The following is a 72089-nucleotide window of genomic DNA, read 5'->3' as shown; positions in this document are numbered from 1 at the left end:
TCAATTGGAGAAGGCAATGGCACCCCACTCCAGTACTCTTGCCTGGAAAATCCCATGGACGGAGGAGCCTGGTGGGCTGCAGTTCATGGGGTCGCTAAGAGTCAGATACAACTGAGCGACTTCCCTTTCACTTTTCACTTTCATGCATTGGAGAAGGAAATGGCAACCCACTCCAGTGTTCTTGCCTGGAGCATCCCAGGGACGGGGGAGCCTGGTGGGCTGCTGTCTATGGGGTTGCACAGAGTTGGACACGACTGAAGCAACTTAGCAGTAGCAGCAGCAGTAAGTGGCTCAATGGTAAAGAATCCACCTCCTGCGAATGCAGGAGACACAGCAGACTCAAGTTTGATCCCTGGGTTGAGAAGATCCCCTGGAGAAGGAAATGGCAACCCATTCCAGTACTCTTGCCTGAAATATCCCAGGGATAGAGGAGACTGGCAGACTACAGTCTACGGGGTCACAAAGTCCAGCACAACTGAACATACGCATGCACAGAGATGGGCAAACTCAGCTCTCCCTCCACCAAATCTGAGCTGTTCTCTGAAGACAATCCTAGGCAAGCCACCATGATGGGTGTCACAGGGGAGGATCCAAGCTGGACGGAGGATTAGAAAACTAACGAGCTTCCTATTCTTGCTGCTGACCATCTGGCCAGATATTTCTCCCGATGGACTTCATAACAACACAAGCTGCAACAGCATAAACTAGAAGGAAAAGAAGGATGACCAGAATACTATGTACAAAGAGCATAGCCCACATTCCATGATTTAAGCCCCGGCTGCATTGAGAGACTCACTTAGTTTTCCAGAGACTAAATATCTGGTAAGAGGACTTTCCTGGCAGTCCAGCGATTAAGACTCCCAGCTTCCACTGCAAGGGGCATAGGTTCGACCCCTGGTCAGGAAACTAACAGCCTGCAAGCCACATGCTATACCCAAACATAAATAAATAAATAAATAAATACTCAATTAGACCCCAAACTCCAGTTTCTCCTCATCCAGTTCTCTGTCTCAGTACCCACATCCCCAGGCTGTACTCCATCCCTCCTCCCACACTGATTTTAGTGTCATAGATACGTGTAGTGAGCTATTTGGTAAATAAGAAGCTTTTGAAAGAAAGAAAATCTAAAATTAATAATGCCTTTTAACCAGAGAGTGAGTGTGGGCTGATTATACGCCTCGTGAAATCAACCCGCTTCGGGGAGCCTGGACACGAGGCAGGTCCAGTGAGGGAGGAGAGGCTAAACAGCAAGGCGACCTGTATGTTTTTTGTTTGAGCAGCTGGATGACTTCCCCTTATAAAAAGTTGTTATTCAGATTACTCAGAGAGGCCTGATAAGTGTCAAACACAGAGCAATCACAAGGCGTGACTTTAATGTGTCCTGAAAATGCAGTCATGCCTTCATCTTTCAACTTCCCGGGGTTGCAGGACCATGCTGCCTCTTGCTGCAGCTGGCCTGTCCCCGGATGCCCTGGACTCCTCTTTCTCAGCTGCAAGTTCCTCCCTGATGTGCAGCCATAAAGGATGCTGTTCAAGAAGGAGCTGGAGAAGCCAGCTTCTCATACCAGCTCCTCCAGTATTGCTAAGGGCCACCTGGGGAAGAGGCGGTGCTGGTCTGGGTTCAGAGGCCCCCTGGCTGAGGCTGGGGCAGCTGCCGAGGACATGAGGGAGAAGGCCTTCCAGGCTTGGACACTGGTGACTCACCCCAAGACTCAGTACTTCTCCAGACTGCATTTGCAGAGCTGACCAAGATCTCCAAGTTTTCACCTGTCAAGCTGAAGGAGACGAGATGACATACTGCATTGCCGGGGAATGGGAAACGGACAAATTTTCCATCATTGCTGCTGGGAGTGTGAATCAGTACAATCTGTGATATGGGCACTTTGGCAATAAAGTCTCTAGCTAGGTAAGAAAGTTCATCTGACTTTTGGCAGAGTCATCCCTCTTCTACATTCTATCCCATGGGTATCTTGTTGTTTAGTTGCTAAGTTATTCCTAACTCTTTTTTTGACCCCATGGACTGTAACCCACCAGACTCTTCTGTCCTTGGAATTTTCCAGGCAAGAATACTAGAGTGAGTAGCCATTTCCTCCTCTAGGGGTTCTTCCCAACCCAGAGATTGAACCCTTGTCTCCTGCATTGGCAGGCAGATTCTTTACCACTGGGCCACCAGGGAAGCCCATGGGCATCTTACACATGCCCAAAAGGCAGTATTAGTAGGTTATTCACAGTAGTATTGTTTGAACTGGAAGGAGATTGGAAACAACCCAAATGTCAATCACTAAACGACAGGTTGTAAAAATGATGACACCTCCATACAAAAGAAATCAATGCTGCCATTAAAAACAAGAATCAATCCTGTACTTTCAGAAACAGAACGAGCTCCGTGATAATATGAAGTGAAAAAGAAAGTGCTCAATACTGTGGATAATACACTACTGTTTGCACAGAGCGTGCGCCTCTGTACATACTGCTCGTGCACGTAGAGTCCCCTGGAAGTATCCACAAGGAAGCAGTTAACTGCAGCTCCTTTTAGAGAGGGGAAGAAACCAGTAGACGGGAGATAGGAGAGTGAGTCTCTTTGCATTATATGCCCTTTTCTATCTTTCAAGTGTGGACTGTATTCAAGTATTAATTTTTTAACTGAAAAAAAAAAAATAGCTCTATGACAATTATGAGTACTGCCAGGAACTCTTCTACTCTCCTTGAGGTCAAAAGTCCCAAATCAGTCTCACTGGGCTAAAGTCAAGGTGTCAGCAGGACCAGTGCTCTCTGGGATTTCTAGGGAGGACCCCATTCCTTGCTTTTTCCAGCTTTAAGAAGCCACCAGCATTTGTTGGTATGAGGCTGTGTCACTCTGACCTCTGCATCCATGGTCATCCTCCCTGACCCTGACCCTCCTGTCTCCCTCTGATAAGGGGCTTTGTATTTGCACTGGGCCCATCTGGATATTCTGGCCTGGAGAATTCCATGGACTGTATAGTCCATGGGGTCACAAAGAATTGGACATGACTGAGCAACTTTGACTTTCATATCGATGAGCTGGGACAATTAACAGATCCTGGGGATTAGGACATGGATGCATTGGGGGGATGGGTATTCAGCCTACCAGAGGGAGCTGAGAAGGAAACACTTCTGTCTGTTTGGTTCCTTTTCTCTTGTCCTCCAGGAAGAGGTCATCAGTGGGAGGATCACTGCATGAAAGGCCGGCCTCACTCACTCTCTGGGCCACCCGTGCTCTTGACCCTTCACTCCTCCACTTTTCCTCTCCCACGAGCATAGCAGTTGGGTCCACCTTAAAGGCCTGGAAGCCTCCATCCTGGAATGGGACATTCCCCTGCCTGTTCACTGAGAGCTCCACATCTTGGCAGCTGGTGAGGCTTTACCTAGGTCATGCCTTGCATTCAATCCGTTGACATTTCTGACAATGCCATCAGCTAGAACCTTAGGGGGTAAGAGAGCTGGATTTAGACAAGGTTACAAGGGTCCTTGTTAAGAAGATATCATGCCACATCTCCCCAATATTTTTTTTTTAAACAAAAGATTGACCAGTGACTCTTGTTTCCTTCTATAAGCTCTCAGATTTTAAAGGTTTTAGGTTTTCCAAAACAATTTATACTTACTAAGCAGTAGCCCATGTATCCTAATCACAGACTAAGGCATAATTTTTAATAAACTTAAAAAAAAATCCTACAAAGATCCTACCATGTAGCACAGGGAACTCTGCTCAATGTTATGTGGTAGCCTGGATGGAAGGGGAATTTTGGGGGAGAATGGACACATGTGTATGTGTGGCTGAGTCCCTTTGCTGTCCACCTGAAACTATCAAAACACTGTTAATCAGCTATACACCAGTATAAAACAAAAAGCTAAAAAAACAGAGAAATAAATAAAATGTTTCTGGGGAAAAAAATCCTGAAAAGAAACACATAAACCCCAATCACAATATCTAGGAATAAAAGTCTTAACAGTCTGAGAATTCTAGATAAGGAAAGAAAGAAAGAAATGAAAGTTGCTCAATCATGTCTGATTCTTTGTGACCCCATGGACTGTAGCCTACCAGGCTCCTCCATCCATGGAATTTTACAGGCAAGAGTACTGGAGTGGGTTCCCATTTCCTTCTCCAGGGCATCTTCCCGACCCAGGGATCAAACCCAGGTCTCCTGCATTGCAGGCAGACGCTTTACCATCTGAGCCACCAGGGAAGCCCCAGATAAGGAAACTTGGATTCAAAAATACTTGTAGAGACATCAGCAATATTAGTAACAGTCCAAGGAGCCGAGGGTTGAGCGTCAGGATCCTGGAGTCCAGTCCACTCCCTAGATGTGCAAAATCGGGAAGTCACTCACCTGCTCGAGGCCTCAGTCTCCTCAAGGGAAAATCACAGGCCCTTCCCAGAGCCTCTGATTCAACTGGCCTAGAGTAGGATCCAGGTACTGATCCTTTTTAAAGTTTCCCAGGTGATTCTGACGGTAGGGCAAGGGTTGAGACCACTGGCTGGACAAAATCCAGTCCTGCCAGAGCACAGTGGGCTGGCTTGTGTCTGGTAGCTGAGTCCAAGGTGTCAAAGCAGGAATACCTGGGACCATGTAGGAGGAAAGGCAGCTGGGGAAGGCAGGTAGGGTCATTGGGGGGCAGTAAAGGGGGCCAAGCAGTGCCTGGAGCCTGCAAATGTTGACTCCCAAGGGGCTCGGGCCACCTGGTGAGGCCAAGCAGAAGAGCTCTTGGCCATTCTGACATGGCTCATCATGTCAGCAACAGCCAGAGCCTAATGTGATTTGAAAGCCTCTGAAAGGGACACTGCAAATCAGGGTCACAGGCAGGGCCAGTCAGCAGTCTGGTCTCCAGGCTTGCTCACTGACCCTCCTGCTCTGCCCCATGGGGCATCATCCCTCTGCACTCACCGTGCCTGGGCTGAATCATTTTTCCACCAAAACTGACAGAGAGGCATGGGGCAACATTTGGGAAGTCTCACTGACCTTGGCCTGACTGTTAAAAGCTTTTCCACTAGCTGCCCCTACACAGGAAAGATGGTGGCTTCGCTGCAAGGCTGATTTCCCAGAAAATGGGACCCTGATAGGCCAAGAGGCAAGGGGTAGGGTGTGAGCTGGCTGCAGGGTTGGGCCACGTACTAATAATGTCTACTAGAGAATAGTTCAAGATTTAAAGGAGGCCAGGGTAAGGCAGGATATGTCACCCTAGCTCTAGAGGGAAGGCAGAGCTGGCTGACTTCAGGTGTCTTCTTTTTGTTGGGATGTAAACTGCTGTCTGAGGAGGCCCTACAAATAGCTATGAAAAGAAGAGAAGCAAAAAGCAAAGGAGAAAGGGAAAGATATAAGCATCTGAATGCAGAGTTCCAAAGAATAGCAAGAAGAGGATAAGAAAGCCTTCCTCAGCGACCATTGCAAAGAAATAGAGGAAAACAACAGAATGGGGGAAGACTAGAGATCGCTTCAAGAAAATTAGAGATACCGAGGGAATATTTCATGCAAAGATGGGCTCGATAAAGGACAGAAATGGTATGGACCTAACAGAAGCAGAAGATATTAAGAAGAGGTGGCAAGAATATGCAGAAGAACTGTACTAAAAAGATCTTCACGACCAAGATAATCACGATGGTATGATCACTCACCTAGAGCCAGACATCCTGGAATGTCAAGTGGGCCTTAGAAAGCATCACTACGAACAAAGCTAGTGGAGGTGATGGAATTCCAGTTGAGCTATTCCAAATCCTGAACGATGATGCTGTGAAAGTGCTGCACTCAATACGCCAGCAAATTTGGAAAACTCAACAGTGGCCACAGGACTGGAAAAGGTCAGTTTTCATTCCAATCCCAAAGAAAGGCAATGCCAAAGAATGCTCAAACTACCACACAATTGCACTCATCTCACACACTAGTCAAGTAATGCCCAAAATTCTCCAAGCCAGGCTTCAGCAATACGTGAACCATGAACTTCCAGATGTTCAAGCTGGTTTTAAAAAGGCAGAGGAACCAGAGCTCAAATTGCCAACATCCGCTGGATCATCGAAAAAGCAAGAGAGTTCCAAAAAAAAACATCTATTTCTGCTTTATTGACTATGCCAAAGCCTTTGACTGTGTGGATCACAATAAACTGTGGAAAATTCTGAAAGAGATGGGAATACCGGACCACCTGACCTGCCTCTTGAGAAACTTATATGCAGGTCAAGAAGCAACAGTTAGAACTGGACATAGAACAACAGACTGGTTCCAAATAGGAAAAGGAGTACGTCAAGGCTGTATATTGTCATCCTGCCTATTTAACTTCTATGCAGAGTACATCATGAGAAATGCTGGGCTGGAAGAAGAACAAGCTGGAATCAAGATTGCCAGGAGAAATATCAATAACCTCAGATACGCAGATGACACCACCCTTATGGCAGAAAGTGAAGAGGAACTAATAAGCCTCTTGATGAAAGTGAAAGAGGAGAGTGAAAAAGTTGGCTTAAAGCTCAACATTCAGAAAACTAAGATCATGGCATCTGGTCCCATCACTTCATGGCAAATAGATGGGGAAACAGTGGAAACAGTGTCAGACTATTTTGGGGGGCTCCAAAATCACTGCAGATGGTGATTGCAGCCATGAAATTAAAAGACGCTTACTCCTGGGAAGGAAAGTTATGATCAATCTAGATAGCATATTGAAAAGCAGAGACATTACTTTGCCAAAAGTCCGTCTAGTCAAGGCTATGGTTTTTCCTGTGGTCATGTATGGAAGTGAGAGTTGGACTGTGAAGAAAGCTGAATGCTGAAGAATTGATGTTTTGAACTGTGGTGTTGGAGAAGACTCTTGAGAGTCCCTTGGACTGCAAGGAGATACAACCAGTCCATTCTAAAGGAGATCAGTCCTGGGTGTTCTTTGGAAGGAATGATACTAAAGCTGAAACTCCAATACTCTGGCCACCTCATGCGAAGAGTTGACTCATTGGAAAAGACTCTGACGCTGGGAGGGATTGGGGGCAGGAGGAAAAGGGGACAACAGAGGATGAGATGGCTGGATGGCATCACTGACTCGATGGACCTGAGTTTGAGTGAACTCCAGGAGTTGGTGATGGACAGGGAGGCCTGGCGTGCTGTGATTCATGGGACCACAAAGAGTTGGCCACGACTGAGCGACTGAACTGAACTGAAACTGCTGACTTTCTCCTTTGCCCTTTGTCCTGGAGAGGATTAAAAAGAGCCTCCTGGACTATAACTATATTCCCTGATAGCTCAGTTGGTAAAGAATCCGCCTGCGATGCAGGAGACCCAGGTTTGATTCCTGCATCACGAAGATCCCAGAAATAGGATAGGCCTAGAAGGACAGGCCCTTCTCCACTCCAGTATTACCCACTCCAGTATTCTTGGGCTTCCCTGGTGGCTTAGCTGGTAAAGAATCTGCCCACAATGTGGGAGATCTGTGTTCAATCCCTAAGTTGGGAAGATGCCCTGGAGAAGGGATAGGCTACCCACTCCAGTATTCTGACCTGGAGAATTCCATGAACTGTATAGTCCATGAGGTCACAAAAAGTTGGACATGACTGAGCGACTTTCACATTCCTGGATTATTCTGATTAGCCATTAGTCACCTATTTCCCTGGCATGTGATGATTTTTTTTCATGATTAGAGTGATTTAGATATCTGAACCAAAAATGGAAAGACACAGTTTATGTTGTGTGATGGTAGGTTTTCCCATTTATTTGAAATTCTGTGCTCACTCAGTTGTGTCTGACTCTTTGCAACCTCATGGACTGTAGGCCCCAGGTTTCTCTGTCTGTGGAATTTTCCAGGCAAGAATACTGGAACAGGTTGCCATTTCCTATTCCATGAGATCTTCTAGACCTAGGGATCAAACCCGTGTCTCCTGTGTATCCTGCATAGGCAGGCAGATATTTTTTTACCGCTAGCACCACCTGGGAAGATCGTTTGAAACTCTAGGTGAATAAAAAGTTAGCAAGATAGGATTTCAAAGTTTAGACTATAATAAGAAGTCTAAAATTCTAAGGGATTTCCAAAACTTTACAGTGCCATCACCATAAAAATCATTGTATGGCTCCCAGAGTAATGGAAATAAAAGCAAAAATAAATAAATGGGACCTAATTAAACTTAAAAGCTTTTGCACAGCAAGGAAACTATAAGCAAGGTGAAAAGACAGCCTTCAGAATGGGAGAAAATAATAGCAAATGAAGCAACTGACAAAGAATTAATCTCCAAAATATATAAGCAGCTCATACATCTCAATACCAGAAAAATAAACAAACCAATTAAAAAGTGGGCCAAAGAACTAAACAGACATTTCTCCAAAGAAGACATACAGATGGCTAACAAACACATGAAAAGATGCTCAACATCACTCATTATCAGAGAAATGCAAATCAAGACCACTATGAGGTACCATCTGACACCAGTCAGAATGGCTGCGATCCAAAAGTCTATAAGCAATAAATGCTGGAGAGGGTGTGGAGTAAAGGGAACCCTCTTACACTGTTGGTGGGAATGAAAACGAGTTCAGCCACTATGGAGAACAGTGTGGAGATTCCTTAAAAAACTGGAAATAGAACTGCCATATGACCCAGCAATCCCACTGCTGGGCATACACACTGAGGAAACCAGAAGGGAAAGAGACATGTGTACCCCAATGTTCATCGCAGCACTGTTTATAATAGCCAGGACATGGAAGCAACCCAGATGCCCATCAGCAGACGAATGGATAAGAAAGCTGTGATACATATACACAATGGAATATTACACAGCTATTAAAAAAGAATGCATTTGAGTCAATTCTAATGAGGTGGATGAAACTGGAGCCTATTATACAGGGTGAGTAAGCCAGAAAGAGAAACACCAGTACAGTATATTAATGCATATATATATATATATATATATATATATATATATATGGAATTTAGAAAGATGATAACTATGACCCAATATGCAAGACAGCAAAAGAGACACAGATGTAAAGAACAGACTTTTGGACTCTGGAAAAGGGCAGTGTGGGATGATATGAGAGAATAGCATTGACACATGTATATTACCATATGTAAAACAGATGACTAGCGCAAGTTCGATGCATGAAGCAGGCACTCAAAGCTGGTGCTCTAGGACAACCCAGAGGGATGGGGTAGAGAGGAAGATGGAGGGGGTTCAGGATGGTGGGACACATGTATACCCATGGCTGATTCATGTTGATGTATGGCAAAACCCATCACAATATTGTAAAGTAATTAGCCTATAATTAAAATAAATAAACTAATTTTAAAAAATCACTGTGTGGGATGTCAGCAAAAATGATGAATCAGTGGGAATTCCTTGGTGGTTCGGTGGTTAGGACTTGGTGCTTTCAGTGCCAGGGCCTGGGTTTGATCCATGGTTGGGGAAGTAAGAGTCCACAAGTCTCATGGTACAGCAAAAAAAAAGAAAAAGTGGCCCCCCCCCCAAAAAAAAAAGTGGCCCAAGAATCTCTGAAATACCATCTCTCCATAAAAACACTGGCAAAAATTGTCAGAATCAAATGTTTCAAAAACATAAAAATTAGTCAAAGGCTAGCAGCAATCCAGGTGCATTTATAAAGAAAAAAACGGCTGAGCCTTGGTAAGAACAGAGAGCTTTGTAGCACTTTAACTTGCTCTAGTCCCATCCACTCATGAAAACCAATAGCTCAGAGTCACAGTGAAAATCAGCAGATTGGCAGACACCGAAAAGGGCAGAACAGGGTTGGAATGCCTTCAAAGCCCCATTTCTAGAGAACTATCATTATTTGACCAGTCTGGTGGCTCCGGAAGAACTTGATAGGGACACACGAAAGAGATAAAGTAAGTAAATAGTTAATCCCACTAGGGGATGATAAGTAAAGAAAAACGTATGGGAGACCTTTGTATGATCACTCAAAAAAGCAGGTTTATTTAACCATAAAGCCAAGCAGGCTTGCTTAGCAACAAAACCATGCAACAGAAGCATGAGATATGCCCCCAAACAATAAAAACAATGACATGAGACACATATCCTGCCCAAAGAGCTCAGTAAGTTAACGATTCCAAGCATGCTCCTCTGCATGCACTAAAAACAAAAATATAAGGACAAGGTGACATCATACTAAAACCTGAGATGGCTTACCCTTTACAGCGTAGGTCACTGCCTTTTTGCTCATTTCCATGGGCCATGACAATCCCGGCTTGACCATGCAGGGAGAGGAAAACTCCCCCACCTGATGTGGAGGAAGAGCCGATGATGGAAGCCTGACATCTACTCAAGAATGAGGAAGAAGGTGGCCTTTTCCCCCTCCCCACTTTTCCTGATTATAAAACTATAACCCACTAAGTTCCTGGGGTACAGCCCTCTCTCCACCACCCACGTGTAAGCGTCACAACTCTAATAAATCACTTCTTGTCTATCACTTTGCCTCTTGCTGAATTCTCTCTGCTCTGAGACATAAAGCACTGGAGCTCCTCAGAGCCCCTGAAATGTCACCTAGTGTTTTCAGACTTACTAACAAGACCATCTTTATTTGACATAACTCAGAGCTCTCCAAACGCAAACAGGTTTTGCTTTTTCCTCAAGACATTTATCAAAAATAATCAAAGACAGTTGTTTAACAGCATGGTTGCCAGAGACAGTAGGGGCAGACAATAAGCCAATCACAAAGCTTAAGAGGCAAGGCAGGGGGATGAGTTATTCAGATGGCACTTTGCAAAAACCTGACACATTCCTGGCTCTGGAGAGCCACACACATGCCTAGGACTGTGAGCGTGCCCAGAGCTGTGTCACAGTCAGGTGAGACCTGAAAAGGTCTCAAACTCTCAACTCGGACTGACCTTGAGGCTCTCTGCAAGCAGGAAATAAATGCTAAGGCAAAGTTGTAAACTACTTGCCTGAGTGTTGAAGATACACCCTCCAATACACACACACAGAGCCCCTCACAAACTTAGAGACTTATTGGTTCTCGGCATTTAAGGAATCTCTGTTCAATCATTAGGATACTGCTAAGGTAATGAGCGTCGAAGAATTGATGCTTTTGAACTGTGGTGTTGGAGGAGACTCCTGAGAGTCCCTTGGACTGCAAGGAGATCCAACCAGTCCATTCTGAAGGAGATCAGCCCTGGGTGTTCTTTGGAAGGACTGATGCTAAAGCTGAAACTCCAGTACTTAGGCCACCTCATGCGAAGAGTTGACTCATTGGAAAAGACCCTGATGCTGTGAGGGATTGGGGACAGAAGGAGAAGGGGACGACAGAGGATGAGATGGCTGGATGACATCACCGACTCGATAGATGTGAGTTTGAGTGAACTCTGGGAGTTGGTGATGGACAGGGAGGCCTGACGTGCTGTGATTCATGCGGTCACAAAGAGTCAGACATGACTGAGTGACTGAACTGAACTGAACTGAACTGAAGGTAAGTGAGCAGATTTCATGGCCACCCATGACAAAGAATATAGACTTTACAGAATTAATTCAGAAAATTCACTAAACAACAAAAACAAACCTTAGAGAGGGGAAAGAATCTGCTTCCCAGAGTTGGTACATTATATTATTCAAAAGATTCAGTTTAACCTATGACCTACCTCCATCTGTGCGATTCTCCAGGCAAGAATGCTGGAGTGGGTTGCCATTTCCTTTTTTGGAGGGGGGTGGTCTTCCCAACCCAGGGATCAAACCCAGGTCTCCCGCATTGTAGGCAGATGCTTTACCATCTGAGCCACCAGGGAAGACATTTAACCCTTAGGTATATATCTAAGGGGGAAAAAAATAAGTTCACTCAGAAACATGTACAAAAAGTAATCCTAGGAGCCTACTCACAATAGCCAAAAAAAAGGGAAATAACTCAAATGTTCATCAAGAGATAAATGGATACATAAAACGTGGTATATGTTGTTATTCAGTCATTAAGTCATCATGTCCAGCTTTTTGTGACCCCATGAACTGCAGCATACCAGGCTCCTCTGTCCTTCACTATCTCCCGGAGTTTGCTCAAATTCATTGAGCCAATGATGCTATCCAACCATCTCATCCTCTGTCATCCCCTTCTTCTTTTGCCTTCAGTCTTTCCCAGTATCAGAGTCTTTTCTGATCAGAGTCAGCTGATCAGAAAGAGTCAGCTCTTCGCATCAGGTGGCCAAAGTATTGGAGCTTTAGCATCAATCATTCCAATGAATATTCAGGGTTGATTTCCTTTAGGATTGACTGGTTTGATCTTGCAGTCCAAGGGACACTCAAGAGTCTTCTCAGTCAGCCTTCTTTATGGTTCAGGTCTCACACGTGTACATGACTATTGGAAATATCATAGCTTTGACTATATGGATCTTTGCTGGCAAAACCTCTGCTTTTAAATTTGCTATCTAGGTTTGTCACAGCTTTTCTTCCAAGGAGCAAGCATCTTTTAATTTCATGGCTGCAGTCACCATCCGCAGTGATTTTTTTTTTTTTTTTTTAGTTTCCCTGGTGGCTCAGAAAGTAAAGAATCTGCTTGCAATGCAAGAGAACTGGGTTTAAGATCTTCTGGAGAAAGGAAGGGCTACCCACTCCAGTATTCTTACCTGGAGAATTCCATGGACAGAGGAGCTTAGCAGGCTACATAGGGTTGCAGAGAGTCAGACTTGCCTGAGAGACTAACAAGGCACATGGAGTGGCCAAAAACTTAAAAATTTTAAAAATAATAAAATTGGTTGTGGTGATGATTTCACAACTCTGTGAATGGAGTCAAAACCATTGAATCATATACTTTAAATGGGTAAATTCTACGGTACATGAATTATATCTCAATAAAGCTGTTACCAGAACAAACAAAAAAATGGTGGCCTTAGAATGTGTCTTTCCTTTCTCCTCTCTACAGGGTATTTACTAGAGTTTAGAGGAATGAATCATCAGAAACCTAGAGACCATCATTTTATCTTGTCTACCTTTGACTTACGCAGCAATTTGAAAACAGAATATAGCCACAAAGGGGCAATTGTCTAAATCCCCCCAACATTTATGTCCTGTGCAAACAGAGAATAGCTCAGTTTACAAAAGAGCAACAGGTTGTTTTAAATAGGCCAGAATTTAATTGTTTTCCTGGATGAATTCTTTGTTTTCTAAATAAAGGCCTGCCTGAATCAAGGACTCCAAAGAGTTCAGCTCAGTTCAGCAAGCACTTCGGTTCTTTTCTTTGCAAGTGACCTATTTAGAGATGAATCGAATTTCTGAATTTTCCTCTACAGTTGTTTTTAACCAAGGTCTGTGCATGTCAATTATTCTGTAATCTTCAGGGCTAGGGTGGGAGAGGGAAACAAGAGAAATAACAAATTAATTGTATCTTGTAAGAAACTATTGTTTGAGGGTTTGCTATTTTGTTGATGGGGAAAAACAAAGTGTTTTCTGCAATGATTTAGGGAATCATTGACCAAAACTGCCCGCCATAGTCAGGCACAATGGTAACCGCTTGCCTGAGTTGGCTCACAACAGGTGTGTTATTGTTCAGACAGTAAGTCATGTCCGACTCTTTGTGACCCCATGAACTGCAGCACGCCAGGCTTCCCTGTCCTTCACTATCTCCCTGAGTTTGCTCAAACTCATGTCCACTGAGTCAGTGATGCTATCCAACCATCTCATCCTCTGCTGTCCCCTTCTCCTCTTGCCCTCAATCTTTCCCTTCATTAGGCTCTTTTCCAATCTGATGCGAAGAGCTGACTCACAACAGGAGGTCCTGATAAAGAACCAGGTACTGCCAGGGAAAACTAACCAGGAGAATTTGAGAAGGGCCAAAAGGAGGAGGGAGGAGATGACCAACCTCCCAGAATCCTTCACACTGGAATCCATCTTGGCTGAGAGATGTATCACCACCAGGAAGGACCCTGGGTTCCCTCACCCCACCGCTCTCTGCCCAAGCACCCCTTCCCAATAAAATCTCTTGCTTTGTCAACACATGTGTTTCCTAGGACAATTCATTTGTCCCAGTGTTAGACAAGAACCCACTCTTGGGGCCTGAAAGTGGTCCCCCTTCCTGCAACAGTATAATCAAAATGATTATACTGTAGCAATAGACCAGGAATTTCACACTCACTGGCTTGTTTTTTCTGTTTGTTTTGTTTTTAAATTTTGTTTTGTTTGGTGGTGCTGGGTCTTAGTTGTGGCATGTGGGATCTAGTTCCCTGACCAGGGATCAACCTGAGCCCCCTGCATTGGGCCACCAGGGAAGCCCCTTACTGTTTCAAGCTTAGGGACAGAGAATAAAGTATGTAGCAGTCACACGTTTGGTTCTGGCCAGAATCACTGAGGTTTCTTCTTTGTAATTGCTTGACTGTGGCCATCAGTTCTGTGCTACTTGTTTTACTATTTGGGGGCACATATAATCATTTTGCTGGGAGTTGTGACCCAGGTCATCTAATCTTGCAGGGAAGGATCCGTGCTTTGATCCCAGGTTGTAAGCATAAACTCCAAACTGGAGTGGCTGGGATTCACAATGATCCCCCATGGCCTTGTTCTGCTTCCATTTTGCCCCTGGCAACAGTCATTTGCTCCTAGGAGGAAGATTTTGGACTCAAACTGGGCCAAAATTTAAAAGAAACACAAAGTTAAAGGTTAGGGTTAACCCTGAGCAGCACTCTTCAAAACTGTCAAAGTAATCAAAAACAAGGGAAGTTTGGAAACGCATAGTCTAGAGGAGCCTATGGAGTCATGACTACTAAAAGTATCTGGTGCCTGGTGGGATGCTGGGACGGAAAATGGCATTGGGTAAAAACCTAGGAAATCTGAATAAACTATAGAGGTTCGTTAGCAGGAAGGGGTCAATATCAGTTCACTAGCTGTGATTATGCATTATAACAGTGTTAACAATAAGAAACTGGGTGTAGGGAATCTTGCTAACATTTTTTCAACTTTTCAGTAAATCTGAAACCATTCTAAAATTAAAAGCTGATTTAAAAGAGTAAGAGAAACAGAAGTATAGAGACTGAAAGTGGTTGAGGTTAAGTGTTACAGCACCACCCTAGGAAGTGGTTCGTGTGATTCTGCTGTGGGGTTCCTGAGGTAGCCCTAATTCCTGCTCAGCCTTATGGTCTTTCTTAGATTCTGCAAGGTCTCCCAGTTTCCTTTCTATAGTCCCAAATGTGCTGAAGTTACCCAGGGATGAATTATGTTGCTTGCAGCCAAAGGACTTCACCATCAGGTTCTGCATCTGGGTCCTCAGGAAATAGGTCATGTCAGCTTTCAGTGGTGAAGGACAGGGAAGCCTGGCATGCTGCAGTCCATGGGGTCATAAAGAGTCGGACATGACTGAGCAACTGAACAACAGCTTTCAATTTATAAGGCAATGTGTTGTTTTAGCCACAAAATTGTGCCTGACTCTTTATGATCCCAAGGACTGTAGCCTACCATGCTCCTCTGTCCATGGGATTTCTCAGGCCAGAATACTGGAGTGGGTTGCCATTTCCTTCTTCAGTTATAAGGCAATGGTTGGGCCATAACACAAATCTTATTCTATAATTTCCATGCCCTTCCTAACCAAACTTCTTAGTAGGGATGTTGACAGAGCAGACCTTATTTCAGCCCTTTCTCTTCTCATAGCATGAACTGCTACAGAGATTAGAGTGCATACCCATGGAAGATATGGATAATTGATCACAAAACTTGTCCCCTGAGTGTGACTGCAGACTAACAAATGCTGTTCGTGTCCCATCCAAATTTTTATCAGAGACTACACATATCCATCTCCCAGCTACTATGAATGTCGGCTACTGCGAGTTCACAGCTGCTCTCATCTCTAGAGAATCACCCTCAGTGAAGTGGGAGGTAGCTCCCCCAAGGCAGCCTACATCCAATAACTGACTAATCAGGGGCCACAAAAGAAGGGGGCTCTTGGCTCAAGGTGGGACCAACTCTGAGATGTGATTCCTGTTCCAGGACTCCTGTGGGATCAGGCTGCACTGAGACCACACTCTTCTGCAGCTCCTTCCCCTGCCCTGATGGCTTCCCTCACTCCCTTTCTCCAGACACTACCCTCAATAAACCCAGAGCATCAGAATCCCTGCTTCAGGGAACCCAGTCTAAGATGTGTACATAATCCTTCTCAACACAGACACCATTGCAGCCACTATCAATATATGAGTTGATACATGAGGTGAAATCTAGTCAATATCTCTCCTGGACATAATACTAACAAATAGGAGAGATTACATCAGCACAAAAGGAAAGATCAATACAGAAGCTAGAAGCCTAGATGATCTGCCAAGGGCTTCCCCAGTGACTCAGCGGTAAAGAATCTCCTGCCAATGCAAGAGATGCCCATTCAATCCCTGGGCCAGGAAGATCCCCTGGAGTAGGAAATGGCAACCCACTGCAGTATTCTAGCCAGGAAAATTCCATTGACAGAGGAACCTGGCAGACTACAGTCCATGCGGTCACAAAGAGTCAGGCAGACTGAGTCCCTCACCTCTCACTCACTCTCTGCAAAGACGAAGGAGAGTAAGCAGCCTTGTGACTTCACTGTCGAGACACAGGGTTTAGGTATGGTTTGGAGACCTGTATGTCTATATTTCTTCTTCCCCAGTCCACCGTTTAGGACAAGTGTTTCTGTAGTAAGGACGCCTGCAGGATAAAGTGAAAAAAGGTGAAGTTTCAAAAGTATATCTTTACTCCAAGAAGCTGTCATGTCTAATAGCTGAATGCTTTTCTCACACTCCTTGGCTGGGTGAGCTAGTTAAGCAGTTGGTGCACTGTCTTAAGAGCATCAGGGAACTGGCTGCAGTTGGGCGTCTTTTTTACTAAATATAACATTGCTTTTCCCCATCCTATTGTTTAATGCCAGCTGAGTTTTACCAAGGTGGGAAAAAAAAAAAGGAAGAGTTTTGGGTAGGAAATGGGAAAGACTGCTGAACTAAAACTAAAAATAATGACAAAAATGAAATTATTTATCTCACAGGTAAAAGTCCAGGCTGGTAGCGTGACTCTATGGTGTAGATCTCTAGGGGTTGACTCCTAGTACCTTGTTGATCTATTATCCCTAGGGTGTCACTTTTGTCCACTGATGGTCTAGCACACTGCTACAGTTCAGCTACCTGGAGGTGGGAAAGGATCGCGGAGGCAGGATCTGCCTTTTCTTTTTAAAAGAATGATCTGGATCACATATCACCTTGGTGCACTTTCCACTGATGGACAGCTAGATTCATAGCCACACCTAACTACCCAGGAGACTGAGAAAGAGAGGGTGTAATGTGAAAGCTGGGGACTTCCCAGATGGCACAGTGCTTAAAAAATCTGCCTGTCAATGCAAGAGATGCAGGTTCAATCCCTGGGTGGGGAAGATCCCCTGGAGAAAGAAATGGCAATCCACTCCAGTATTCTTGCCTCGAAAATTCCATGGACAGAGGAGCCTGGCAGGATACAGGCCATGGGGTTGCAAAAAATCAAACACGACTGAGCACACACGCATGCACTTTGAAAACGTGAAAGCCATGAGTCCAGCTAAAAATTTGGCATTCTATTTCTGAGAGAAAAAAGAGAGTGGATATTAGGGGACGGTTGTTAGAGAGAGAAACCAGGAATGTGGGTAACGGCCTGAGAAAGGCACTGTCCTTTTTAGGGACACTGAGCAGATGTAAAGGTCTCAAACACCCCCATTTAGTGCCTCTGGTAGATTATATTACTGTTCACCAAAGTCTGCCTTCCTCTTGGGGTGTCCCACTCCCAACCATCAACTTGCTTTAATTATGAGATGGGGGTAGAAGTGATGTGTCTCACTTTTAGGCAGAAGTTTAAAGGAGCATATGGTTCATGGCCTCTCTCCTCGCTCTGCAGAGAGACCAAAGATGTTCTAGACAGAGGCGGCTCCATCAGCTCCGAACTGCAGAGGATGTGAGCAGAGCCTTGGCTGACCTGAGATGAGCTTGCAGCATGAGAAATAAACTTTGATGTTGCTGCAAGCCACAGAGGTTGCCAGGTTGTTGCTATATATATAACACCTAGCCTGACAGATTCCGAGTTCCTGTCCTCCTGCCAGTGGAATCTTTCTTCAAAAAGTACAGCACCATTGCCATAAGCTTAATGGTACTAATGGCTGCCTTTTACTGAACACTTGAGCTAAGCCCCAAGTATTTCACTGTCATTAAGCCTCACTTAGGTTTGAGAATCAAACCCCTTTACAGATGGCTCCTAATGCTTTCACCTTATAATTCATCACTAAAGTGCACACAGTTTACCGCTCATTGAAACAACTCTATCTGATGAATCCTTTTATAAAACAATAATATTTGGAAAATAAGCCCTGCCCTTTTCTAGTTTAGCATTTTGACAAATAACAAAACTATAAAATTAGATTCCTAATAGTTAGAAAAATGATAATGTTAATGGTTTTATTGTTAGTGTACTACCTAACATTAAACAGACAAAATACTTTGCAAGTAGGGGAAGAACTCTAAAAGTTGTTAAAATGGTAAAGACATTCTAAACCGACTCAATCAAAAGCAGACAAGCAGAGAGGCCCAGGGGGTTCATTGGCTTTACGATGTTGCGAAGGACCCAGATGCTTTCCATTCTCTGCGCTCCCATTCTTAGAATGCCAGTGACGTCTCCCCTCACGGTCACAAGGAGGCTGCCACTGCCCCAAGCACCATATCCACATATAACAGTGTTTGTCAAAAAAACAGAAAGGTACAAACATCCACTTACAAAACAAATAAGCCATAGGGATGTAATATACAACATGGTGACTATAATAATACCATATTGTATATTTGAAAAGTTGCTAAGAAAGTAGATCTTAAAAGTTCTCCTCATAAAGGGAAAAAAAAAAATGCATGGCTGTATGTGGTGATGGATATAAATAGGCTTAATGCAGTGATCAATTTGCAATATGTTCTTATATCAAATCATTATGTTAGACAGCTAAAACTAAGGTTATGTCAATTAGATTTTAATTAAAAAAAATTTTTTTAAGAAGGGAGAAAAGCAGTTTCTCCTCACTCATCTCTTTTCCTGAGGCTAGAAAGCCATTTTCTGAAGCCCCCATGGTAGGTCCCCTCCTGTGCCAGTGGGCATTTTGCCCATACCTACCCACATGAAAAACGAAAACAGCAAGGTCCTGTCATTTTAAGTCTCCATCATGGGACTGTGTGCAGCCAAATTAGCCAGGCAATGGTAGGCTCTGCTGTAGTAACAAACACCCCTAAATCTCAGTGGCTAAACACACTCTTCTGCCAAAAGTCCATGGAGTCTGTCAGAGATCTGGGGTGCACCATCTGTAACACAAGTCCGCCTCAGGCCCTGCCACAGGGGAAGAGGCGGCCGGAGGCCCGCATACCAGCTCCTCTTTGCTTCAACCCAGACGTGATTTACATTACTTCCATCAACTTTATTGTTTTAATTAATTACTTGTTTCTGTTCGGCTGTGCCGTGTCTTCACTGCTTTGCTCATGCCTTCTCTAGTTGCAGCAAGTCAGGGTTACTCTTTGCAGTTCATGGGCTCTCTTATCGGGGTGCACAGGCTCCAGGGCATGTGAACTTCAGCAGTTCCAGCCTGTGGGCTCAGTAGTTGCAGTTCCCGGACTCTAGAGCACAAACTTAGTTGCTCTGCGGCAGGTGGGATCTTCCCAGATCAGAGACTGAACCCGTGTCTCCTGTATTGGCAGATGGATTCTTATCCACTGTGCCACCAGGGGCATCCCTGCTTCCACCTACTTTAATCATGACCCGTTCCATGACCCTGCCTTGCTGTGAGCAAGCTGGAAGGGACGTGGGGACAAAAGAAGCCCTGTTCTCTGCCATGCTGACTTTTCCCCTCTAACAAACAAAATTCGACTGAGTAAATTTGAAGATCCAATTGGTTTTACTCAAAGATTCATGAGTTGAGCAGAATCTCATGCGGTAACTAGAAGAATTCTCCTAGAGGCTGTACAAAAATGCAAGGCTTTTACAGGTAGAAGGAGGGTGGGGCAAGGAAGCTATCAAGAAAGATGGAAAATAACAAGGACTGTTTCGGGTGACCTTCCTTTGGGGGAAGGGCAAGAGTCTATGATGCAGGGAGCAGGGGTGCGTGGAGAGGGCCCAGGAGACAGATTACCTCATTGGTTCTTACCAGAAAATTCCAGACTAGCCCATTAGGAATACATTCCTGAGGAAGGTCAAAATTGCAATTAGGGCAGAGATTAAATCTAGGTTGGATCTCAGGGGCTTTAGCACAAGTGTTGCCATTTTGGATTTGTGGTTTCCTCTGTAACACTCGTAATCACCCCTTCCTCTCAATTCTGCCTTTGCCCCTTCTTCAGTCAACCCCAATACCGTCCTCACTGCACCCTAGTTTTTCTAGCCCATGCCACCCCTCCCTTCCTCAGAGACCCAGGGGTTCCAAGTCTCTCTGTAACCAGAAAAGGCAGGGGTTCCCTGGAGAGAGAGAACCAGGCATGGCTTTCTGACAGAAATGAAGCCATTGACAGTCTAAGCCATTTTGTGATCTAAGACCGACCACAAGTCTCCTTGAACAGATCTCAGTAACAATGATCTTAAGGGAACAATAGAACGCAGGAACAAACGATATTGTCAGGCAAGAGAAGTAACAACAGCAGAGGCTCCCAGCTGTAAAGACTCCAGTCCTGTTTCAGTGGTAAAGATTAGCCTGAAGGCTCAACCCCCAGATCACCTGGAACCTAAGGGTGAGAATGTTGACCTTCTCTGACCCTCCCGACTCCCACCAATTAAAGCTTGGATTCTGTCCACCGCTCATGCTCCTTCATGAATATGCATGTACCCTTAGCTTAAAACTGCCCCAATTTTGCTGCTCAGGGAGATACCATTTTGAGAAAGATCCCCAGTGTTCTCTTTACTTGCTGCAAGTAATAATAAATCCTTCCGTCCCCTGATCCGTGACTTGGTTGGGTCTTCTGGCTCTTCACCCACCAAGAGGTGAACCCAGATTTTGGGTAACAGCTTCTGCATCTTAATGACTGTACCACCTCCAAGGACTTCTCTGAAGTCAAAAGCATGCTTGCCTTTGACTGTTGTTGCTGTCAAGAAGAGGGAGGGGAGAGTCTGGGTGCCATGGGGAGAAAAAGATGACATTAGGAGTCCTCCAGATCAAGGCAGTTGGCTTTTTCCCAAAATGTCTAAATAATCATTCCAACTTCACACTGTGAGGATTAGTTCCTGGGAGAAAAAAAACAACAATAACAAAAAAAACCTTTCTTAGATCTGCATAAGCTCAACTATATCCAGGATCAAACTCATGACCATTCAGTCAGTGATGCAATCTAGCCATCTCCTTCTCTGCCTATCTCTTCTCCTCCTGCCCTCCATCTTTCCCACCATCAAGGTCTCTTCCAATGAGATTGGCTCTTCACATCAGGTGGCCCAAGTACTGGAGCTTCACCTTCAGCATCAGTCCTTCCAATGAATATTCAGGGTTGATTTCCTTTAGGATGGACTGGTTTGATCTCCTCGCAGTTCAAGGGAGTCTCAAGGGTCTTCTCAAGCACATTCTCATTAGTTGTCTAGTTTATACATAGTAGTGTATCTATGACATACATTGACTTTTTAATTTCAATTGTTTAAAAAAAATCATATATGTGCACTGGAAAGAAATCTTAGCAAGATATTATTAGTGTTTATACCTGTGCAGTGGGACTATATGTAATTTTTACTTTCTTCTTAACATAGAAACGCAACCCTTTTAATAGGGATGAAGGAGGGACTTTGTAAAAGAAAAAGCATTTATACAATTCCAAGGTATCTCTTTTCTACTCTTGCTTTCAGGATGACCAGGAGAAGTTGATTCCCAGCACAAAGATCAAGTATTATAGTCATCACAAATTTGTTTTCTTGTGGGGAGACAGGAGCCTGGGACAGGGGGAAGGTTATATTACCTGAACTTGAAGTTGAAGCCATCTATGCAGTTTCTCTTCCTGCTCACCTAAAAAAAAATCTTCAGAGCCTAGCTGATAGTGGTGTTTCAACAGCGACTAAAATTCCAATCATTTTCACCCAGAAATGTTGAGAAGAAAGCTGAAGAGGGGAAAGAATCGCCATCATTGCCCTTTCTTGGGTGGGCCCTCTCTGTTACTCATGACTCTGACCACAGAAAGGTCCCAGTGAAAGGACCAGTCTGTGTGTGAGGTTCTCAACGGACCGTGTCCGCAGGAAACTTTGATAGTATTCTGGCCACAGGAGCCAAGAGGAAGAAAACGGAACGGGGGAAGGGTTCCGCTGCATCCCGCCCTCCGGTTTGGCGCTTGCCGTTTCTTACATGAACAAACCTCCATCACTATCTAAAGTACTGGAGCTGCAGCTTCACCATCAGTCTTTCCTCCATGGACGAAAAGTGCTACAGGATGGGCACGTTAAGGACATGTCGAGAGCATTTCCTAAGGAGATGGGCTTGCTGCTGCTGCTGCTAAGTCGCTTCAGTCGTGTCCGTGGTTTAAAAGAAAAAAGCCAGTGTGACTTGACTGCAAGGGGCTCCTGGGTTATTCCCAATCACATTTCCTGAACCACAGACTTCTGCTGCTTCTTGGTACAGTAAGCCCCCTACATGTGAGCCCACAATTGGTGAACTTCCATCTGGTGCCAGATGCATCTGGTGCCAGCAAGGAGCCAGAACCAGTGCCATCCCCATTAGGGTTTAGTCTCTCAGTCATGTTTGACTCTTGTGATCCCATGGACTGTAGCCCGCCAGGTTCCTCTGTCTATGGGATTCTTGAGGCAAGAATACTGGAGTGGGTTGCCATTCCTTTCTCCAGGGGATCTTCCCAACTCAGGGATCAAACCCAGGTCTCCTGCACTGAAGTCGGATTCTTTACCATCTGAGCCATCATGGAAGCCCATTAGCGTCAGGCAGAAGTGACATTGCAGCTTGCCCTCTGTCTCCCGTTGCTGACGATCCTTCAGCTCTACCATCTCCCACCTCCACTCCCTCCTCCAGTCAGTAACCCTTCTTGCCTGTTCACTCGATGCCAGCTCCTGTATGCCATCTGTTGTACTGTATTACCATGCTTTTCTTGGTACTGTACTATGAGATTTAAAATGTTTATTTTTTGTGTTTTTTAATGTATTATTTGTGTGAAATATTATAAACCTATTACAGTATAGGTTATATAGCCCATTGTGTTAGTTTGGTATCTAAGGTAAACTTGTTGGACGTAACAAACAACTCATTGTGCTAGGAGGGTCCGGAGATGAAAAGAACCAACAACAACCAGTTATGTGACGCTGGGCAAAAGTTGAGAGAGATAGACAGCCTCAGTTTCTCCATCTGTGAGATGGGAATAATAGCAGCCCACAACATTGTTGTCAGGCTTAAATAAGACTCAGGTACACAATAAAAATTGACTCCCTGATCAAATCTACGTACTTATATTTGTACACATGCTCTATACACATAAACTGCCACAAGTATCCATGTCTGAGAGGTTTATTTAAGTCACAGTTTCATTGCTATTTTGAGCATTGGATGGCTTAGTTGTTTTCTTTTTTAATTACTCAAGAAAATGTGTCTAGAGCCTATTTTTCAGTGAACCAGGATGGCAGAGCCCATTTGCACAAATGAATTCCTGGATTCATTTATCTGTGGGTTATTTTCCTAGCAGCCACTACAATCCCCATAACACAGGAAATCTTGTTCATGGCTCACTTCTGGGTGACTTGACAGATGCTGGTTAAATATTTAGATATTTCTCTTTAAAGAAAAAAATGAGGCCACTTAAGTTGCTGAAATGTGGTCCTACCCTTCAAAGTCACATTTAAATGTCAAGGTTGTATTTGGCTTTCAGTGTTTTCAGAAAGGCCATAGTGATTTTATACTCACATTCTTTTCAAAGTCAGTGGAGAGGGTACTTACCCGTTCAAAACTTTCCTATGCGGTTTCATAGCTTTGACTGTTCACTGTCAGATTCAAGTAATATCATTTTGTGTAAAGTAGAACTTCAAATTCTTCACCAACCAGGGAATGTAAATTGTTGAAACCACTACAAAAAACAGTATGGACAGTCCTCAAAAAACTAAAAATAGAGTTGCCATACTGCATGCGTGCTAAGTCACTTCAGTCATGCCTGACTCTTTCAAGCCTACAGACTATAGCTGGTCAGGCTCCCCTGTCCATGAGATTTCCCAGGCAAGAACACTGGAGTGGGTTGTCATGCCCTCCTTCAAGGGATCTTCCAGACCCAGGGATCAAAACCCGCTTTTCTTATGCCTCCTGCATTGGCAGGCAGGTTCTTCACCACTAGCACCACCTGGGAACCCCATATGATCCAGTGATTCCACTCCTGGGCATTATATCCAGACAAAACTATAATTCAAAAAGACACAGGCACCCTGTGTTCATAGCAACACTATTTATAATAGTCAAGACATGGACGCAACATAAATGCTCATCAACGGATGAATGGATAAAGAAGATGTGGTGTATAGGCACAATGGAATACTACTCAGCCATAAAAAAGAATGAAATAATGCCATTTGTAGCATCACAGATAGACCTAGAGCATAACAACTGGAGTAAGTCAGAAACAGAAGACAAATACCACACGAGAGCGCTTACATGTGACATCTAAAGTATGACAAACAAACTTATCAATGAAAAAGAAGCAGACTCACAGACAGAGAACAGACTTGTGGTTGCTGAGGAGGAGGGAGTGGGAAAGGGATGGATTGGGAGTTGGCATCAGCACGGAGAATGGATACACAAGGTTCTACCGCAGAGCACAGAGAACTATACTCAATATTCTGTGATAAACCATAACCGAAACTCCGCCACTTTGCTACACAGCAGAGATTAACACAACATTGGAAGTCAACTCTACTTGAATAAAATAAGTTGAAGCAAACAAATTCTTCACCCACCAAAGGAAACACAATTAAAATCCAAGCAACCTTCCAATGAAGAACTGCTTTATTTGAAGAGGCAAAGTGTCTAGTCTATGATCAGAAATGCACAAGAAGGTGAGAGGGCCAATGTCCACAGATGTGACACCAAAGTGGCAGCGTGAAAATGGTCACTCACTCACCCTTCTCCATCAATGAAGATGCACTGCTTCGATGAGGTGTTACATCCTGCGTATTTCCCCTTTTGAGAAGGAAGAGACACAAAATCTTTGAAAGCTTAGAGAGACTCAGAGTCAACTTCCCCAGGCTTGTCACTTGTCTGCTGGACCCAACTCTTGGAAGTAGGGAAAATAGCATCAGAGAAGGGACCAGGGATTCTCAGGCTGAGTTTCTGACACCCCTTCCTCCCTTGATGCGCAGAAGAGAACGTACGTCAACCCTCCATAGCTCGGAGGCATCACAGGCAACATTTCATTACCAAGAGCACCATTTTGAAAGACTGCCTTATCAGGCTACTTCATGTCTCACTGAAGGCTCAAGGCAACTCTGCTCTGCTGATTTCTTGACAAGTTCTTATTTTAAAAACAAAAAACACCTTTACGCCACCCAGAAACAGCCTGAGACTGACTGGCTTCCCAGTAAAAGCTGTGATCCACTTCAGGAGTAAGGATGATAAAATTTCCACCACTGTCACTTCTCAAATCTACCCGAATATGGACATTTTAGAAGGGTAAAACAGGGGCCGGTTTCCTCATTCACATCCCTTTATTGAATAAAATAGGCTCAGACAATAAAGAATCTGCCTGCAATGCAGGAGACCTGGGTTAGATCCCTAGATCGGGAGGAACCCCTGGAGGAGGAAATGTCCACCTACTCCAGTATCCTTGCCTGGAGAATCCCATAAACAGAGGAGCCTGGCGGGCTACAGTCCATGGAGTCAGAAAGAGTCAGACGTGGACTAAGCACATACAGGCATCAGATACAAGAACAACGTCATTTCCCACCCCCACAGGATTTAATCTAACCATTTCACTTTGGGAATAAAAGTCACAGGACATAAACATATTTCTTCACCTGAATTAGATTATACTTTAAAAAAAAAGTTTCTCACCACTGCTGCACTGCAAAATGTCTGCTCCTCATTCGTGACAGCTATTCTATGAGCAAAAAGCCTGCCACAGAATGTGACTTCTTGAATATAGACGGTGTTCAGCTGGTCCGTGGTTACTCATTTTATTCAATAAATATTATTGAGCACCCTCTCTGTGACAGGCCCTGGGCTGGGCTTACAAAAGGAATGTCACCATCCTTGCCCTCAAAAGACTCATAGGGCTGTGGGGCTGTGATAGAAAGAAGAGGCAGCAAAGATACACAGTGGGGAGGCCAGTTCTGCCCTGTCTTAAGGGCTTCCCAGATCCGCCTATCAATGCAGGAGACACAAGAGACAAGGATTGGATGTCTGGGTCGGGAAGATCCCCTGGAGGAGGAAACAGCAACCCACTCCAGTATTCTTGCCTGGGAAATCCCATGGACAGACGAGCCTGGCGGGCTACAGTCCCTGGGGTTACAAAGGCCGGACATGCCTGAGCACACACACATCTCCTCCACTTCATCAGTGTCTTAGGGGAGTATGTGCTCAGTCACTCACTCATCCCTGACTCCTTGTGACATCATGGACTGTAGTCTGCCAGGGTCCTCTGTTGATGGGATTTTCTTAAGAGAACTCTGCCACTATAGGTGTGAGAGGATTCCTAACAAGTGAGTGAACTCTCTGTTCATTTGTTCATCCATCTCCCTGGGACAGTGTGGTATTGGAGGAAAGTGAAAAGTGAAAGTGAAATTTCTTAGTCATGTCCGACTCTTCACGACCCAACGGACTGTAGCCTATGAGTTTCCCCCACCCATGGGATTTTCCCAGCAAGAATACTGGAGTGGGTTGCCATTTCCTACTCCAGGCGATCTTCCTGACCCAGGGATCAAACCTGGGTCTCCCACATTGCAAGCAGACGCTTTTACTGTCTGAGCCACCAGGGAAGGTGGTATTGGAGAAAAAGAAGAGCAAACCCAGAAGCAGACCTACACAAAAGGACAAACTGAGCTTCACAAAGGTACAGAAATGACTCAAGGGAAGACAAATGACCTTTTCAACAAATGGTGCTGCCAACTGGATATCCATAGACAAAAAAAAAAAAAAACCACACACACACACACACACACACACACACACACAGAACCTTAGCATCAACCTCACATATTCTACTACAAAAAAAAAAACAATTCAAACAGATCATAAACGAAAATGAAAAACATGAAAGCCCAAACTTTTTAGAATAAAAAAGGAGAAAATCTTTCCGATCTGTGGTTAGGCAAAGCACAGACAGGACATCAAAGAAGATAAGGTTGATAAACTGGACTTCATCACAGTTAACAACTTTTACTCTCTGAAAACACTGGTAAGAGAATAAAGAGATAAGCTACATATTTGAAAATCACATATCTGACAAAGAGGACTTGTATCCAGAATATATCAGTTTAGTTCAGTTGCTCAATTGTGTCCAAATCCTTGGGACCCCACAGGCTGAAGCACACTGTCCATCACCAACTCCTGGAGCTTACTCAAACTCATGTCCATTGAGTCGGTGATACCATCCAACCATCTCATCTTCTGTCATTCCCTTCTCCTCCTGCCTTCAATCTCTTCCAGCATCAGGGTCTTTACAAATGAGTCCCTTCTTCCCATCAGGTGGCCAAAGTATTGGAGCTTCAGCTTTAGCATCAGTCCTTCCAAAGAAATCCCAGGGCTGATCTCCTTCAGAATGGACTGGTTGGATCTCCTTGCAGTCCAAGGGACTCTCAAGAGTCTTCTCCAACACCACAGTTCAAAAGCATCAATTCTTCAGCACTCAACCTTCTTTATAGTCCAACTCTCACATCCATACATGACTACTGGAAAAACCACAGCTTTGACTAGACGGACCTTTGTCAGCAAAGTAATGCCTCTGCTTTTTAATATGCTGTCTAGGTTGGTCATAGCTTTTCTTTCAAGGAGCAAGTGTCTTTTAATTTTATGGCTGCAGTCACCATCTGCAGTGATTTTGGAGCCCAAGAAAATAAAGTCTCTCACTATTTCCATTGTTTCCCCATCTATTTGCCATGAAGTGATGGGACCAGATGCCATGATCTTCATTTTTTGAATGATGAGTTTTAAGCCAACTTTTTCACTCTCCTCTTTCACTTTCATCAAGAGGCTCTGTAGTTCCTCCTTACGTTCTGCCATAATGGTGCTGTCATCTGCATTTCTGAGGTTATTGATATTTCTCCTGGCAATCTTGAGTCCAGCTTATGCTTCATCCAGCCCGGCATTTCACATGATGTACTCTGCATATAAGTTAAATAACCAGGGTGACAATATACAGCCTTCACATACTCCTTTCCCTATTTGGAACCAGTCTGTTGTTCCATGTCCAGTTCTAACTGTTGCTTCCTGACCTGCATACAGACTTCTCAGGAGGCAGGTAAGGTGGTCTGGTGTTCCCATCTCTTGAAGAATTTTCCACCATTTTCTGTGATCTACACAGTCAAAAGCTTTGGCATAATCAATAAAGCAGAAGTAGATGTTTTTCTGGAATTCTCTTGCTTTTTGATGATCCAACGGATGTTGACAATTTGATCTCTGGTTCCTCTGCCTTTTCTAAATCCAGCTTGAACATCTGGAAGTTCATGGTTCACATACTGTTGAAACCTAGCTTGTAGAATTTTGAGCATTACTTTGCTAGCATGTGAGATGAATACAATTGTGCAGTAGTACTTTGAACATTCTTTGTCATCGTTTTTCTTTGGTATTAGAATGAAAACTGACCTTTCCAGCCCTGTGGCCACTGCTGAGTTTTCCAGATTTGCTGGCATATTGAGTTCAGTACTTTCACAGCATCATCTTTTAGGATTTGAAATAGCTCAACTGAAATTCCATCACCTCCACTAGCTTTGTTCATAGTGATACTTCCTAAGGCCCACTTGACTTTGCATTCCAGGATGTGTGGCTCTAGGTGAGTGATCACACCATCGTGGTTATCTGGGTCATGAAGATCTTTCTTGTATAGTTCTTCTGGGGTATTCTTGCCACCTCTTCTTAACATCTTCTGCTTCTTTTAGGTCCATACGATTTCTGTCCATTATTGTGGTCATCTTTGCATGAAATATTCCCTTGGTATCTCTAATTTTCTTGAAGGGATCTCTAGTCTTTCCCATTCTATTATTTTCCTCTATTTTTTTGCACTGATTACTGAGGAAGGCTTTCTTATCTCTCCTTGCTAGTCTTTGGAACTCTGCATTCAGATGGGTGTATCTTTCCTTTTCTCCTTTGCCTTTAGCTTTGCCTTTAGATTATATTAAGAAACTCCAAAACTTGGCAGGAAGAAAACAAACCCAATTTTTTAAAAAGTGAAAAGCTTGAACAGAAACACTTTACCAAAAAGTAATATGGGTTAAAAACAAGCACATGAACAGGTGTTCATCAGTAGTCCTTATGCAAATGCAAACTAAAATGCCCATGAGGTACCACAGCACACCCGCTGCACGCCAGGTCATTTTAGTCGTGTCTAACTCTTTGCGACCCCATGGACTATAGCCTGCCAGGCTCCTCCATCCATGAGATTCTCCAGGCAAGAGTACTGGAGTGGGTTGCCATTTCCTATCCAGAGGATCTTCCGGACCCAGGGATTGAACCTATGTCTCTTTACGTCTCCTGGCTTGCAGGTGAATTCTTTTGTCTTTTAGCACCACTTGGGAAGCACACCTTTGTTTTTGTTCAGTCGCTCAGTCATGTCTGACTCTTTGTGACCCCATGGACTGCAGCACGCCAGGCTTCCCTGTCCTTCACCATCTCCTGGAGCTTGCTCAAACTCATGTCCATTGAGTTGGTTATGCCATCCAACCATCTCACAAAAGCACACCTATTAGAACAGCTAAAATTAAAAATCTGACAATATCAAGTACTGGTGAGGATGCCAAGAAAGCAAAACACCTAACTTTTTCTTATAAAAGTAAACATAAACTTAGCATATGACCATGAACCAACAATCCCACTCTTAGGTGTTACCCAAAAGAAATGTTAATATTTGTCCACTCAAAGATCTGTATGCAAATGTTCATCCAAAGTTTTATTAATATCACTCAAAAACTGGAAACAATCCACATGCCCATCCTCAGGTGACTGGGTAAACCATTTGCAGTGTATCCATACAATGGACCACCACCAGCAACGAAAAGGAGCAAACCACTGTTTCCTGCAATAACATGGAGGATCTCAAAACCATCATGTTAAATGAAAAAAGTCAGACACTGAAGACTACACACTGTCTCACTTCCTTCACATAAAACTCTACAACAAGGAGTCATAATGACAGAAAAAAGAAATGCAGTTGCCAGGGGCCAGAGGTAAAAAGGAGACTGTCTGCAAAAGGGCAGGTGACAGAGACGTTCTATACCATCATTGTAACTGTGCTCATGTGACTGTATCCATTTGTCAAAACCCATCAAATCATACACTAACTTTATTTTCCACTAATGTTATTATATGTAAATTCAGTTCAGTTCAGTTCAGTTCAGTCACTCAGTCATGTCTGACTCTTTGCGACCCCACGAACCGCAGCACGCCAGGCCTCCCTGTCCATCACCAACTCCCAGAGTCTACCCAAACCCATGTCCATCAAGTCCATGATGCCATCCAACCATCTCATCCTCTGTCGTCCCCCTCTCTTCCTGCCCTCAATCTTTTCCACCATCAGGGTCTTTTCCAATGAGTCAACTCTTCTCATCAGGTGGCCAGAGTACTGGAGTTTCAATTTCAACATCAGTCCTTCCAAAGAACACCCAGGACTGATTTCCTTTAGGATGGACTGGCTGGATCTCCTTGCAGTCCAAGGGACTCTCAAGAGTCTTCTCCAGCACCACAGTTCAAAAGCATCAATTCTTTGGCACTCAGCTTTCTTCACAGTCCAACTCTCACATCCATACATGACCACAGGAAAAACCATAGCCTTGACTAGATGGACCTTTGTTGGCAAAGTAATGTCTCTGCTTTTTAATGTGCTATCTAGGTTGGTCATAACTTTCCTTCCAAGGAGTAAGCATCTTTTAATTTCATGGCTGCAATCACCATCTGCAGTGATTTTGAAGCCCAGAAAAATAAAGTCAGCCACTGTTTCCCCATCTATTTGCCATGAAGTGATGGGACCAGATGCCATAATCTTAGTTTTCTGAATGTTGAGCTTTAAGCCAACTTCTTCACTCTCCTCTTTCACTTTCATCAAGAGGCTTTTTAGTTCCTTCACTTTCTGCCATAAGGGTAGTGTCATCTGCATATCTGAGGTTATTGATATTTCTCCCGGCAATCTTGATTCCAGCTTGTGCTTCCTCCAGCCCAGTGTTTCTCATGACGTACTCTGCATATAAGTTAAATAAGCAGGGTGACAATATACAGCCTTGACATACTCCTTTTCCTATTTGGAACCAGTCTGTTGTTCCATGTCCAATTCTAACTGTTGCTTCCTGACCTGCATACAGGTTTCTCAAGAGGCAGGTAAGGTGGTCTGGTATTCCCATCTCTTTTAGAATTTTCCACAGTTTATTGTGATCCACACAGTCCAAGGCTTTGGCATAGTCAATAAAGCAGAAATAGATGTTTTTCTGGAACTGTCAGGCTTTTTTGATGATCCACTGGAAAGTGGATGTTGGTAATTTGATCTCTAGTTCCTCTGCCTTTTCTAAATCCAGCTTGAACATCTGGAAGTTAATGGTTCACGTATTGCTGAAGCCTGGCTTGGAGAATTTTAAGCATCACTTTACTAGTGTGTAAGATGAGTGCAATTGTGTGACAGTTTGAGTATTCTTTGGCATTGCCTTTCTTTAGGATTGGAATGAAAACTGACCTTTTCTAGTCCTGTAGCCACTGCTGAGTTTTCCAGATTTGCTGGCATATTGAGTGCAGCACTTTCACAGCGTCATCTTTCAGGATTTGAAATAGCTGAACTGGAATTCCATCACCTCCACTAGCTTTGTTTGTAGTGATGCTTTCTAAGGCCCACTTGACTTCACATTCCAGGATGTCTAGCTGTAGGTGAGTGATCACATCATCGTGATTATCTGGGTCATGAAGATCTTTTTTGTACGTAAATTACACCTCAATAAAGCTTATTTTTAAAAAAGAAATCAACAACAGGTAAAAATCCCTACTTGAAATCAAGAAAATTTGGAAAAGGCACAAAAGTGGGAGAATTTGCTCTAGGAAATGTCAGCATATACTATAGTGAAAGTGAAGTCGCTCAGTCGTGTCCAACTCTTTGTGACCCTATGGACTAGACAGTCCATGGAATTCTCCAGGCCAGAATACCGGAGTGGGTAGCCTTTCCCTTCTCCAGGGGATCTCCCAACCCAGGGATAGAACCCAGGTCTCCTGCATTGCAGCCAGATTCTTTGCCAGCTGAGCCAGAAGGGAAGCCCCTATCATACCAAAAGGTTATCACAATTTTCAAAGTGTGCCGTGGGCACAGGAACAGACAACAGATCAAGTGACATAAAAGTGTCCCAAACCAGATCAACATACATATTTGGTAAATAATTTAGGCAGCAATTTAAATTAGTGAGGAAAGGATGGACTATTGCATAAGCGAAATGAAATCTGGATTTAATTTGAAAAAAGAATCACCTTAGCTCTATAATTCATGACTTTCTCAAAAGTAAAATCTTAATCGGTTAACTGATCACTGACTTCATTACCCTGTTAAATGTTTAGGGAATCACTTAGTGCTCTATGGCAGGGTCTTCCTGTAAATGAATTCTCCCAAACACTGATTGTAGTCACTTCTGCCGTCTAATGGAAGGTGGCGTCTTTCATCACAGTGGGAAAGGAAATATGTAAATTGTTCCCTACCACCTACACAGACAAAGGAGAGAGAAAGAGCAAAGTGCCCACTGGCTCTTCTGAGATGCTGATGGGTGAAAGCCAAAGTAGATTTTAGCAGAGACACAGTGTTCCTTAGAGGTACAGAGGAGGGGGTGAACTTAAAATGAACAAAGGGAGGACTTTCCCGGTGGTCCGGTGATTAAGAATCACTGCCTTCCACTGCAGGGGACACAGGTTTGATCCCTGGTCGGGGGACTAAGACCCCACATGCCACAGGGCAACTAAGCCCATGCACCACAACACAAGGAGCCACTGCAATGAGAAGCCCGTGCTGCACAACTAGAGAGTAGCCCCCTGCTCACTGCAACCAGAGAAAGCCTTTGGGCAGCAACAAAGACCCAGCACAGGCATAAATAAATACACTTAAAAAAATTTTTTTAATGAACAAATGAAAATTTTGAGTCCCTTCAAGGGCTTCCCAGGTGGCGCTAGTAGTAAAGAACCTACCTGCCAAAGCAGGAAATGTAAAAGATGAGGGTTCGATCCCCAGGTCGGGAAGATCCCCTGGAGGAGGGCACAGCAATCCACTCCAGTGTTCCTGCCTGGAGAATTCCATGGACAGAGGAGCCTGGTGGGCTACAGCCCATAGGGTTGCAAAGAATCAGACACGACAGAAAGAACTTAACACACACACACACACACACTTCAAGTTGCACAGTGTTCTGCAACACAAGAGGAGGCTGTGTCTTGGGAAGGAAGAGACCAGAGAGGGATCCCTGGCAGAGGTCTCGCCATAGGACTTCCAAAGGCATGGAGCACCAGCTGCTGACATTCAGTTGTTAAGTTCAGCTGATGTTCGCTGTCAAGCCGCCGGGGTCTTATAGTGTGAATGCCCCCTCTGTCACATCAAAGTTCTCACACCTGAATGTCTTGGGTGAGTGTCTTGGGGAAACAGCAGTGGGCAGGAGAAGCTTTTCTTCCCTGTTCTTACCATTCCTTTCCTGAGGAGAAGTGCTTAATAGCTTAATAGCTCAGTCGTGCCCAACTCTTTGTGACCCCGTGGACTGTAGCCTTCCCAGCTCCCATGTCCATGGGATTCTCTAGGCAAGAATACTGGAGTGGGTTGCCATTCCCTTCTCCAGGGGATCTTCCACACTCAGGGATCGAACCTGTGTCTTCTGTGATTCCTGCACCGCAGCCGTATTCTTCACCATCTAAGCCACTGGGGAAGCCCCTCCTTTCCTGAGGCAGGACCTTTGTTGGCATAACACTCAGCCTCTCTCTGGAAAGACCCTCAGTGACTCTTGTGTCTTTTGTTGGAAAGAATCAGCAGGCAGCATCACTCAGCCCACAGTGTTTATATCTGGGACACACACCGTGTGGTCTGCTCTTCTTACCGTCGGTTTTACAGGCCTGGCTCTAATTCTACAGTTTCTATTAGGAAATATGACTGTGCCCCAGGGGCTCACCCTCCTCTTTTTTTCTGATCATCAGATACTGCAGGATTCAGGCAAGGAGGAGAGGGTGTGGCTTATTGAGCCCCCAAATCCCAACAAGAAGTTTCTGAGTAAAGTAAAAGCCCCATTCGTCATTCAAGTGAACTGTCAACCAACAGCAGGCTCACTGAGGAAACCTTCCTTCTCTTGGATTGTCTGACTCTCATTCTAAGTCATTTGCCTTGTCACCAGGGTCCCTGGCAGACTCCTTCTAGAGCTTTCTCTCTCAGTAGCCAGCCTTCGGGATTTCCAGGGCAGAATCTGGAGCTGTGCAGGGGGACCCCAACAGTCAACCAGAGCTGAGCCAGGCAGACGGGGCAGCACCCATGGAGACAAGCAGGCAGTGCCTTCTCTAAGCCTGCCCCCAAACACGGGCTGCTTCGGCTCCGAGGGCAGAAGCTTCCTTGTTTGGGTTTTGTTTGTTTGGGGAGGGTTGTGGGTTCTTTTTGTATTTTTTGTGTGTTGTGGGGGGCTTTTGTTTTTATTTTGCAAAAGGAAAAAGAGATGGCTTGCTTTTGAACAAAAAAAGTCAGTCAGGCATGAGGAGGGTGCTGGCTCCAGCCCAAGCCAAGACGATGGGAAACACCCCGCGCTAAGCAAGCACACAACCTTCTCCACGGACTGGAGCCAGCACCAATTACTTACCCCTCACTTTGGCACTCTGCCCTTAAACAACACATGGCTTGGAATCATGGAATCCTCGGGTCATTGCACCCACTGACCTCCACCTACCCGCCCCACTTCACACATGAGAAACAGACTCGAAAGGTGACATCTCTTACCCGCTCAGGGAGCAGCCACACCACCCAGACCCCAGCTCCTGAGTCTCGTGGCTGCATCCTCCCCAGGTTTGTTTCATGGCTGCAGGCGCCATCTCTCCCAGAGGAGGACGCACTCCAAGCTCCTTGATGACAGAGACCTAGGGCTTTGCAGGGAGAAGGGGAGAGGACCCACATTTGAAAAGAGACTTCTCTGTTCCCAGCCCTGACTTCAGGCTGCCACTAGAGCAGACAGTTGTGGGCATGTCTCCCAGCCACCCCCCACCCCCCTGCAAGGCTCTTTGCTGGAGGCCATTAAGTAGTCCGGGCTAAACTTGTGTATCACAAAAAGTTCATGCTGGACGTTCTAATCCCCAGGATCTCAGAATGGAACTGTGTTTAAATATAGGATCTTTAAAGAGGTAAATAAGGGCTTTCTAAATGGTCAGGTGCTTAAGAATCTGCCTGCCAATGCAGAGGACATGGGTTCAATCCCTGGTCTGGGAAGATCCCACAGGCCATGGAGCAATGAAGCCCGTGTGCCACAACTTCTGAGCTTGCATGCTGCAACTGCGGAAGCCCTCGGGCCTGCTCACCACAACTAGAGAAAGGCCTGTGCACAGCAACAAAGACCCAAGGCAGCCAAGAAGCAAGAGGAGATGAGGACTGAGACCCTCCACAGCAAGAAGACCCACATCTGCGAGCCAAGGCGGGGGGCCTCAGAAGAAACCGCACCTGCAAACACCTTGACCTCAGACTCCCAGCTTCCAGGACCGTGAGGCAGTCCACTGCTGTGGTTTAAGACCCACCATTCCCGGCCCCTGTCTGCGGTGTTTTGTTCTGGCAGCCATTCCCTACCCTTCCCGTGCTTCTACACCAGGCCCCCCACCTTGTGGTTCAGTCACTCAGTCACGTCCGATCCTTGCAGCCCCATGGACTGAAACACACCAGGCTTCCCTGTCCTCCACTATTTCCCAGAGTTTGCTCAAATTCATGTCCATTGAGTCAGTGATGCCATCCAACCTTCTCATCCTCCGTTGCCCGCTTCCCCTCCAGGCAGGAGATGGCTCTTCACATCAGGTGGCCAAAGTATTGGTGCTTCAGCATCTGTCCTTCCAATGAATGTTCAGAGTTGATTTCCTTTAGGATGGACTGGTTGGATCTCCTTGCAGTCCAAGGGACTCTCAAGAGTCTTCTCATAGGTGCACAATAAAATCTTGTTAAGTTAAACTGAACACATGGACTTAGGCCTCATTTGTAGACCAGAATGCAGACAAATACACAGCATGTTCACACAACTGGAGCCCAAGGGAAATAAAACTAGTATCAGAAATTCATTCATATTTCTGCCCTTCTTCTTCATTCAGACCTAATGGGGTCAAATATCTTAACCTAGGCTCTCAATGGAATTCTCTGGTTCCCTCAGTAACAATAAGACACAGTTTTGGCCCCGTGACTCTGTAAGTCCTCTCTAACGCTTCCCATATGTGTGATGTTTATTTAACCTATGGACCAGGGCAACTACTTCACCAGAAGAATTTCATATTCTCCAGAAATAAAAATCTGAACTCTGAGTCTCTCTCATTCCCTCCTCCTCCCCCCATTTGTCTTCTAGCAAAGGATATAAACCACCCTTTGTTCAAGACAGTGAACTCGCCTCCCACCAGGCTTAGGAAGTTACAGAAGTCAAGAAACTAGGGAAAAAAAAAAAAAAGATGAAGAAAGATCTCAGCTGGCAAAGGGTTACTGGGTTTTTTTTTCTTCTTCTTCTTTATAAAAATAAAATAACTTTTCCCCTCTGGCTTTGGAAGGCCCTCAAAATAAATCCAAGATCATTTGCTTAGCTGTGATTAAACTTCCCAGGCTGAGCGAGACTCCAGAGTTTGCCGGCAGAGAGAAGGATGGTTTGTTAGGGCCCCCGCCATCTTGCATTTCAACATGGCTGCCTGAAGTCTGGGTGGGGACCCTGGCCGCTTACCACGGCCTCACAGAGCAATGCAGGGGCCACTTGCTCTTCTCTGCCATTCTATAGACCTGAGGAGGGAGGCTGACCAGGGGGGTCTTTTTTTTCTCCCCCTCCATTCAGTACTTTGTATGTACAGAGCTCTGTAGATCTACTATATTTCCTCATCTCCCCAAAAAAGGCTTGGAGGGATGAAGAAAAACTCAGCATAAAGGCAATTAAAAATCCTGAGCAGGCGCTCATTGACGTCGTTTGTGTTTCTCTCATACGGGAGCCATAACTGACTCCATCTTAGAGATGAAGGAGAGACCCCAAGGAGCTTCTACCCTCAGCTAGGGAAAAACACCCCAACTTGTTGGTGAGAACTTACAATGTTTATGTGGAGTTTTCATCTCAGCCTCTCAACAACCCCATTTCACAGAGGAAAACACCGAGGCTCAGAAGATGGCTGAGTCCTGACAAGAAGGCAGAAACTTCAGACTGGACACTCTTTCCCTGGCATTAGCCCCAGCCCATGAGCCAACTAACAGCTCACCAGCCCCCAGCATTGAACCTAACTGAGCCTTGATTCACTTTCACGCACTGGAGAAGGAAATGGCAACCCACTCCAGTGTTCTTGCCTGGAGAATCCCAGGGATGGGGGAGCCTGGTGGGCTGCCGTATGGGGCCGAACAAAGTTGGACATGACTGAAGTGACTTAGCAGCTGCAGCAGAGCCTTGATTCACACCTGAAATATTTTTTTTCACAAAATGAAAATATCTATACTGGGTTCCCTCCCACCGCTTACCTCTAAAATACACACTAACAAAAAAAATTTTTTTTAACAATACAGATGTTCTATACCAGCCAAGCCTCTCTCTCTCCATAACAAATCCCTGAAGACAGCCAGTTATCTTTGGAGAGGCCCGTATGTGTAATTGGCATGCTGACCACCTCCCGTATTGATCCACTGGCTCCAGACCCGATCACTCTGCTCTGATGTCCAGACTGCCGGGACCCCGCAAGCCGTCTCTTCTGTCCCCCAGGGGCCTCACAGGCAGTCCCCTGTCTTTCCGCTCCAAAGCTGGCAACCCCAGCAGGGGTCCAGAGGCAATCTCATGGCTTCCAGAAGGAGTCTTGCTGTCCATAGGTTGACTGCATGAGTCTAAAATCTAATTTCTCTCTAACCACCCAGACTCCTTGGCAGGATCATCTGCTATTACTCACCCCTCTTCCCGCTTTCTCAGCCCAGAAAGTCCAATAGAATTGTGAGCCCTGGACTGGCAAAGAAGGGGACTTCCCTTGTGGGTCCAGCTGTGAGAGACCACCTGCCAGTGCAGGGGACACGGGTTCGATCCCTGGTCCGGGAAAATCCCACACACCTCGGAGCAACTAAGCCCGTTCACCTCAACTACTGCACCTGTGCTCTAGAGCCCGGGAGCTGCAGCTACTGAAGAGAAAAAAAAAAAAGGGAAGGAAGGAAGGCTTTCTAACAGATTTCCTCCAAAAGGAAATTTCCTCTTAAGAGGCTACAAAGTATCCCTGAGTCTTCCTTCTCTCTCTGGGGTGAACAGCCTTGAGGAAAGGATGTTCCTGGATGATTTCTGTGGTTCCTAAAAGTACCAGTTCAACTCACAGTGTCTGTCTGTGTCTTTCTTGCTATTTCTTCTTTTCTCCCACACTCCCTCTCTTCAGGTTGTCTAACCTCCAATTCTTAGGTCACTAACCGTGACTTCCCCTTAAGAAAGGATTCCCCTTAGGAAAACTGATGCAGCCACTATGGAGAACAGTAATTGGAATAGATACATATACTCCAGTGTTCACTGCAGCACTATTGACAATAGCCAGGACACAGAAACCCCTAAATGTCCACCAAGAGAGGGACAGATAAAGAATATATGGCACATATATACAATGGAATCTTACTCAGCCATGACAAAGAATGAAATAAGGGCATTTGCGGCAACACAGGTAGACCTAGAGATGATCGTACTTAGTGAAGTCGGTCAGACACAGGAAGACCTATACGCTGTCACTTAAACGTGGAAACTAAACAAGTGATACAAATGAACTTCTTTACAAAACAGAAACACAGACACAGAAAACAAATTTATGGTTACCAAAGGGAAAAGGAGGGACAGGTAAATTAGGAGTTCAGGGTTGGCAGATACAAACCAATATATATAAAATCTATAAACAACAAGGCCCCATCGTGTAGCACAGGGAACTATATCCAATATCGTATAATAAACTACAATGGAAAAGAATATGAAAAAGAACGCATTCATATGTATGCAAAACTGAATCACTTTGTTGTACACTAGAAACTAAGACAGCATTATAAATTAGCTATGCTTCAAATTAAAAAAACAAAAATGATTCCCCTTAAGCACTTTATTCTGGGATCTGGAAAGCTCAAAACAGAGACATAACCTTTGACCTCTTAGCCCTCAAAAGGAGCTTTTGTGCATCTCTTCATGAACTTAACGTTTAAGAGGATAAACCCGTATCAGTCTGTCCCTCTGCTTATGATTTATCAGCAACTGAAAAAAATGCAGTCATCAAACAAAAATAGGTGTACGAGACAGCAAAAGAGACACTGATGTATAGAACAGTCTTATGGACTCTGTGGGAGAGGGAGAGGGTGGGAAGATTTGGGAGAATGACATTGAAACATGTAAAATATCATGTAAGAAACGAGTTGCCAGTCCAGGTTCGATGCATGATACTGGACGCTTGGGGCTAGTGCACTGGGACGACCCAGAGGGATGGTATGGGGAGGGAGTAGGGAGTAGGGTTCAGGATGGGGAACACATGTATACCTGTGGCAGATTCATTTTGATATTTGGCAAAACTAATACAATTATGTAAAGTTTAAAAATAAAATAAAATTAAAAAAAAAAGAAACTCGATATTTGAAGGCAACCCCCAAAGTTAGCTATTTACCTCAAACGAATGCCCTCTTCCAGACTCTATTTCCTGCAGGCACGAGACTGTCTCTATGGGCACCAGGGATCAATGACTCCTGGACTCTTAGAAGCATTCCTGTCACTGTTCATGGTCTATATTAGGCCACTCCTTCTTCTATTTATCAGGTATGATAAGCCTTTCTTTACAAATCACAAATAAACTAAAGGTCAATTTTACTAATAGGGCTCCCCTTCTTCCGCAGCATCATCAAACGTTAATAGTTTAAAAGAAGTAGGGAAATGTACTGGGATGTTTAATTGGTCAGCACTATATATCATACTTGGGTTTCCCAGGTAAAGAGGGAAAGAACCTGCCTGCCAATGCAGGAGACATAAGAGACACAGCTTCCATCCCTGGGTGTGGAAGATTCCCTGGAGGAGGGCACGGCACCCCACTCCAGTCTTCTTGCCTGGAGAATTCCATGGACAGAGGAGCCTGGCAGGCTAAAGTCCATAGGGTCGCAAAGAATCGGACATGACTGAGCGACTGAGCACACATGTATCATACTTAAATTAGCTGGGAGAACTTAAAATAATTGCGACAGACATATCTACAACAAAGAAAGGACTTTAAAAAGCCTAGCACTTGTCCGTCCCTGCTCTAGTGAAACAAGTGGGCTCTGGTCAGCCTGTTCCAGCCTGTAACCAGAAACAGCCTCGGCTCCCTCCCTTCCTTGACTCAGCCGGCCCCCTGCCACACCGAGTTCCAGTTTCTGGACCTCTCCAGGGATGGAAAGTATGCAAGCTTCATAATGCACTTATCAGGGAACTCAGAATTGTTGTGTTTATAACTTTGCATTTGTCTTTCTTTCTGACCCAAGCATCTTCCTATGGGGGCAGGAGTAGAAAGTTAATTTCTTTAGGAGCCTGGGAATTGCCATGCAGGCGTTGCAGGCTGCATCGCTGGCAGGCGGCGGGGGAGGGGGGGGGATGGTGAGGAGGGGGTGGTCCTCAGCCTCCCCTCTCTGTGCCCTGCGCTGTTGACGCCTCCATCCGGGGACCGCAGGGCATCTACTGTGTGCTCCCCATCTCCAAGAGCAGGGGAGAAGGCAAGAGGCAGCGTCCTAATACAGACCCTAAACGGCCAAGACACAGTATCTCAGAGAACACCGTGTGAGTGGTGCCCCCCGCCACCAGGGCAGGGCACGCTGTGGACAAAGGTCAGAGAGAAGGAAGGCTTGACACCCCTTCGTGTCTGATGAACGGAACTATACTCTTTGCTTTCCCACCTATGGATGAGTGACGGCTATGTGGGAGGCATGTGGTTTCCAGCTGTAGGCTTGTCCCTTTGGGGTTAATTCAGGCTGCAAATTTCCATTCATGCTCCTGACCTGCCCCCTTTGGGGCCCTTGCTGGACTGGAGCTGGAATTCCCAGGATTCTTTTTTCAAATATTTTCCCCAGACTTCCCTTCCAACAGCCGTTGTTATCTCTGACAGCAGGCTGGCCTCTGTTTCTCTTGGGCTGGACAGGATCAGGTCCAAATCACACTCACCAGCCTCAGAGCAGCCTCCTGACTGATGGGGGCAGGAGGGTGGGTGAGGGGCCAGGGAGGGAATAACCCCCCCTCCACTGCCCCCAGGATCACACAGCAAGGGTTCTGCCTCTGCGAGCTGCAAGCTCCCTCTGCCTTCGGTTTGTAGTCATCCGGGAAGCAGCCAGGCTGTCTGATTAGCCTGAAAGTTTCTAGTAGCTTCTGCCCAAAAGTGCCCATTCAGGCACCACATTACCCAAACCTTGTGGATTAGCTCATAAAAAAATCCATTTTTCCTGGAGAATGTCAAAAATTGGAGGAAACGGGGACTTCCCTGGTGGCTCAGGGGTAAAGAATCAGCAGCCAGTGCAGGAGACACAGGTTCAATCCCTGGTGCCGGAAGGTCCCACATACCATGGGGCAGAGAAGCCCCGTACGACACAACTACTGAGCCTGTGCCCTAGAGCTCAGGAGCCAAAACTACTGAAGCCCTCACACCCCAGACCCTGTGCCCTGCAGTGAGAAGCCGCCACAATGAGGAGCCCATGCACTGCAACTAGAGAGGAGCCCCTGCTCACTGCAGCTAGAGAAAGCCTGCGTGCAGCAACCGAGATCCAGCACAACCGAAATACATAATCTTAAAAACTGGAGACAGTTCTAGATGACTTAATGTTGCACAGCTTCACTGACAATTACAGTTAATTCATGCAGAACTTCAACTTACTTTTTTAGTCTTCTACTTCTTAGGCTAACAGTTGTCCCACTCCACTGGCATTACGGTCATGAAGACTTTTGCATTCATCCACTTGAACATTAAGATGAAGTCTTCATAACACAAACTACCTGTGACTCAGAAAAAAAAAAGATGGGATTAATACCTTATACGCAGAAGAAAGGACATAAGATCTCTCTCTTTCTTCACCCCTCCCTCACGTGTACTCACCAAGGAAAGGCCACACAAGGACACAAGACAAGATGGTAGTCTGCAAACCAGGAAGGGGTTCTACACAGAATCTGTTGCCAGCTTGATCTTGGACTTCCCACCCTCCAGAACCATGTGAAATAAATGTTCGCTGCTTATGTCACGGGAAAAAAACATGGCAAAATAGCATTTTTAAAAGAAAAGAATACATCCCTATACAGTACACTGCTTTACAACTTTGGTTTTTCCACACTGTGTTACCCTATCTGATCCTCACAGTTGTCCCATTCCAGGGATCAGGTCCATCCATTATCTCTACTTTCTGTGAACGAATAAGAAAACTAAACCGTGGCATGGTTGAGTGACACACTCAGGACTGTATGTTTGGGTGGGAACCAGAATCCCCATCTCCTCTTCCGTTGTTATCCTGTGTTCATTCCACAAGTGATTCACGAACAGAACCCACAGCTGGCAGATCTCAGCCCTCAGACCTACCGCTGTGTCGCACACTCTGGCTCCATTCACTCTTTGTGCACAAAGATTTCACTAGAAGATGTGCAACACCACATTGTCTACAATACAAAAGGCCTGGAAACCACCTCCTATCTAATGTCAGGAAAGAAAGTGGAAGTGAAAGTCACTCAGTCCATGGAATTCTCTAGGCCAGAATACTGGAGAGGGTAGCCTCTCCCTTCTCAAGGGGATCTTCTCAATCCAGGGATCGAACCCAGGCCTCCCTCATTGCAGGCAGATTCTTTACCAGCTGAGACATAAGGGAAGCCCTAATGTCAGGAGTTTGGTTAAATGAACTAATCAATACATGGACTACTATACAGTCATTAAAACAATACTGTAAGTATATATTTGTTAACATGGAAAACTTAATATTTCCTATGCATTTTATTTGGGCTTCTGAGGTGGCACAGTGGTAAAGAGTCTGCCAGCCAGTATAGGAGAGTAAAGAGACTTGGGTTCCGTGCCCTGAGTTGGGAAGATCCCCTGGAGGAGGAAATGGCAACCCACTCCAGTATTCTTGCCTGGAGAATTCCCGTGGATAGAGGAGCCTGGCAGGCTACAGCCCGTGGCGTGACACAGAGTCAGATGCGACTGAGCAAACACACACAAGCAATTCAGATCCTCCAAAATTGATCAAAAAATAGTCAATGCTCTTTTCAACTCCAAATTACATTGATCTCACATCAGTATCCTTTCAGCAACCAAACATCATTCTCTTTCTTAATTACACATATAAATAAAATGCCTAGGAGATAGTGTGGAAAGATATACACTAACATATGATAGCGTTTAGAGTTACAGATGGTCTTATTGCCTTCGTTTCAGTTACCTGTATTTTCTAATTTTTCTACAGCAAAAGTACATTTCTTGATTACTTTTCAATGATCTGAATGCCTGTTCTCTGCCCCTTCCCCAGAGGGGAATCCCCAGATTCATATGCTGAAATCTTAACTCCCAGCGTGATGGTATTAGGAGGCAAGGCCTATTATGTCATGAGGGTGGAGTGCATGCAAATGAAATTGTTGTTCAGTCACCCAGTCGCCTCCGACTCTTTGCAGCCTCATGGACTGCAGCACTCCAGGCCTCTCTGTCTCTCTCCATCTCCCAAAGTTTGTCCAAGTTCATGTCCATTGCATCGGTGATGATATGCAGCCATCTCATCCTCTGATGCCCTCTTCTCCTTCTGACCTCAGTCTTTCCCAGCATCAGGAACTTTTCCAATGAGTCAGTTGTTGGCATCAGGTGACCAAAATGAACTTTCAACTTCAGCATCAGTCTTCCAATAAGTATTCAGGGTTGATTTCCCTTACTATTGACTGATCTGTTTGCTATTCAAGGGACTTTCCGGAATCTTCTGCAGCACCATAGTTCGAAGGCATCAATTCTTCCGAGCTCTGCCTTCTTTATCCAGCCGTCACAACACTACGTGGTCACTGGGAAGACCATAGCCTTGACTATACAGACCTTTGCTCCCAGAGTAATAAAAATTAGTGCAGCAAATGAAATTAGTGCCCTTATAAGAGACCCTGGAGAGTTCTCTGACTCTCTCTCCGCCATGTGAGGAAACAACAAGAAAACAGCTATCTACAACCTGGTGGAGGGTTCTCACCAGAACCCGGAGGGCTGCCCCTCTGATCTTAGACTTCCAACCTCCAGAACTGTGAGAAATAGATTTCTGTTGTTTATAAGCCACGCAGTCTGTGGTATTTTGTTATAGCGGCTCAAAGTAAGACATACTTTTTTTTTTTTCTTTAATAGACCCTTTTTATTTTTTTTTATTTTATTTTATTTTTAAACTTTACATAATTGTATTAGTTTTGCCAAATATCAAAATGATACTTTTTAAAACTTTTAAGATTAGTTCATCCAGGACTTTCCTGGTAGCTCAGTGGTAAAGAATATGCCTGCCAATGTAGGAGACTTGGGTTCAACCCCTGATCTGGGAAGATTCCACATGTCTCAGAGGAATTAAGCCCATTCAGCACAACTACTGAGCCTGTGCTCCAGAGCCTGGGAGCCGCAAGCACTGAAGCCTGCACACCCTAGACCCCCTGGCTACATAAGTAGCCACTGCAATGGGAAGCCTGCCCACCACAGCTAGAGAATAGCTCCAGCTGCTCGTCACAACTAGGGAAAAGGCCATGCAGCAACAAAGACCCAGTGTAGCCAAAAAATAAAATAAATAACCATTAAAAAAAACCGAGTATTCCATCAGGAAACCTCATCTGAATAAAGAGCAAACATATGTTTACACCTGAGCTAAATATATTTAACACTATAAAAGGACTGCAGCCTTTTCAGTTTATCTTATTAGCTCACAATATATGGCAAACTCAGTTTATTTCTTTGAGGATAGCAATAATCATTTTTCATAAGCTTATTGATGTCCATTTTGAGTGAATTTCTTTACAGAAAATAGGATTAATCATAACCACAAACTGTTTTCACGTTTATTGTGTTGGGATTTTCTCCCCCAGAAACCCTCTCAAAGGTAAATCATAGTTACTATAGTCTTTACTGGATTACATCACAAATCTGCTGACCGCGGTCACCCAAAGTGGTGCTCCCTTAGCAACAACCAAGACTTCCAAGCCTTTTCAGTTTGTTTCTGTTTGATTCCCTGTCACGTCTCCCTGAGTGGCTGTTCAAACCCTCCCATGTTTCTCCATTTTTCTCTTCCACTCCCACTCGAACAGATCTCATCAGATGAAACAGAATCTTCACCACTCGAGCCTAGCAGTTTTCAAACTGCATTAGCTGAGGGGATCTTTGTTCCAAAGCCTTCTTACCATACAGCACAAAAGGCAGGTGATACACACGCGGGCTTGCCTGGGAAGGTTTTTTATGTCTCATCCTGACCCAACCTTTAATTATTGAATCTCCCCCTTTCACCCTCTCATGTGCCTTGGTTTGGAAAATAAATGTTATCGTCTCATTCATTAACAAGGAGAAAAACTTGAAGGTGGGAGCTTGAAGGTGTTCTGGTTGGGGACTGTTCTCTGCCCTTTTTTTTTCCTGCATCTTGGCCCATGCTAATCCTATTCTCATTTAAGGGTAAAATTTCTTTCTTTTTCCTGTGAGAATTCTGACTCTGTCCCTTCTTTATCATTGGAAGATCAGTGATTCTCAGAACTGTAGTCCGTGTATATTTTAAATATGCTTTTAATTGCCCATCCACAAGTAGTTCAATTCAAACCCTCATTTCAGAGCTAGAGAAAATAAATGTGAATACGACCTTTCCTTACAGCAATAAAACAAACACCAGGCCGGAACCAAAGTCCCTCATTTACAGATCGTTTCACCCCATGCTGGTTCTTTTCAGAGCAACGTCAGGACCAGATTCTCCCAGGTTTCCCTTCAGAGTGAAGACACAGACAACAGCGGTTGCCTTGGAAACTCTGCCCGGTGAGCTGGCATCACGGGATTTTGCTCACCTTACTCTGCGTCTGACATGCAACCCTGATTAATTTAAGTTCTGGCTGGCTAAAGGCTTTGCCAAGGGAACACAGTGATGGGGGAAAGTGAACAGGACAAGCCAAAGTGAAATGACGATAGCAGGACATATTTTTTTTTTTCACTGAAAGCAACTTAAGTAGTGCCAAAAGAAATCAGTGATATGTTTTAATAAGATTCTCGATCAAATGTTGGTGACCAGAGATGCGGTTACGTGTTCACGTGCTCATGTGTTAATTCTTTTAGGATTCTGTGAGCCGATTCAAAAATATCTTCAAAACGTGCCACCCGCCAGCCACCAACGACTGTTAAGCAGCAGCAGCCAATGTGGGCTGTACTTCCCTTTAGTCTCTTTTGTGGTCCTGGATCTCTAAACAGCAGGATGTCGTCAATGTCCATCAGATTATAGATGCTTTGTACAATCCTATATCAGCTATTGATCCAATTTTCCATTTCAAGTCAATGCTTAATTAAAACAACACGACTTCTGATTGCTTTTACTAGATTAATTAAAGGAAGAAACTTATAGATCATTCTTCTGCAGTGTAGATCAGGCTTCCCTGGTAGCTCAGTTGGTAGAGAATCTGCCTGCAATGTAGGAGACCCAGGATAAATCCCAGGGTTGGGAAGATTCCCCTGGAGAAGAAAATGGCAACCCACTCCAGTATTCTTGCCTGCAGAATTCCATGGACAGAGGAGCCTGGTAGGCTATAGTCCATGGAGTCACAAAGAGTCAGGCACGACTGAGCAACCAACACTTTCACTATAGATCATTCTAGTACAGCCTCCTCATTATATAGATGAGGAAAACAAAACTGAGAGATAGGAAGCCAAAGATGCAAACTGCTCTGTTAGACAGAGGCACAGCAGGACCTAGACTCCAAGGCTCCAGGCTTCCCAGACTGGTCCAACCCCACAGCACTATTTCTTGGCCTCAGTTACACTCCATTGAACAAAATAATTTAATGCCCAAGTATTTAAAAAAAAAAAAAATTTCTGCTTCAACAAATGAAATTCTGACATAAAATGGGATTATCTAAATTTAAGATTCTGGAAAATGTTTTAAACTGAATAAAATGCTTTTGATGCCTCCTGCTATAAAGAAATAACTGTTTTTGTTGTTTAGTCGCCAAGTCAGTCCAGTTCAGTCTCTCAGTCATGTCCGACTGTTCGTGACCCCATGGACTGCAGCACACCAGGCCTCCCTGTCCATCACAAACTCCCGGAGTTACTCAAACTCACGTCCATTGAGTCGGTGATGCCAAGTCGCTAAGTCAAGTCCGACTCTTTTCTACCCAATGGACTGTGGCCCACCAGGCTCCTCTGTCCATGGGATTTCCCAGGCAAGAATACTGGAGTGGTTTCCATTTCCTCCTCCGAAGGATCTTCCCAACCCCAGGGATCAAATCCACATTTCCTGAACTGCCAGGGGGAAGCTTTACCGTCTGAGCCACCAGGGAGTATAACAGTGTTCCTGAGTATTTCCCAAGGAATAAGCGGCAGTGATCCAGGCAAGGATTCCGGGGAAGCCCTGTGAGTCAGACACTCAAGCCAGGTGATGGGAAACGTGCTTCCTCGGGGGAGGCTGACGCCCCTCTTGGCAAGTTTAAAGGGAGCTGGCAAGCGCAGCCTTAAGGACTGGGGGAAGGGACTTACTAATGAACCTGAGTCATGGAAACATCAGAAATGACTGCAAGAGAAAACATAATTAACTTCCCCCTGTAAAAATGTAAATCTCTTGGGGAAGGCTTGTGGGCGGGTAGGTGTAGAGGATTTCAGAATGAAAGCTGACTAACCCAAGCCCTTGGCACTGGTCGGGGGCGGGGGCTGGCGGGGAGAGACCTTGATCTTATTTTAATTAAAGAGCTTGGTTACAAGCACGGAGAGGGGAGACTCCAAGTTGAGATGGAGCAGCCTATGTGGGAGGGGGCTTTGGCTGCAGCTCCTCTTGACTCTGTGGTTGTGACTGGGCTGGATGCGGGGAGTATTTACAGGGTGAAATGCGTCCCCTTGTGGTCTGATTAAGAAAAATCCAACTCAAAAGCAGGAGAGGAGTACTACTAACCTACCCACTTTACAAGTGTTAAAGGAGATGCTGAGAACACGAAGGTGGTGTTCCGGGTCATTAATGATGACCCTGATCGTGATCAAACAGACGAGTGCATGAAACAGGTGTTCACTAACCCCGTCCTCTAAGCAGCACAGCTCCAATGTAAACCTGCGAGCAGATCACCAAGGCCTTGTTAAATTCAGAGCAGACCTGGCAGGATCTAGGAGCTAATGCCCACGCTGTGAGTGCCAGGATCTCATGGGAAGGCCCCTGCCCTCTGGGTGAGCCAGGGAGGTTCCATCAGAGTCCTGCACTGCAGGGCCCACAGGCACCCTGGAGAGCAACCCCAGGGGTTACGGTTCCTTCCCCCTCCAAACACTAAGGAACACTTTCCTTTTGCTTCTTCAAGCTCAAGAGCCTCTCTCCTCAAGCTCCGAGAGATCCTTTCCTCCCCGCTTCTTAAGAAGGCAAAGCCACCGACACGTTCCTACTATCAAATACCTTCTTGTCAAAGGAAGCAGCAATCTCAGGTTGCCATAGGCCTGTGCTTCATGGATTTCCACATTATAATAAGAGTTGCGGTTTTCTTTCATGGCTTTTCCCGATGGCTGGAAGCAGCAAGATGTTTCCGATGCTGTTTCCACACATCCTCTTGCATATTTGAGCATGGCTTATAAGTTTATCTGCTCGGCTTCCCCACCACACCAACTGCACACGTGTGGCCCATTTGCATCTTGCTTCAAGTGGTAGAGTTGCATTCACATCCCACTCCCAATTCCAAGAATTCATTGTATTTGGTTAGAAAGAAAAAAAAGATGTGAAGTATTTTTAACTTGATGTAGGAGGGGGAAAATGGAATACATAAAACAGTAGAATGATCACAGGTGGGTAATTATACATGTAAATAAGTTCAGTTTGGTAATTCTCCCTTGAATTCCTATTTACATTGGTTAACATTGAATTCTAACCCTACCCGACCACTGCATTTTGGGATAGTTTCTTTTTAGTCTTATATGTCAATTCTGAAATATTAAAAGCAATTTAGAATGCTTGGGTATAAATTTTTCTCTAGCTTAGACGTTTTTCACACTTTTCCATTTATCATCGTAATTATACAAAGTAGGTGGACAAGCCTGGTAGGCTGCAGTCCATGGGGTCGCTAAGAGTCGGACACAACTGAGCGACTTCACTTTCACTTTTTCACTTTCATGCATTGGAGAAGGAAATGGCAACCCACTCCAGTGTTCTTGCTTGGAGAATCCCAGGGACGGGGGAGCCTGGTGGGCTGCTGTCTCTGGGGTTGCACAGAGTCGGACATGACTGAAGCGACTTAGCAGCAGCAGCAGCAGACAAGATTAAAATGACAGATTAAAATTCTCACCTTATTTGACAAGTATTAATTACCTCCAGCATATAATGTCTCACAACATGTTGGGTCTTTGGCGGGGGGTGGGGGGAACTCTAGTTTTGCAGGAAAAGTTCCTACAAAAATTATTACATGAAATGAGGCAAGAACATCCTGAAGTAATTTAGGAATGATGAAGTGGAAGCAGTTACCTCTGGCTGAGAAATCAGCAAGGTCTTCCTGGAAGAAGTGGCATTTGAGCAGGACCTTGAAAGATAGTAAGAACTGTATATATAGAAAAGGCCTGGGGTGAGACAGAGTGTTGACAAAAGCTCAGAGTCCTGGGTAGGAAATGTGGGAACTAGAGCTGAGAAGTCATCTGGGGCCAGATCAGGGGGCGTGGAGTCTCAGATTAAGAGAGCTGTGTTCCGCTTGTGTTTGGGGGAAATGCGGAACAGAAGATTCATTTGACAATGGTGTGTTCATTAGATCGAGGGGTAAGAATTAAAGTAGGAAGACCAACTAAGCAATAACTCGGGCAAGAAACAAGGAAGCCTGAACAAGGATAAATGGCAAGGAAGAAATGGGCAGGGAGGAGAAAAGAAGCTTTGGGAAGGAAGACAGCTGCTGCTGCTGCTGCTAAGTTGCTTCAGTCATGTCCGACTCTGTGTGACCCCACAGACAGCAGCCCACCAGGCTACCCTGTCCCTGGGATTCTCCAGGCAAGAAAACTGGAGTGGGTGCAAGGAAGACAGGGGACCTGACAATTGATTGGAGGCGAAGCAAAGAATGGTGAAGAGGTCACGGGCCTCTGGCGTTTCGTGGCCAAGACACAAGAAGGACAATGTCACTGAGAACTCAGGAGGCACAGGCAGGGGACAGGGGTATGCAGGGGGGCCTTGAGAGGAAACCATCCGCATTCATTAGAGACACTCGGCATGCACCTATACATAAACGGGAGCCATAGGGCTGCAGGTGGTCGGGAATTCAGAACTGGGTGGGTCTGGGGAGACGGCTTAGGGCTGCGGGAGTCAGAGACCCAGCACTGGTCACTGAAGTCACGGCAGGCCGGGAAGCATCCAGGAGAGGCAGGAGACAGAAACAAGGTCATGGGTAGAAGGAGGGGAGGCAGGAGGAAGGAGAACCGTCAGGAAGGGCAGCAGGTCAGATGCCATTAAGGATGTGGGTCTGGTTTTTGGTCTGACAAAAAAAAATACACACATACACACACCCCCCCAATGCACATATTCCCTGGTGGCTCAGCTGGTAAAGAATCTGCCTGCAATGCGGAAGACCCAGATTCAGTCCCTCAGTTGGGAAGATCCCCTGGAGGAGGGCATGGCAACCCACTCGTCTCCTTGCCTGGAGAATCCCATGGACAGAGGAGCCTGGTGGGCTACAGCCCAGAGAGTCACAAAGTGTTGGTCTCGACTGAGCGACTCACACACACACTAATCACCATTCAAAGGTGATCAGTGATCAAGCTATGCCCACATGCCCTCTTGCTGTATAGTTACCTTACTGAAATATTTTACAGCAAACCCCTCATGGCATCGCGCCCCTGCCTCTTTCATCAACTGAAAAGAGAACTTTAAAGGGGAGGGCAGTTTTAAATTATTGGAAGCCTTAGGGGTTTCAGACAGACAGTGACACTTCATTGGAACTCCTCGGTGGCCTTCAAGAGAGCAGATTCAGTAATGCCCAGAGTGCAAGACCACAGCAGGTGGAGTGGATACAGTTCCAGGTAGGTCAAGTCCAGGGACGACTGTCACCAAGAAGAGACCTAAGCATGCTCGAGAGGGTGAACAAAGGCTAACGATGTGGGGAAATAGCTACGTGATGCAGCAGCATTCATTCACTCCACTGATGTGTTAAATGAGCATTTACCATGAGCCTGCATTTCTGCAGCACAAGGTGAAAGACGGATAAAACTGCTGCCCTCGTGGAGCTAACACTCCAATGGAGAGACAGCCATTAAACACACAAGGGTAAAATATGTTCATTGTGGGAAGTGCAGTAAAGTAGCATCAATGGCACACGGGAGGTGGTTGCAAGGGAGACTCAATTACCTGGAGAGCTGAGAGCTTGAAACAGGCCAGCCAGCAGCTCTGGGCTGAGGAGGGAAGAGGCCGGGAGATACGGCAGCCAGAGGATCTCAAAGCAGGGATGAAGAAAGGGAAGGGAACTCATGTCAAGGGGGCTCAATCTGCTTTAATTATAGAAAAAAAAAACTGGGAGTGGGGAGCTCATGACTTTTTAAAAACGTATTTATTTGGCTGCACTGAGCAGCATGTGAGATCTAGTTCCGCAGCCAGGGATCAAACCCGTGTCCCCTGCATTGGAAGTGCAGAGTCCTAATCACTGGACCACCAGGCAAGTCTGGAGAAGCTCATGATTCCTCAACATCTCTGGACACTAGGACTTTTAGTACCACAGCTTCCTTCCACATGTTTTTCTGCTAAGAAGCAAGGAAGCACCCCCCGAAATGCACTCAGTGTAGAGAGGAGGAGCAGTGCGCAGAAGGAAAACCCTTGGCTCCATTCACCAGCTGAGCAGGTGAATCCATTTAACTTCCGTGAGTCTCAGCTTCTGCATCTATAAAAGGGGAAGAAGGCTTTCCATGAGAGGTTTTCTGATGGAGTGAGACAAGCTAGGTGGAGCTCCGAGCACAGCAAATGATTACACAGTAAATGACTGCTCTTCGCTAAGGACAAAAAGGTTACCCAGCCCCGGCGAGGCCGATGTGCCCGTCAAAAGTAAGCTATCTGTCCCCTTCAGGGAATACCGTTTGATGGCTTCATAAGATTTCTCTTCAAAATTATAACACTCTTGCATTTGCTTTGGAAAATGTTATTCAATCAAACACACATCTTGTAGTTGTTCAGTCGCTCAGTCATGTCTGACTATTTGCAACCCCATGAACCGTAGCCCACCAGGCTCCTCTGTCCATGGGATTCTCCAGGCAAGAATACTGGAGTGGGTTGCCATGCCCTTCTCCAGCAGATGGATCTTCCTGACCCAGGGATCAAACCCTCATCTCCTGCATTGGCAGGTGGGTTCTTTACTGCTGAGCCACCAGGGAACCCCATTTACTTTTCCGCAACTTCTATGATTCTCAAGTCTTCAAAATTACAAGCTTGCAGCTCCTGAGACAGGAAGGTGAAAGTGTTAAAAAGAGAACTAAATTATCCTCAAGTCTTCCAAGTTGGCTCCTGGATTCTCATTTCCCTCCTTTATTTCTGATTTCCTTTCAGCTTACACGAGTTATAAGGTTCAAAAGACCCTTGAGAGATTCCTTTGTCCATCTCTCTGCCATAAAATTAAATAGAGGATCTAGAAACCATGGTAGTAATTGTTTAGGGGGGAAAAGTTATAGAGTTAATTTAATTCTGTCAAGCTCACAGAGGTCAGTAGGAGCTAATTCTGAATGAAATGAGACCAGTTCTCTTCGAAACCACATTTGGGCCAATAAAACTCCAGACTCCAGTACATCACTTCCTCAGATCCCCTCACTTCATGCTGCCTCCCAGATTAGTAATAACATTTTAGACAAGTGTAAACACTCCAGAGAGACTACAGTTATGTAGATTGGCCTTGGCTGCACTTGCACCATCGTGAACAAAGGCCTGGATAATAAAACATCCTATACACGGAACTTAGCTCTCACTAAACAAAATTAACCATCGCTATATCCAGAACATGTCTGGGCTAAAGAGTAAATGTTGTCTCTCAGTTCAATAGTGATTGCAGATGAACTTTCTCTGCTTGTTCAGAGGCAAGCAACTGTCCAGTTATTTATCTTAATTCAGGAACAAACACAGATGTGTCTAACAGTCACTATTTATATATAATCTTGTCGCTTAAGGTATTTTGCTTTTTTCCTCAAAAGAGGTGAAGACCTTGACAGTCCAATCACTAAAGTCCAAAAGATAGTGTTTCATTTGATATTTATTAGACAAAAAGATCTCAGGACTTGGTCTTTTGAGTGTTGAATACAGAAGTCAATTTCTCTTCTCAAACTTTAAGTCAAACAGTAGAGAGGGAGGTTCAAAATACACAGTAATATTCCGGGAAAGCAGCTCTCTGGAAGTAATCCTGCCTTTTAGCAACTGCAGATTTCTCTGGTATAAATACTCCTGCTGCTGCTGCTAAGTCGCATCAGTTGTGTCCGACTCTGTGCAACCCCATAGACGGCAGCCCACCAGGCTCCCCCGTCCCTGGGATTCTCCAAGCAAGAACACTGGAGTGGGTTGCCATTTCCTTCTCCATTGCGTGAAAGTGAAAAGTGAAAGTGAAGTCGCTCAGCCGCGTCCGACTCATAGGGACCCCATGGACTGCAGCCTACCAGGCTCCCCCATCCATGGGATTTTCCAGGCAAGAGTACTGGAGTGGCTTGCCATTGCCTTCTCCATAAATACTCCTACATGCATGTTAAGTCACTTCAGTACTGTCTGACTCTTTGTGACCCCATGGACTGTGGCCTGCCAGGCTCCTCTCTCCGTGGGCTTCTCCAGGAAAGAATACTGGAGTGGGTGGCCATTTCCTTCTCCAGGGGATCTTCCCCACCCAGGGGCTGAACCCACCTCTCTAACATCTCTTCCATTGGCAGGAGGGCTCTTTACAACTAGCGCTACCTCGGTACATGGAATCAGAACCTGCCAGGGGCCTGAATTTATCTGGGTTCGCTGTCCACACCATCAAGGCCCTGCTTTTCTCTGGCAGTGCAGACCTCAGTCAAGAAGACTAGGAAGTCAGGATCTTGGAGGCAAAGATCCCACGATGGTGTGTGTTTTGATTTCATCGCTAATTCTCAAAGGCTAAATTTTAGGGATCTTGTCACATTTGGTCCTGCTCATTCCCAATACTTGGAATGTTCCTCTTGCTTGTGTCTGTGCTCCTAATCCTGGCCAATTTGAAGTTACCAAGAATTGAACAGCCAGTTCACAAATTCCTGAAATTTTAACCATTGTCTGGCTGCTCCTGTGCACCCTGCAGTTAGACAAAAAGGCGGCTGGTTAAAGACTTCTTTCATGCCTTCTCTCCTATCTGACAAGTAAACTAAGTTGTTAAGCCACTAAAAAGTACGAATTTCATACCAAAGGATCGCATTTAAACAAGCTTGAAAACAGATGCTTCATCCTAAGTAGTCATTAAAAATCGGGTTACAAAAGAACGTTTAATGATGCAGAAATGTTTATGAAATATTTTTAGTAAAAACAGTATGTCCAGAACAATTCTAAATTTGTATATAAAATGACAACAGGAATAAAACTCCAAAAAGTAGTTGTGAAATTGTGTGTGGGTTTTGTTCTTTGTGCTGTTTTATTTTTCAAATTTTCTACAGTGTTCATGTATTTGTAATCAGAGGATGAACTTAATCCAGTGTCACTGTGTTTATTTTAAATATGGTGTTTCAGATTTTTTCTTTTGAATTAGTTGCTCAGTTGTGTCTAACTCTTTCCGATCCCATGGGCTGTAGCCCACCAGGCTCCTCTGTCCTTGGAATTCTCCAGGCAAGAATACTGGAGTAGGTGGACATTCCCTTCTCCAGGGGATCGTCCCGACCTAGGGGTCAAACTCGGATCTCCTGCATTGCAGGCAGATTCTTTGCCTCTGAGGTGCCAGGACATCCAAACAATCTGACTAGAAGTCAGACTGACAAGAAGACTGAATCAGATCAAATTAAACAAGGCTACACCTTTGTCGTTTATTTTTGTGATGCTTTACTGTTTTCAAAGTACCATCATAAGCACTAATTTATCTGTGATGCAAAAGCAGGTTATCATAGCTCATTCTACAGATAAGAAAACACAGGCTCAAAATGGGTAAAAGATTTGCCCAAGGTCACAAGGCTAATAGAGCAGTTGAAGCTGGGGACTCTGGCCGGGGGTTAATATCCCCAAGATTCTCTCAAAAGCTCATGTTGCTCATCATGGCTCCTCTCAAGTAGTTCCTACTGAACACCTAGACCCAACTCTGCACGGAGGCACTCTCATTTTGCCCATTTTTAATGCCCGAAGCCTGACTAGAATCACCCACATAGGACATACTCCGCCTAGACATCGATCCTACACAAGCAATACCCATCGCACTCTCGTAAGATTGGAAACTTGTGAACATAACAGGAGAGCTTGCTGAGAACAGCAGAACCCACATTCTGGGATGAAAACCATGTACAATGTTCTATACACATGCATTCACAACAATCTGTAAATAGGTCCTGATACTAGTTTCCAGAGGTTCTCCCTGAAGAACTGGGGAGCACCCTTTCACGAGGATTGGCTGAAGAAACAAATTCTGGTTAGATCCTACCTGAAGCCTCTTTGTTGGGGTCCTGTGCAATTCAGGCTGGAATGTCCGTTTCTTGCTCCAGGATCCTCACTCCTGCTCATGGGCAGTGGTAACCAGCAACAGCAGCACACAGCCACAAGGAGTAGGAACCAGGCCTGATTGTTGATTTTAATATGTGGCTACATAGGGCAAGTCAAACAAACAAACAAACAGCAGGCCCATGAGCCATCAGGCAAAGCCTAAAAAGTCACTAAGCCTGAAGTCACTAGGCTTCAGAGAAACGGGTGGTTGTTTTCAGCAGAGGCTGACCCAAACAGAGTGTGAGAACAGGCCCTCTCCTCCAGAGTGCCACAGGGCAGCCTGCGGAGGATGAAACTGCCCCACGTGGACCTGTCGAGTAGGCAGCGTGGGCGTCTCAAAGCTCTCTTCCCCACGGTGATAGTAAGCCCACTCTTTAAGCGACATCACAGAGGCCAAAGACACAGACTGTGCTTTACACGGAGACACGACTGTTTCCTGGGATTTGCTTTCAGATGCTTCAACAAAGACTGTGTGATAAATGTGTGTGAGCTCTCCACCCGCATGGTTTAAGCTAACTTCGTCTGAAGAACCCTCACTGGAAATAAAACTCCAAGCGTGGAGAGTGTACAGGGAAATAATAATCAAAGGCCCAAACTGCCACAAAGGCACTTGGGCTGTTTATTTCCTGAACCACAAGAGAGGCTTGGTTAGCACTGCTGGATATTAGAAATTACTTTGCATTGGTGAAATGAGTTGTTTTCAAGGTGTATGGATTGGCTTGAAATTGGAGCCCAGGATGAACAGGGTAAAAGGAATTAAGGAGCGAAACTGGAATGGCCCTGAAAGTGACTGGAGAATACTGTTCACTCGTGCGACTAGAAAGTCAGCTGAATCTCTCGGTTAAAATAACTCTCCCATCTGTTCCAAATGAACTTTCACGCAAGCGCCACCGAAACACCTACAATGACAGACCCTGGGGACCTCATCAAGCTTACTGAGGCAGGGTGACTGTTGCCAGCAGGTGTTGAGAAGAGACCTGGACAGCTCACTAACTTCAAATGATTAGAGGCTGCAGACAATCTTTCAAAAAGAACGTAGTAATTGTGAATGATCAATGATCAAGTCAATTTGAGTTAGGACCTTTTGCCATGACAACTTGAGGTATTCTCGGAAATAATTAGGGAGGTTCTGGGCAGAAATTGAGTTAAGTTACTCAAACATGCTGAGTACTAATGTTAGGTGGCCTCATTTATACTCAAAAACAGAGTGGAGGCTGGGGAAATTTGGGGTTACCTTTAGAGTCCTGAGCAGGACCCCTCACACTGCCATGCCCAGTAAATGTGTGGTATTTATGACAGCAGGATTTTTGCGCTCACTTAAACAACTGTTTCATAAAAATCAATTGTAAAGCACTTTGTTTTAATCTTTATTTTTCCCCTCATTATAAAAATAACAAGTGCTTACTAGAAGTCTTACATTATGAAAACTGAAAATTCTCCCAGAATCCCAACCTTGGGAATGATTACTACTCTCTTTGGTAACTATGCTGCCAGATTATGGGGCATATGGTAGTAAATAAGGGCTTCCCTGATGGCTCAGCAGGTAAAGCATCCCCCTGCAACGTAGGAGACACAGGTTCGATTCCTAGAAAAGGAAACGGCACCCCACTCCAGCAATCTTGCCTGTAAAACCCCATGGACAGAGTAGCCTGGAGGGCTACAGTCCACGGGGCTGAAAAGTCCGACAAGACTGAGCGGCTAAGCAAGCACAGAAGAGTAAATAAACAGGACCAAAAGGAATCCAACCAACATAATACATGCTAATCTACTCTTGTGCAAGATTTCAGAGTTTTGACAAATAATTCAACTGACCAGTTTCTCCAGAAAGCTGTATTCATTAGTTTTCAAAGAAGATTCAACCACACAGTGGATGGAAAAACCTCTAAGATTTTCAAGCACTCAATACTAAACAGTGCTCAAACTATTAGAAGTGAAACATAGTTAATAGGACATAAAAAATAGCAAATCCAGTACAGAGGAGAAAACTATTCAAAAAATTATAGCAGTTTGTTACCAAAACAACAACTCTTAAATTCCAGCAATAATCATGACTTTAAAACTGGAGTTTAGGAAACAATCACCTCTTTACCATCAAATACAGCCAGAAAAGTTCTACAGTTCTTCTCATGTGACCAGCTGATCAGTACAAGAGGATACAATGTACATGACCGTTTCCAATTCTTTCAGTTCTAAGTGAAGGATATTATAATAAGAATTGCTACATATGAAATAACTCTCCATCAGCAGAGGACTGCAGAATGTGGGCCTTGGAACCAATTCAGCTTTTACAACTGGTAAAGGACAGTTTTGATTCGACCTCCCAAAGCTTTGTTTGCAAGGCTTTCAAAACATCTTCCATCTATTGAATGGAAAAAAGAATAGAAAAAAATACATATGATTAAAATCATACATGGTTAAATATGATTTAAATGTTGATCATTATTATAATTTCTGCTATGTTATACATTATACATATCTGTGTTTATTTAATGGAATTCTGTTTAAATAAGACATAAGCCTATTAATAGTAGTTCTCAACCTCTGATACATAGCTTTTACATTTATTCACCACTATCTTGCCTGTGACAGGATGTTAGCATTCAAAAACAAGGCTGTTTTTACCACGAAAATCAAATCAAATCAAATACTGATTTAAAGATATATTTCTATTTTAATAGTTTTAGAATACATACTGCTTTGATTTAGCATGGAATGTCTTTATAATTTTTTCCATAAAGTTTTGGCTTAATTTGTAGTTTGCTGCTGCTGCTGCTGCTAAGTCGCTTCAGTCGTGTCCGACTCTGTGCGACCGCAGAGACGGCAGCCCACCAGGCTTCCCCGTCCCTGGGATTCTCCAGGCAAGAACACTGGAGTGGGTTGCCATTTCCTTCTCCAATGCAGGAAAGTGAAAAGTAGCTTCCAGTAAATCAACTTTACTAACAACTGAAATAAAATAAGCACTCTCTCACCATGAATGCTAAGATCAAAAGAGAAGACACAATTAAGAATTATTCGTGGAGCAGCACTTGGTCATTGACTGGAAGTTGTTTATACAAAGACACAAAAAGTGCAGAACAAAATTACCTGCTTTAGAGATTTTTCTATTTCAACTCTACTTTCAAGATTAAAAAGCTCTTTGTCTTCTGACACAATTTGCCTTTCAGATGACCCTAAAACATAACTGAAGTACAGTACAATACAAAGTTAAAATATGAGAAGGGAGTAAATATGAAGTTTATATTGGTAACATTAAAACTCAAAGTATATTGAAGTATATATTAGTACCAAGTAAACACATAAAACAATTACTTTTGTTAATAGCAACCTACATAGGAAGCTGAACTACATGAAATCATGTTTTTCTCCATAACAGCTTTGTCCAAGAGCTCTACATGTTTCTCAATGCTATAAATATTTCGTTATAGGGAATAAAACTGGCTCTTTAGTAAGCTGGGTGGTACAACAGTAACATTTTGAAGTTTTAAAAGATCCTGAAGAAGCCACTGTTTTATATAACTTTTCAAGAACATGTGCATTTTCAAGTTTTGACTTTTATTATGTAATCTGTAGCGTCAATTGTTGATTACCTAGATTTCGGCAACTTCAACAGTTATTCTATAACTCATGTTTTGCATTCTATAACTCATGCTTTGCTTCGCTCTCTGAGGTGATGACATGCTACAATTTGAAAATACAACTGGCCTGCTGCTGCTGCTAAGTCGCTTCAGTCATGTCCGACTCTGTGCGACCCCATAGAAGGCCTCCTACCAGGCTCCTCTGTCCCTGGGATTCTCTAGGCAAGAACACTGGAGTGGGTTGCCATTTCCTTCTCCAATGCATGAAAGTGAAAAGTGAAAGTGAAGTCGCTCAGTCGTGTCCAACTCTTAGCGACCTCATGGACTGCAGCCTACTAGGCTCCTCTGTCCATGGGATTTTCCAGGCGAGAGTACTGGAGTGGGGTGCCATTGCCTTCTCTGACAACTGGCCTAGCAATGGAAGAAAACAAATAAATCTGGCAACCAAATAAATCTAAACAGTAGAGAAGATGCTGTTATTCCCAAAAGAAAACTCAAAAAACCTTCATTTGTTTGCATTTCTTTAGAAGTCTTTCACCACATGTAACAACTTCAGTATGTCACTTCTGTTAAATGTAAACAGTCTTCTGCTGGAAACCCAAGATTAATTGATTAAATTTCTAAAAAATGTCATCGAAGGAAAAATTACAGAAGGCAGTTAATATCTTATTTGGAAAAGAAAAATGAGATGGGGGAAAATTAAATGGCACTGATTAATTTATAATGCTGTAAATAAACATTACAGAGATCATCCATTTCTAAAACACCCCTGGTTCCCTGTCATTTAAATTCTGCCCTATGAGGTAACTTTTCCTTAAATTCAATTGTTGGGGAAAGAACAGCTTCGATACTAGGATCCTCTATGCAGAAATCTTCCACATATTTTCTTTTATACAGATATGGATCACTTTTAAAGTTCCATACCAACCACACTGGTTTAAGATTTCATGTAGTTTATACTTGTACTCTCCCCCACATAATTTTCACAAATCTTGGTAAAATTCCCATGGACATTAAGGGAGCAGTTGTTTGGGCATGCGTCTTCTGTTTACATATTAAAACCAAAACAGATCTGATCTCTCTCCAGGTGGGCCTGCACGCTTTACATCAATGAGCAGTATTTGCTACATTATTCTCTTGTGTTAAAGGCTGTAAAAAGTTTGCAGAGTTCACAATTTAGATCCAAACTTGTTTAGTTTCAAAGATGGTGGTAAAACTGTAGTAATCAAAAAATAATTAAATGAAAAATTATAATAAAAATACTATTCTAAATTTTTTTAAAGAGAAAATCTAAGAAATTCAACAGAGTGACAACATACTTCAAGTAATGAAAGTGTAGGCACTTTCTTTTCTTCTTAAATTGTTCTTCTTTCTTGATATTTAAGGTTTCCTAGGCATCTCTAAGAAAACCTCTCTTAACTGGTGGCTCAGCGTTACTGCCCACCAATGCAGGAGATACAAGTTTGATACCTGGGTCAGGAAGATCCTCTGGAGAAGGAAATGGCAACCCACTCCAGTATTCTTACTTGGAGAATCCCATGGACTCTTAAAAGAGCCTGGGGGGCTACAGTCTATGGGGTAACAAAGAGTCGGACACAACTGAGCTACTAAGCAACAACAATCTCTAAAGTCTTGAGAGTTACATCTTTTCCAGGATAAGTGAAAAGACATTGGGGTCAATTAATTTTGTTTCCAATTTTAAAAGGTTAATGAACTAAAGGGTCATTAACATATACGTCATCAGACCCTAATTCACCTTGTCTCCAAACACCTTTTAGAAGTCTTGAAAAATGAAGGTACTTCCTTGCATCTCTCAAAACAGCAGACAGTTATTTACAATCCTCTAGGAAATAACTGGACTTTGCATTTCTACTTTTCCAGAACACCAAAGGGACTTCTTTCCCAACCATTTCTGAAATTCCTATTTCTTCCAGTTATTCTACTAGACTAAAAACTAGAGGGAAAAATAAAATGGACAAAATATATTGATACACAAAATTGCTTTTTTAAAAAATCCTATTAAACTAAATTTAATTAAGAAAAATAGCAAATTTTTACTCTGCAAAATGTTCTCACAGTGCTTTCTTCTACAATTTAATATGACTGACTTTTCCAATAGCAAATAAATCAGGTCCAAAGAACAACAAAAATCACTTGCTTTAGGGTCAGAAATTATTATTTAAAAACATATTTTAACCAAACCATGTTTAGTCTCCAAGTTTTCATACCAATTTGTCTGCAAACAACTTTCTGAGAATTCAGTTATGAGCTGTTCATTTTTGCCTCAAACATACCTTTCAATGGCTCCAACACTAAGGCAGAACAAGTCCCTCTTGTAGTCTAGATCCTTGGGTGTGCACCTGTACAGGTAGCCGAGGTTGAGCGAACATCCTGTGCAGTACAAAGTCTCCAGGATGCTGCAACAAAAAACGCCACCCTTTAGTAACTGGTTACCACAAAAATCCCATTGTTGAGATCCATAAACACCTAAACGTTTAAGTTGCTAAAGTATGTTATCCTGACCCTACTAGGTCCTATGTATAAAAAGGAACAAAAAAAAAGATAGTAAGATGCTTACATCTGAAAGGTATCCAAGTCACCTCCAGGTCACACTGCCTTCAGTATCTAGTGACAGACGGCATGCACACAAGTGACAAAGCAGAGAGTATGCTGGATTTCCTTGGTGGTACAATGGATAAGAATCCACCTGCCAATGCAGGGGACAAGGGTTCAATCCCTAGCCCAGGAAGATTCCACATGCCATGGAGCAACTAAGCCTGTGCACAACTACTGAAGCCCAAGCTCCTAGGGCCCATGCTCCACAACACGCCACTGCAATGAGAGCCCAAACACCGCCAGCTAGAGAGCACTCCCTGCTAGCCGGAACTAGAGAAAGCCCATGCACAGCAATGAAGACAGAGCACAGACAAAAATAAACAAAAATTTAGAAAAACAAAAAAGAAGAAGAGAATATACTAAGAAGAAGGTGCTTTTCTAGAATGTAAACGTCTCAATCTGGTATTAAAAATTAACTAAAATTCTGAAATAAAGGGAAAAGATTATACATGTTCTTTAAATGTCACATTGTCCACCAAGGATCATTAATGCTCTGGGGCAGGGATAGGCAAATTTTTTTCTGTGATGAGTCAGAGAACAAATATTTTAGGCTTGCAGGCCACATGGAGTCTACTGCAACTACTTGTCTCTACCACTGTAGCATGGAAGCCACCACAGATAATACATAACTGAATGAGCTGTGTTCCAATAAAAACATATTTACAAAAACAGGTGCTTCGCCCATGAGCTACAGTTTGGCATAAAGGATGGGGTTCAGGTGATACGAGAGAGCAGAACTCAGCCAAACTGGTTCAGAGCAAGAGTTGATTCCCTTTTCAGTTCTCTAGAAATCTTGATTATGAAGAACAGAAAAGTCTCAGCCTGGTGCTAAGTTCAGTTCAGTTCAGTCCAGTTGCTGAGTCGTGTCCAACTCTTTTGTGACCCCATGAATCCCAGCACGCCAGGCCTCCCTGTCCATCACCAACTCCTGGAGTTCACTCAGACTCACGTCCATAGAGTCAGTGATGCCATCCAGCCATCGCATCCTCTGTCATCCCCTTTTCCTCCTGCCCCCAGTCCCTCCCAGCATCAGAGTCTTTTCCAATGAGTCAACTCTTCGCATGAGGTGGCCAAAGTACTGGAGTTTCAGCTTCAGCATCAGTCCTTCCAAAGAAATACCAGGGCTGATCTCCTTCAGAATGGACTGGTTGGATCTCCTTGCAGTCCAAGGGACTCTCAAGAGTCTTCTCCAACACCACAGTTCAAAGGCATCAATTCTTCGGCATTCAGCTTTCTTCACAGTCCAACTCTCACATCCATACATGACCACTGGAAAAACCATAGCCTTGACTAGACGGACCTTTGTTGGCAAAGTAATGTCTCTGCTTTTCAATATGCTATCTAGGTTGGTCATAACTTTTCTTCCAAAGAATAAGCGTCTTTTAATTTCATGGCTGCAGTCACCATCTGCAGTGATTTTGGAGCCCAAAAAAATAAAGTCTGACACTGTTTCCACTGTTTCCCCATTGATTTTCCATAAAGTGATGGGACCAGATGCCACGATCTTTGTTTTCTGAATGTTGAGTTTTAAGCCAACTTTTTCACTCTCCTCTTTCACCTTCATCAAGAGGCTTTTTAGTTCCTCTTCACTTTCTGCCATAAGGGTGGTGTCATCTGCATATCTGAGGTTATTGATATTTCTCCCGGCAATCTTGATTCCAGCTTGTGTTTCTTCCAGTCCAGCGTTTCTCATGATGTACTCTGCATATAAGTTAAATAAGCAGGGTGACAACATACAGCCTTGACATACTCCTTTTCCTATTTGGAACCAGTCTGTTGTTCCATGTCCAGTTCTAACTGTTGCTTCCTGACCTGCATACAGGTTTCTCAAGAGGCAGGTCAGGTGGTCTGGGATTCCCATCTCTTTCAGAATTTTCCACAGTTTATTGTGATCCACACAGTCCAAGGCTTTGGCATAGTCAATAAAGCAGAAATAGATGTTTTTCTGGAACTCTCTTGCTTTTTCAATGATCCAGCAGATGTTGGCAATTTGATCTCTGATTCTTCTGCCTTTTCTAAATCCAGCTTGAACATCTGAAGTTCACGGTTCACGTACTGCTGAAGCCTGGCTTGGAGAATTTTGAGCATTACTTTACTAGCATGTGAGATGAGTGCAATCACAGCATCATCTTTCAGGATTTGAAATAGCCAGCTGTCAGGAAGCATTTAACAGGAGGCTTCCTATGTGCTGTTTTGGATCTGACAGGAATTCTCTGCTCCTTATTAATTCCTGAATATTCAGGAATTAAGAGGAATTAAGAGGAGAGGCACGCCTCTCCGGGACTGAGGAATCCAGGCATTTCCTTCATTAGCGTTTCTATATGGCGATAAGTACCCTCTTCCTTCTTGAGAACCATACGATAAAAGTGATTGTTTACAAATCTCTCTCTTTAATATGGATTGCCTATGTTTTGTAAGTCTGGAATTTTAATCTTTATCTTTGCTGAGAATAACTACTTTGTAAGACGGTATATATGCCCAAACCAAGTTGATTAAAACACCTTTGCTCCATCAGAGCTCTGGTCCCCGTGTCTGTCTTTCTTTTTCTCTCTCTCTTTTTCAGGCTGATCCCCTGGAACGCAGAGACTCTCTGAGTTCACTTTCCTGCTCGGGCTTCTAAGACCCTCTCGAGAAGGCGCTCTGTGCCTTCACCCCATCGAGAGGGCACCTGAGGCCTTCGTGAACAGAGCAAGCCCCGTGCAGGGGCTTTATTGGCTTTCTGTGTAAACCAAGGAATATCAGCCTCTTTCTCTCCTTTACTTTCTTATCATCGACTCCGGATCACCAAGTTCCAGGCCATTAAAGGACCTCAACAGCCAGCCTGGTGCTAGAAGGTCTTCAGTGTGTATCTCACAGCTGCAAATCTTTTAACTGTAAGAGGACAGACCTCAGGCTCAGAACCAGCCAGCCAGCAGGTATCTCAGCTAGAATTTAATAACATTTGTTTCCACTGTAATTATCGTCACAGTTACTTTCGAGCAACAGCAATTGATACATTCACAGCAGTCATACAGATTCCTTTTAAAATGAACTTAAAAACTCAGAGTCAATGTAATGAAAAATATCCAGTACGCGACAGCAAAGCTGTAAGCTGACATCAGAATGACTGGAAATGGGAAGCAGAGGACACTCTGCAGGAAGCAAAGGGACAGCAAAGCACCATCATTAGCTCCTCTAACGGCCTATGTCCTTGGTGAGGCTGTAAACCTCCCCAGGCCTCTGTCTCTTCATCAATAAAGTGAGAAATGATCCAAGGCTGGGTTTTCCAAATTGTTACCACAAGCATGCCAGCAGTACAATTTCTGTTACATTTGCATGCCACCTGTCATATTATGACTTTAAATTCTCCTTAAAGAGAGTAATTTTTTAAATGAAAATATACTCTATTTGAATAGGACACTCTAACATTACCAAAAATGAAAAACCAATGTTTTAAAATGAAAAAAAAAATAGGGACTTCCCTGGTGTCCAGCAGCTGAGACTGAGCTCCCCAATGCAGGGGGCCCAAGTTTGATCCTTGGGGATCAGGGAACTAGATCCCATGTGCCACAACTAAGAGTTTGCACACTTAAGAGTCCACAACCAAAGATCAAAGATCCCAAGTGCCGCCATGAAGACCCTGTGTAGCCAAATAGATAAATATTAAAATAAACAAAAAATAATAAAATTTTAATATATGATTAGTAATTTCTGTCGAATTGCTTGTGTACCACTTATTCATATGCATCAGTAAGACAACTTTTGGACAACGATTCTACAAAGCAGAGCTTCCCATTCAGTTTGCTGAGGATGCTGCTTGCAATAGACAGTGGCAGGTAGAGCAGGATACTGACTCCTTCAACACCTGGAGAGATAAAACAGGGCCTGGGACAGCTGGAGCCCCTATGCCGCCATGCATGCAGCCTTGTCTGTTTACCTCAATGGGCCACATGTCTACATGTGCCACATCAGCATTATCTATGGGTGCTACGGCATGAAAAGTAGGGAGCATTTATCTAAAGCATTCTTTGGCTCAGAGATTCCATGATAAAGATACTTTCTTTTTCTGTTTTTATTTTCAATGTCCTTCAGGTCCAAGCCAAACACCCAAAATGGAAGTGTTGGAACAGACCTTGAGACTTTTAGAAACTCTTCCATCTTAAATCTAAAGGTACCCACTGTCACTCAGGAAACCACCTGCCAATGCAAGAGATGTAAGAGACCTGGGCTCGATCCCTGGGTCAGGAAGATCCCCTGGAGGAGGACACAGTAACCCACAGCAGTATTCTTGCCTGGAGAATCCCATGGACAGAGGAGCCTAGCAGGCTACAGACCACAGGACTGCAAAGAGTCAGATACGACTGAAGTGACTAAGCATGCACAATGACTGATTTGGTATTACCATGAAAAAGGGCTTCCCTGGTGGCTCTGACTGTAAAGAATCCACCTGAAATGCAGGAAACCTGGGTTCGATTCATGGCTTGGGAAGATCCTCTGAAGAAGGGCAAGGCAACCCACTCCAGTTGTGTTGCCTGGAGAATCCTCATGGAATCCTCCCCCAGAGAAGCCTGGAAGGCTATAGTCCTTGAGGTTGCAAAGAGTCAGACACGACTGAGCGACTAAGCACACACACACACACACCATGAAAAAAGTTTTATCCCAAATTTTAGTGCTGATGATCTTTTTAAAGATTTTTATTTAAAAAAATAAAAACATACATACTCATATAGATATAGCTTTACTCACCAACCATTTTCATTTTTACGTTTGGATAATATCTGTTCCTCATTCACAGAAACATTACAGGTAACACCTGGAAAGAAGTAACAACAATGTATTAATGTGGTTTGATATGCAGGTATTTAGAGAACTTCTAATTCAACTTTAATTTTAGAACTCAAAAAGCCAGAAAAAAAACAAAGGCCCAAAAGTCAGTCAGTCACTCACTCACTCTCTCTCACACACACACACACACACACACACACACACACACGCACACACTGGTTTAAAACTAAGTGTACAGGGTCTTCTGGAAAAACATAGCAGAATAAGAGTTATTTCCTTCCTTTCCCAGAAAACACTGAAGTTAACAAAATGAATAAAATTAGGAAAAAAAAATTCAATTGATGGTAAAACTTAGATCAGAGAAGAAAAAATTCAGTTGACGGTGAAACTTGGAACAATCAGAACCTCAAATCACAGACTATCAAGTATAACTGCCAAACACAGTAAAACAGGGATTAACCCAAAGAAGAGGGTAAAAGTCTGTGCATACATCTCCAAGTCTCAAACACAGAGCTCATTTTCCTGTAAGCAGCAGAGGGTCCACAGGAACCCAGCCCCAAATCTTTTAGACCACAACTTGAACAGGGGTCACAGCTGAACCCTAGAAGCAACAGGAAACATTCCCAGAACACCCAAATTCAGGACACACAGAAGGTGGAGGGACATGAAGAAAGGACATCAGAACAGACTCGAGTTCACCTCCTCTACAGTCTAGCTTAACTCAGTAAACTCCACTCCCACCTGCCCATCAGATCAGAAATTGGTGTCACCCTACATTCATCATCTCCTTTCCCTGCTCCCCTTCAGACACTCCTCTGAGAAGTCCTGTCCGCTCTACCTCATGACCCTCACTCCAGCCTCACACCACCGCTACCTCCTCTCCCTGAGCAGCTGTACTGGCCCCTGACCGACCTCCCCACTTCCATGCTTATTCTCCTCCTCAGTGCATCTCCAAAGAAAAACCTGAGTCCTACCACTCTCCAGCTTAAACACCACATTCACTAGAATAGACTCTCATTTTCACTTTTAGAATAAAGATTAAGATTCTCAATTATAACAGCCTACAAAGGCCCTCGTACTGTAGCAAAATCTCAACCCAAATACATACATGTGGTTCTAAAGCAGCAACCCTGGGAAAAAACCTAGACTTCTATCAACAGGGGCAGACTGGGAGGATGAACAGCATCTCCATTAAGGATGTCACTTAAGTGGCACTTCCTATTTCTTCTTAGCACAGGACACACACTAACTCACTTAGTCCTCCTAATTACCGCATGTAAGTATTATCCTCAAGTCTATAGAGGAGAAAACTGAAGCACAGAGAGGCTATGTAGCTTGCCCCAAGACACAGCTAGTTAAGTGGAAGACCAGGATTCAAACCCATGCAGTTGAGGGCCATCACCTATACTGGTGAGGTACAAGAGGCAGGGGTACAAGAGGCAGCTGCTAAAACTGTGAATTATGCCTATATGCACTAATATGGAAAAATACTCAGAATATAGATGTAGAATAAAAAGGTAAGGATGCTTAACAGTATAAACATTATCCCAAGGGTGTTTTTGAAAATTTATATGTTTAGGGAATTCCAAAAAATGTACGTTTAAACATGCTCATATATGCATGGAGAGTATCTGGAAGTATGAATGAAAATAAAGCATGTTGAACTCTGGGGCCTTGAGAGTGTCAGGATCAGGGGATAAGATTTGGGGACAAGTCCTTTTTACTTTTATACCCTTCTGCATTGTTTGATTTTAATAGGTGTGAAGGATTAATCTCAATGAATTACTATGGGAAATGTATGTTCTTAGGCTTATGTTTAACAACCAAAGAGGATTCAGCAATTATTGTTAAGTGCATCCTTAAGGAAAACAGACTTCAAAAAGTTTCAGGTAACAGGTGGACACTGCTTTCCTTCTTTCTTCCCAATACATCCCAGGAAGGAAAACTTTTCACAAATGTCAATAAATTGGTGGTGAATTTCTGCCATCAAAAATATTTACAGAATTCAAATATAACAGAAATTTAATCTTGAAAACTGCAAGTCCAAAAAGAACAGTCATTTTTACATTAACTCAGAAAACCACGTAACTCAGAAAACTTACTAATTCAGAAAACTTAGTGGTAACTCAGTGAACCACTTCCCTAAATAAGTACTATGAAAACAACAAAACAAAGAAACTCTGGGGAAACATACAGGTAACTGGTAGAATCAGTATTAAAAGTTAGAACTCTGACCTTCTTCACCCTTTTACCACATTCTCCTTCCTCTCCAATTTTGTGAGGGCTGTTAGTGCTTTTATTGCAAGTCTCCTTCAATTTTTATAATAGCATTATGATTCGTCAACTCTGAAGTTGTAACACTTCAAACTAAAGGCGTCCGCTGATACAATATTAGGATCTGGAAAATCAATCCCGACATCCCCTGCAGGAAGCAGGCCGCTGAAAAGCTTAATTTCCTAAATAAACAATTAACAATACTACCAACAGAGCCCACTAATTTCTATAAGGAATAACACAGAGTAGCTACACCTTAAATGCTTACAACCTGGTTGGTTGACTTTTTTGTCCCCTAAGTCATGCTCACGACGTTGTTGATTCATCCATTGCTCTTCTGGGATGAGGGACCCCAGAAAAGGACTTCCACGCGTAAGCCCAAGATGCAGGGATGACTCTCCTCCTGCCCCTTTTCTGGAAAAACTCAGCCTCTCAGATTTTTCTGCTAATTTTAAAGACCCTGAGTTGCTCCAAAACACCCCCGCCTCTTCCGAGGCCGCCCAGGTGCCGCACACCAGGGATGAAGGCAACCCTTAGTCCTAAATCCCACCCTACGCGACCCAGCCCGAACTGACAGCGTAGCAAGATGCAGTTGGTGTCTTCCTGACTCGCCACCCAGCTCAGCGAGTCTCCCAGCGGCCGCCGGCAGCTCGAGCACAGAAAAACCAGCGGCCTGTCCTCCTCCGCCGGCTCCGCAGCCTCCTCGCGCCGCTTCCTTTCAGGGCAGGCCGCCGATGCGTCTCCGCTCACGGAGCTCCACATGCTCGCCCACTTCTGCAGCAGCTGGTGGCGGCTCGAGTCTTCCGAGAGCCGCCTGCCTAACAGGGAGGAGTCACCCCACTTGCTCTTGTGGCCACACGTACAGTTAGTAGAGGAACATCCTTCACAACAATCCGAGGACCAAGCGCCCGCCATTAGCTACAAATCGCCCGCGCCACGGAGCATCACGGGAGGAAAAAAACCCGCCCCTGCGCGTGCGCGGGGCGGGGCGAGGCAGTGGAGGACCCGAAGGGCGTGGCCTGAGGGAGGCAGGGAAAGAGGGGCGGGGCCTGAGGGAGGCGGGGTCTCAGGGCAGCCTGATAGCGCGCATGCTCGCAGTGAAGGCAGGGACTAGCTGTAGTGTCCAGGCACCTGGGTTGAGTTTCCACCTTCAAGAAATTGAAAGGCTGTAGGACATTTGCTCGCTTGACTACCTGGGGAGGAGAGTTCAGCCTCTTACAAAGGAGGGTAGGGGCGAAGGCAATGGCACCCCACTCCAGTACTCTTGCCTGGAAAATCCCATGGACGGAGGAGCCTGGTAGGGCTGCAGTCCATGGGGTCGCTAAGAGTCGGACACGACTGAGCGACTTCACTTTCACTTTTCACTTTCATGCATTGGAGGAGGAAATGGCAACCCACTCCAGTGTTCTTGCCTGGAGAATCCCAGGGACGGCGGGGCCTGGTGGGCTTCCGTATATGGGGTCGCACAGAGTCGGACACGACTGAAGCGACTTAGCAGCAGCAGCAGCAGCAGCATGCCCACCAAACTAAATTACAAACCCCTTAGAGCGACCTTCTCCTCCCGCCTTCAATCTTTCCCAGCATCAGGGTCTTTTCAAATGAGTCAGCTCTTTGCATTAGGTGGCCAAAGGATTGGAGTTTCAGCTTCAACATCAGTTCTTCAAATGAATATTCAGGACTGAGTTCTTTTAGGATGGACTGGTTGGATCTTCTTGCAGTCCAAGGGATTCTCAAGAGTCTTCTCCAACACCACAGTTCAAAAGTATCAATTCTAAAAAAAAAACAAAAAAACAAAAAAAATCACAAAAGTATCAATTCTTTGGCGCTTCCCCTTCGGAGAAGGGGAGGACAGAGGATGAGTTGGTTGGATGGCATCACCAACTCAGTGGACATGAGTTTGAGTAAACTTCAGGAGTTGGTGGTGGACAGGGAGGCCTGACCACCAGAATTCCCTGGAGAGAGGAGCCTGGTGGGCTACAGTCCATGGGGTCGCAAAGAGTCGGACACGACTGAGCAACTGAACTGAATTTCTAAAGACTATGCCACCCATACCCCACCCAGAGATGGGGGAGCTGGGGCATAGCCCTCCCTTCGAAGGCCTCCTTCCCTCCCGAGAGGCTACAGCCCTTCACATTTAGCGTTAAGTAAACAAAACCATGGCTTCTCAGGTGGCTGTAGTGGTAAAGAACCTGCTTGCCAGTGCAGTAGATGTAAGAGACACAGATTCAATCCCTGGGTGGGGGAGATCCCCTGGAGGAGGGCATGGCAATACACTCCAGTATTCTTGCCTAGAGAATCCCATGGACAGAAGAGCCTAGCGGCCTACAGCCCATAGGATGCCAAGGAGTCTGACACGACTGAAGCGATTTAGCTCACGTGCAGACATCTCAAGTTAATGAATTTAGTGCTTTTTCAGTGGTCTCATTGAAATCAGGGAGGCCATTGATGGCTTGATGGTCAAAACATCCTTTGTTTCCTGATACTGACAGGCCACCTTCACAGATTCTCAATCAATAGGTGAGGATGGGCCTGAGAATTTGCTTAACAAGCTCCTGGGTGATGCAGATGCTGTCAGTAGAGGCACTTCCCCTTTTGCTGGGGTTTAGTTTGTCTGCCTAATTTCCTGGAAGTGGAGAAAGCCAGGGTTGTGCTTTTCTTTTGTGGATTGTTATTGCTCTAACCAATACCCTGGAGAGGGCCCCAGATCACTCAGACTAGCACTGCAAGGACAGGCTGGAGAGGCGGTGTGGGCAGCAGCAGTGATGCTTAAAAGCGTGGAAGTGCCTCTGCTGTCTGGATCTGGGAGCCTCTCTTGTGGGTGGTTAGCCGTCCTCAGCTGCCCCGAAGCCAGCCTCTGACCTTAAAGCACCACAGATTAGG

The 72089-nt window shown here is 44.5% G+C and overlaps 1 protein-coding gene across 1 annotated transcript; it reads right to left on the bottom strand.

The window, feature by feature from the left end:
- Nucleotides 1–53539: 53539 nt before the first annotated feature.
- Nucleotides 53540–70188, bottom strand: MIS18A (MIS18 kinetochore protein A). Its single transcript, XM_027538396.1, has 5 exons — nt 69785–70188; nt 66897–66963; nt 61850–61972; nt 59065–59161; nt 53540–58339 (listed from the first exon to the last, which is right to left on the bottom strand). Exons 1-5 carry the CDS (start codon nt 70122–70124, stop codon nt 58259–58261), a joined length of 708 nt encoding a protein of 235 aa, XP_027394197.1. The 5' UTR covers nt 70125–70188; the 3' UTR covers nt 53540–58258.
- Between the last annotated feature and the right edge of the window lie 1901 nt (nt 70189–72089).

Source organism: Bos indicus x Bos taurus, chromosome 1 (genome assembly GCF_003369695.1).
Source record: "Bos indicus x Bos taurus breed Angus x Brahman F1 hybrid chromosome 1, Bos_hybrid_MaternalHap_v2.0, whole genome shotgun sequence".
Lineage (NCBI taxonomy): Eukaryota > Metazoa > Chordata > Mammalia > Artiodactyla > Bovidae > Bos > Bos indicus x Bos taurus.
The sequence above is the reverse complement of the archived record's forward strand: the minus strand, read 5'-3'. Positions and strand labels throughout refer to the sequence as shown.

Bases quoted from the DNA above. Each gene is read 5' to 3' on its own strand.
- MIS18A (XM_027538396.1), bottom strand. From the start codon at position 70,124: ATGGCGGGCGCTTGGTCCTCGGATTGTTGTGAAGGATGTTCCTCTACT. The intron at 61,973-66,896 runs GTGAGTAAAGCT...TTTTTGTTGCAG, and splicing joins CGTAAAAATGAAAATGGTTG to CATCCTGGAGACTTTGTACT. The intron at 59,162-61,849 runs GTATGTTTGAGG...ACTGTACTTCAG, and splicing joins AGTGTTGGAGCCATTGAAAG to TTATGTTTTAGGGTCATCTG.